Raw genomic sequence first — 72,089 nt, 5'->3', positions numbered from 1 at the left:
TGTTTGGAACTCCTTTTGTCTTGTATATTCCACCAGGTGTTCTCATATACATATGCAGATGATATCCAATAAGGTATACAAAAGGTAGCCATTTGGTTATTCTCCTCCAAATATTATCCAACCAACTGTAATCCTGTGCTCACTGACCTTTTAGGGTCACAATGTCCTCCTACACTCATGTAGGTGTAGGGGCTCAAACACTTGGGCCACCACCTGCTGCTTTCCCAGGCCATCAGCACGGAGCTGGATTGAAAGTGGAGCTGCTGGAACTTGAACTGGTACCTTTATGGAAATGTATGAAAATGTCTGCTATTGATAAGTTTTCCATAAAGAAAATGTACTAAAGATATGCAATACTTTCTTCTGGGAAATGCTTTATTTAAGTCAATTACTTGTAAATACCATTGTAAGTCAGCCAGCCAGCTCTGCTTTCTGCCTTTCATCTTAACAGACTTTGAGTCCCAGGCTGCCTGTTTACTGCTCAGCCAGGGTCACTGTTGTGTCTAGGGATATAGATGATCGTAAGGGACCAAACTGTTTCTCTTGTTTGCCAAAGCTACTGGGAGCTGTTAGAGAAAGTTTTAAGATAAAGAAATATAAGCAGATTTGTATTATTTGCGGTTTACATTTATGTCCCTGACTCTAATATATCCTTTCTTTGTTCTCTCAACCATTTTTGATGAATGAACCTTTTGTTCTTTTTTTTAACTATTTTTCAAAATTATTGATTTATTTGAAAGGGGGAAGAGAGAGAGAGAGAGAGAATGAACGAACTCTACTGGTTTACTCCCCAAATGACTAAAACATCTGGGTCTGGTCCAGATTGAAATTAAGAGCCAGCAACTCCATCTGAGCCTCCCAGGTGGGTGGCAGGGACCCAATGACTTCAGACATCCTCTGCTGCCTTCCCAGGTAGATTAAGCAGGAAGCTGGATCAGAAGCAGAGTAGCAGGGACCCCAGTTAGCACTCTGATATGGGCTGCCAGTGTTTTAAGCAAGAGGCTCAACTTGGTGGTGAAATATTTTGGTGTGTTTCTTCAGGATCCTTAAATCAGGCAAGTTTGAACCACTCCTGAGTAGTCCCGTATTTACCTGAGTTTGGCTCTTAAATTTTATACTCAAATCAGCATTACAGGTGTCTATGCTTTCTACTGGTAATGATGTGTAAGCACACTGACCTGCTCTCCTGCAAAGGAAGTAGGCTAGCAAGTGTGCGACCTTTATTCTCTGTGCAACATGCAGACAAATTAAGATGAAACTGTAATCACAGGTTAAGCTGTCTGCAGTTCATCATGCATTTCTTTCTTTTTTTTTTTTTTTTTTTAAGATTTATTATTATTGGAAAGCCGGATATACAGAGGAGGAGAGACAGAGAGGAAGATCTTCTGTCCGATGTTTCACTCCCCACGTGAGCTGCAACGGGCCGGTGCGTGCCAATCCGATGCCGGGAACCAGGAACCTCTTCCTTCGGGTCTCCTACACGGGTGCAGGATCCCAAAGCTTTGGGCCGTCCTCAACTGCTTTCCCAGGCCACAAGCAGGGAGCTGGATGGGAAGTGGAGCTGCCGGGATTAGAACCGGAGCCCATTTGGGATCCCGGGGCATTCAAGGTGAGGACTTTAGCAGCTAGGCCACGCCGCTGGGCCCCATCATGCATTTCTAAACTTAGCCAATAACAATATAGCAGTAGTCATATGTATCTATTTTCTCCTTTTGTTTTAGCATTTCTTGCTCAAATTCTATTCCAAAATGTTTCTAAACTTCCAGGAACTTTTCTTATAGATATTAAATGAAATTAATCATATACCAGAAATGAACACATGCTGATTAACTTTAAATTAAATTTGTTCTTACAATTATCTGTCAGACAGACTTTATTTACAAAAAAAATTTAATTTTCTGTTTAATAGTTTATGTGATTGAGCGGGATGCATGCCCATATGGGCCTCGAATTAGGGTTGTCACCAGATTTTAAAACCTTGTCTAAAATAATGCCTATTAAAAATAAGGCCTTCTTGTCAGGCTGGGCCGCAGCTCCCCCCGGTGAGTGTGAGAGCTGGGGTTGGAGGCAGACCAGATTAGGCCAGGCTAGACTGTAGCACATATTGGCTTACGAGTGGCCCAGATCTCAGGTTATGCTGGGCTGAGCTGGGCTAGGTCAATTTGCAGTGCCCACTAGCATGAACAAGATCCAGGATGGGTGCAGGTCAGGCCATGTTGGGCTGCAACGCCTGCCAATTCACATGAAAGCTAGGAGTGGGCCTAGCTGGGCTAGGTTGCTACACCTGCTGGTGAGAGCTGGGATTAGAGGTGGGCTGGGCTGAGCCAGGCTTGCCACCTTCCAGTGAATGCTGAGACTAGAGGCAGGCCATGCCAAAGGGGGCAATAGTACTTGCCAGCAAATGCAAGACCTGGATCTGGGGGCAATCCTAGTAGGGGAAACTCCAGGATGTCCTTGCTGGGCTGCTGCTTCCACTGGTGCGTGTGCAAGTTGGGATTGGGGGCAGGCCAGGCTGAGCTAGGCTGTCCACAAGAGCCAGAATGGGTATGGGCTGGTTGTCCTGGGCTGCAACACTCACTAGCAAGTGCCGGGACTGGGTATAAGTCGTGTCAGGCTAGACTACAATACCTCATGGCAAGCACAAGATTCATTGCTGTATGTAAGCCTGGAAGGGAAACTGTGAGCTTTTCCCTGCTAGGATGAAGCTCTTGCTAGTGAGCACAAGAAACATGGCTGGGGGCAGACCAGGCTGGACAAGGCGACAGAACCTATTGGCACCCATGTGGGTTGGGTCTGGGGGTGGGTTGGGTTGAACTAAGGTGCAGCGCACATGGGTATGCACAGGAGCCAGAATGGATATGGTACAAGCTGGGTTAGGCTATAGCACATATTGGCACACACAAAGGCTGAGAGTGGGTACAGGCCTAGTGGGGTTTGTTGGGTGTTGCCCCCTCTAGGCTGTGGTATCCACTGGTATGTGTGTGTGTGTGTGTGTGTGAAGACTGAGCCTGTGGAGAGCTGAGCAGCACTTGTTGGTTTCCATGAGGGGTGGGGCTGGGGGGTGGAATGGACCAGGCAGTTGCATCTACCATCATGTGTTCAGATGGGGGACTCCCCGGTTGGATCACTGGACTCAAACACTGTCCGCAGGGAAAATCACTAGATATATGTGTCCGACCTTGGAGTACATATGTTGGGACAGGGCCTTCTCAGTTGCTGATGCCTATTCAGTGGACAGCATGCAGATGTACACAGGCACATGATGTCTAGCTCATCTAGGCCAGTTGAGGGTATGGAGTGCTCCATCAGGGGATGGAAAGTAGAACAGATTGGATGACTCTTCTGGCCAATCTTTGAAACAAGTATCTGGGTCTGTGAACGCACTAAGGTGAACTTGTTCAATAGACCTTGGAAATATTTTCTCAACCCTGGTGCAATGAAGCCAATAACATTTCAAAACTATCAAAACCACTCAAGTAACACCCCTGGAACCTTCTTCCTTACATTGGGGTCCCTAAGCCATCATCACATAATTATCCCCCATCCCTGGTGCTGATGTAGTTTGACAGCGAGGAGCAGTGCCTAATTCCCTCCTCTACCCCACAGACTCAGGAGGGAAAAAAAGAAGAAAAAAGAATGGAAACATTTGTTCTATCCACCATGCTGCATACCTTAACCCTCCCCACTGTAATTGGAGGCCTGCATGGGTATGCATTCCTCTTAACTATGTAAACAGTGTTGAATAATGAAAGGCCTTAAAAAGGCCTTAAAATCAAGTAAAACCAATAGCATTGATGTGTAACTGTTCCAAAATAAAGGGTTTTCAGGTGCAAGATCCTAGTGTAATAGAGACAGGCATGGATCTATCTATCTCTATATATTTCCTTATTATACACACAGACATATAGGAACACATTTAATAGTTTTTATTGTATTTCTGCTTGGTCTGTATTTATTATATGTATAACTACTCTGTATTTAGTGATATACATGTAGTCACACATACATGAAGTATATATCCCTGCATATATGTGTGTACACACATATAGCCGGATATGTGTACGTATATACATATATAGATGTATACACACACAAGTCCTACGGTTTCATTGTGTCCCCTCCAAAACTGAGGTGTTGCTGATGTGATGGTATTTAGAGATAAAGTCCTTAACATGTGATTGGATTATGAAGGCTCCTCTCTTGCGAGGAGGATTACAGAGGATGCTTCATGCAGCCTTTGGCTAGCTTGCTGTTCGGTCTTGTGGAGGATTCAGCATGCAGGTGTCACGTTGGGAATGGAGAGCAGCCAGCCCACTGCCCCTTCCCTGGTGGACTGCTCTTGAACTCCCCAGCTTCCAGAGCCATGAGAACTACATTTCTGCTTTCTATAAATTCCCCAGTCTGTGACACTCTGTCAGAGCAGTGCAAGTGCACCAAGACAGCATGCCTGTAATTGTCTTTTAGTCGGTCATCGTTTTTTACTACCAGGAAACCAGACATGCTCTTGATATTTTTCCAGGTAAGTTTAGATAAGCTCATCACTTTGTAGTTTGGGTTAACCGAAGTCTTGGCTTTACTTTATGGTCTGAAACGAGCCCTAACTGAAAAAACTGGCTCCATGATTAGGAATTCTGATTCTAGGGCCGACCATGCTTCTGACTAAACACTGCTCTTTTCTTATCAATAATAAGAAGGAGACATTGATACTTCTCTTTTAGTTACAGTGAGAACTAAATGAACTATTTATGTAAAATATTCAGCACAGGGCTAGGAGTGAGCTCTGTGTTTGGTTTCGACGAAGACGACTGAAGATTTCACATCCTGCTTATTAGCTCATGGCTCAATAGCAAAACCTTTGGGAATAACGTCATCTGTCTACCCTAGCCCACAGCTGTGATCCTTTTAAACATAAACAGATTCTAACTCAAATATCGGTGTTGTCACCTTTGGCACTGGACTTTGAATTTCACCTGACACTGCAGTTCATTTTGATGAGCCCCTCCAGCTGCTTCCTTTCTCTGTCTTCCTAGGCCACAAGGGAAGGTCAGCATGTCAAAAACCTGGGCCTAAGAGTGCTAAGCTGAACAATGATGCCACGCAGCCCTTCTTCGATCATGTCTGTGGCCCCTGCAGGTCCCCCAGACCCCGTCAGGGATTCTGGGAGGGAGGGACTATTCCATAGTGATGTCAGCTTCATTTGCCCTTTTCACTGTGCTGACATCTGCACAAAAACAACAATAGGTGAACACATGGCGCCCCAGAACACTTCAGGGCAGCATCATTGAGCCATGCGGGTGGGCACTGTACTCTTTACCCATGCATTTGTGGTTAGAAGAAAAAAAGTCATATTCCTCTAGCTACGTCCTTGATGAATTATTAATGTTATTAAATCTCCCCCTTGAGTGTCTAAAATACTCTAACAGAAAGGGAAGACTTCATATAGCATATGGCTGTGTTCTGAAATTTGATTATTTCTGGGAAAAAGCACTGTGCAAATATTGAGATATTTTAAAGATTTATTTACTTTAATTGAGAAGGTAGATTTACAGAGGAAAGAAGAAACAGAAACATCTCCCATCAGCTGGTTCACTCCCCAAATGGCTGCAATAGCCAGAGCTGAGCCAATCCAAAAGCAGGAGCTAGGAACCTGCTAACGAATCCTCACCTTGTAAGCCAGGATCCCATATGGGCTCCAGTTCATCTACTGACTGCTCCACTTCCCATCCAACTCCCTGTTTATTTATGGCCTTGGAAAACAGTGGAGGATGGCCCAAAGCCTTGGGATCCTGTATCCACGTTGGAGCCCTGGAAGAAGCTCTTGGTTCTTGGCTTCGGATCAGCTTAGCTCTGGCTGTTGTGGCCATTTGGGGAGTGAACCAGCAGATGTAAAATCTTTCTGTCTCTTTTCTCTGTAAATCTATCTTTCCAATAAAAATAAATAAATGTTTTTTAAAAATGAGAACATTTATTAAAGCAAAAATTAGAAGACTGGGTAATTTGTATCTATTATTAGAAGCCTCCCAATGTTTAAAGAATTTTTCTCATGAAAAATGTGATCTTCTAAGGTCATATAATGATACAGTGTCAACATTTGGAAAACATGCACAACTCAGGAAAACATTTTCTTTCTTTTTTCCTCAAGTTTTAATTTTTGATTTTCATTCTTAACTTGAAAGGAAAAGAGACATGCAGACATAAACTCTTCACTCCCCAGATGCCTGCACCAACCAGGACTGGACCACACTGCAGTCAGGACCCAGGAACTCAGTCCTGCCTCCCACATGGTTCCACAAGATCCAAGGTGTGCACTGACAGGAAGCTAAAATCAGAAGTGGAGCTTGAACTTGAACCCAGGCATTTTAAGTGGGATATGTATGTGTGTCCCAAGCAGTGTCTTGATAGCTATAATGTCTGCCCCCAGAAACTAATATTCCGATCAACTGTAAACTATAGAAAGTGAAGATGTGTGTTCACTGTACAAGACAGATAAGTTATTTTAATGTGATAGACTACAGATATTCACTATTACAGTTTCAGATTCCATCCATCAGCTAACCCATAAAAAGCCTATCACTTGTCCAGTTTCATTTTAATGTCAAAGAGAAATATCTACCGTTATCTGCAAAAGCTATTAAACTATGATTTCTCCTTTCCAGTCACATCCGAGGGAGGCTCTATTTCCTTCCTAAATGTCAATCAAATCAACATATTGAAGCAGAGAGAACACAGGAGCATCGAAGGTCAGCTGCATTCTCTCAAACCAGACGTGAATTTTGCAAAATGCAAAGTGATGCCACTCTTTTAACTAAAATTTCATCATTCTGAAAATGCAGTTACTTTTCATTAGACGCATAATGAACTTTAATATGCATTATTTATTGTTTTTAAGGAACAAGTGCTATGCATAAATATTTTAAAATGTTTACTTCTTTTTAAAAATTATTAACTCTTTTATATGAAAAGCAGAGTGACAGAGGGAGAGACAGAGAGATGTTGCATATGCTGGCTCATGTCCCAAATGGCTCAAGGCTGGAACAGAGCCAGTCCAAAGCCAGGAACTTCTTTGAGATCAACCAAGTGGGTGGTAGGGGCCCAAGGACTTGGGACATCTTTGGCTTTTTTCAGGCCATCAACCAGGAGCCAGATGGAAAGTGGAGCAGCTTGGACTCCTTATGGGATCCTGGCATCGCAGGTAGCCCATATATGATATTGGCGTCATAAGAGTGGCTTTACCTTCCAGCCATAACATGAGTCCCTTGATTTACTGACATAACTATCAGTAGCCATAACTCCCATAGAGAGTTCTTCTGGGATCTCCAGTAAGTCCAAGAGTTTAAGAGGGGATTGAGAATCATTGCTAGTATTTAAAATAAGAGAAAAAAGTGTTGTCATCCACTGACTGAACATTCTTATTTTTTTTCACGTTGCTCCAGAAATTTCATGCAACTGTACATTCTCTTTATACAATAAGTAGAAAAAGGATAATTTGTTTGACAGCCAATATTACTCCTTAAGGATAGCCTCTTAAAATATATTTAAATATTAACAGCAAATATTACACAACAAACTAAATCAGGCTAGAAAAGAAATGAAACAATCTCCTAAATTTAAAAAGCAAACAGGCAGATAGACACAAAAGATCCATTACGAAATTCCCAAAGGCAGCAACGTGAAGTTAGACGATTGCAAAAGAGTAAATTCCAAGATGGACTGTCTTTTCTATAAAGATGAGTGTCTTTTCTCATCTAATAAAGATCTGGAATTGCTAATGAAACACTTTTGCTAAGTATAATTGTGGTTGCAGAAAGCGAGAAGGAATTAAAGCAGTTTCTCATTGTGAATGCTCATCCTGGGGGGTATTGTGATCAGCTTGGATTTGTCAAACTGTTCACATCTACTATGGTAAACTCTGGAGTTGAGGTCACAGGGTTAATAAAGGGAATATTACAGAGTTGGATGCCAGACAGTCCCTTTTCTACTGGGCCACCCTCTGTCATTGTCCTTGCTGGTCACTAATGAATGACCGTGTGTCAGCAGGATATTCAGATATTCAGTCATTCTTCAATGTCACAATTATATCAAATACTAACATTTTATGGTGAAAAGTGTTATGTTCTAAAGAGGTATTTTTCTCAATTTTGAGAATTTAAAAAAATGTAGCAAAAAGGAATCAAATGAATTGATGGGTGCAATTCATCTAAACTGGAAAACTTGCCATGCAAAAAACGTGTTCTTGCATGAAAGAACTGTCATTTAAGCTGGACTCAGGGACAAGAGTCATGTTAATCTGGAGTTGGGAGCAATCAGAAAGAAAGGGCTGAGACCGAAGTTTGTTGCATGGTGCTATCTCTAAAGACTGGTTCCAATTTTCTCGTAGGATTTATTCATTTATTTGAAAGGTAGGGTTGGAGCGGGAGAGAAGAAATCTTTCCTTCATCTCTGGTTCAATTCCCAGCTCATCACAGTGGCTGGGCTTGTGACAGGCAGAAGTCAGGAGTCTGGAGCTTCACCCAGGTTATGCTTTGCTGCTTTCACTAGGTGCCTTAGCGGGGAGCTGAACTGGAAGTGGAGGATCTCGGATGTAGATGTCAGGGGCATCAGCTTAGCACACTGCACGACAACACTGGGCCCTAAGTCTGGTCCTACTTTTAAATGATATTAAAAATCTATCACTTACAGAGGTAGTCTGGGGTCTGTCAAAGAAAGGAAGGAAGGAAGAAAGAAAAGGAGGAAGGGAGAAAGAAACCAATGAAATTCAGAAGAGGATTTTCTCAACTTCAAGTACTTTATGAAGCATTTATCACAGACTGGGTAGGAAGAGCGTCTGGCAATTCAAAATTAATTCTATCAAGGGTGCAAGATGCCCTTTTTCCGTTTTTTCAGATGAAGAAAATGCACCTTATTATGATCCAGTAATTCATCCTAGGGATCAGAGCTTTGAAGTGATAGAGCTAAGAAATGATTTTTATCTAATTCTATGAGCACAAGTGGTTCTCAGCTACAGGGACAAGAAGTTGTCACAAGAGACCTACACTTTCACAACTGTTTCCCAGCTGCTGCTTGATGGAATCTACAGGTGGGAGGGTTCTTTTTTTTGTGTAAGTATCGAAATGATGCTGTGATTGTTAAAGTAAAAAAAAAAAAAAAACACTGAAATCATTGTTAACTCTAGTGGTTCAAGCCATAGTTACCAAAACTTACTGAATAGAAAGGTGTTGAAACTTTTTCAACTTTAAAGATTTTTATTTATTTTTTATTGGAAAGGCAGATACACAAAGAGGAGGAAAGACAGAGAGGAACATTTTCTGTCTGATGATTCACACCCCCGCAAGTGACCACAACGGACAGAGCTGAGCTGATCCAAAGCCCATGCGGGTGCAGGGTCTCAAGGCTTTGGGCTGTCCTCGACTGCTTTTCTAGGCCACAAGCAGGGAGCTAGATGGGAAGTGGGGCTGCCGGGATTAGAACCAGCGCCCATAGGGGATCCTGGTCGGTGCAAAGCAAGGACCTTAACCACTAAGCTGCTGTGCTGGGCCCAACTTTTTCAACTTCAAAATGGCATTTTGTAGTTAAATTGTAGGAACCACTGTTGTGAGTGATTCTGTAGTCTTCTCTGGCACCTATGGGATCAGACCGACTGCCCTTCTTGGTTGTCTCAGTGTCACTGGAATGCTTCCCTTAGCGAGCCTCGAAATGTTTTGAGGCAGTGCACTGGGTACTGGCATCCCAAAGAAAACGTACATTCCATCTCTCCTGCTTACAAGCTGGTTAACTGTCTCACAGCAGCAGGAGGCAAGCGTGCCCAGGAGCGCTAGGAAAGAAGTCACCTGCGAAAAAAGGGATTCAGAATCTGGCTGGTCTCTGCTCTCATCTCAAATGTTCTGATGTATACTTAATTTAAAAATGGATCTATTTTAAAATTATGGCTTGATGACCCCATGTTGCCACTACTCTAAGATTTTTTTTAAATGTATTTGTTTTTAGGTCTGGTATGATGGCTCAATAGCTAAATCTTCACCTTGTAAGGACTGGGATTCCATATGGATACTGGTTCGTGTCCTGGCTGTCCCATTTCCCATCCAGCTCCCTGCCTGTAGTTTGGGAAAGCAGTAGAGGATGGGCCAAAGCCTTGTAACTCTGTACCTGCATGGGAAACCCAGAAGAAGCTCTTGGCTCTTGGCTTTGGTTTGGTTCACCTCTGGTCCTTGCAACCATTTAGAAAGTGAACCAGCAGATGTTTGTCTTTCCTCTCTGTAAACCTGATTTACAGATTCTCAGAGAGGAGATGCACACACACACACAGAGTAACATCTTCTACCTGCTGGTTCACTCAAATGGCTGCAAGTGCTAGGGCTGTGCTGACCCAAAGTCAGGAGCCAGGAGCTTCTTCTGGGTCTCCCACATGGGTGTAGAGGCCCAAGGATTGAACTGTCCTCCACTGCCTTCCCAGATCAGAAGCAGGGAACTGAATCAGAAGTGGAGCAGCCGGGACACAAATTGGCGGCCTTCTGGAGTGCCGATGCCACATGTGGAGGATTAGCCCCCTCTACTCTAAGATTTAGAATGCTTCTGTTGACCCCAGAGGTTGTATCCTGCTCCTCCTAGGGAATGTGCCCCTCTTCCTCCACCAGCTTCTGAGGCCTGAACAATCACTGCTGTCTTAATAACAGAGAATTAGCCTTATAGTTTGAGACCAACATGTAAATGATACACCCAGTTTAAAATCCCAAAAGCACTAAAATAGACTGGGGAATCTGGGATCTGACGTAATTAGATTATAGTGCTCCTGCTTTTGTTTTTCTTAGGGCGCATGGAAGGGCAGGAAGTGAATGGTGATTTTTACAAAAAAAAAAAAAAAAAAAAAAAGGCTGGATGGAGGATGGAGGGATAGTCCAGGGCAAACTTAAGTTACATGGTATTGGGTCTGGTTGTAGAAGTGGAGAAAAAATGGCATAAAAAGAGCGGAACTATTGAATCGTGAGGTTTTGGGCACAGACTGAACTTTATTGAGATCAAAGCTCATATTACTTTGGCTTTACATAATTGGTTAAGTTTGTGGCAAAATGTATGTAAGGGACTTCAGAAAAGTTCCTGAAGAAAGGAAATTAAAAGCTGAAAATGAAAAACGCCAGCTGTGTTTCTGAACATAAAATCCATCAAGTTCAGGATACTTTATAAGCAATTATACCAGGCATTTATCTGATTTATTGCTAACCCGTGGAGAGTCCTCAGAATTGAGCCATGTCCCACAATCTTTTTTACACTATGAACTGAATTAAAATAGGCCTCTTTTAAAGATTTTTGAAGATTATGAAGCAGAAACAAATTAGAAGAACACAGGTTAGGATTTTAAGGTTGGCATCTATGGATTTCCTGAAGAAACTATTATATTAACACTCTTGTAGGATACAGGAGCTGAACAGAAACGTTGACAAGGTGTGGAAGGGCTCCCTGCTGAAGTTTTTTTTTCAAAACCTACTCCTGATTAGGAAACGTTATTTTCCTTTAGCCCTCCAGAAATTCAACACCCTCCCCTCAGACTGTTACAGCACTTTGCTATTGGCTGCTCCATTTTCACTTGACACCATTTCTCCTTCTTGGTAGTCATCACTTGAATTACGCTTATCTGAAATAGAAATATATGCATTGAGGGTGGGCAGACAAGGGGAGGGGAAGAAAAATCAAGACATTTAGGTTTCTCTTACTGTTTTGGTAGCTCTTGAAATTTTGGGTGCAAATGAAAATACTAGGGCAACAGCCAAGAAAAACAGAAGATAAATTTTTCCCTCACTGTCCCCATCTGGCCAACCTCTATATCTGATTGAAACCTGGAAGAAATGGAGGAGATTATATTAAAGGAAATAAAGGAGAATATCCAATTAATTTCCATCAGCATTAAGAAATATTTGAGGCAGTCTAAGTTTATAAAGGAAAGAGTTTTAGATAGCTCACAGTTTTAGAGGCTGGAAGTCCAAACAGCATGATTTGGGCTTTAGCAAATACTGTCCATCATTCCTCCTCTCCCCTCTGCCCACATCACCTCATGGCAGGAGAAAAGATCACATTACTAAAATGAAGTCAACTGGATGGGGGCAGGCTCTCATAAAAACTCACCAAGGCTCAACCAGAAATCTCATCATCATCCACTTTGTGGGCAAGCTCCCAGATGATCTAAGCACCTGCACTAGATCCCAGCTCAGTATCATCATCCTGAGTACCAAGCTTCCAGTATGTAAACCCTCAGGGAAAAACTACAGCAAGGGTGAGGCAAATGAAAGCTCCTTGAGACACATATACATACACATCTATTTTATTTAATTTTTAAAAGATTTATTTTTATAAATAAAGAGACGGATAGATTTTTCCATCTGCTGTTCCACTCCCCAAATGGTTGCAACAGCCAGAACTAACCTGATCTGAAGTCAGGAACCAGGAGTTTCTGGTCTCCCATGTGGGTGCAGGGTTCCAAGGTCTGGAGCCATCCTTCTTCACTTTTCCAGGCCATAAGCATGGAGCTGGATTGGAAGTGAAGCAGCTGGGACACAAACAAGGGTCCCCATAGATGCCGACACTGCAGGTGAAAACTTAGCCTATTAAGCCACAGTACTGGCGCCAAGATAGAATATCTTGTGGTGGTTTGATTTTGTTTAATCAGGTTAGAAGTTGTGTATTAATAAATTAGTAAAATTAGGAGAATCAAGATGGCAGAAAGGGGTAAGGACACAATTAAACAGAGAAATATCAGTCAGTGTGAAACAGAGAGGGCACATTTCAAGAAATAGGAGAGGACAGAGCAATAGCAGAGAGGTAACAGGAGACTGACAGACATAGGAAAGCAGTGGACACAATGGTGTGGTGTTGTAGTGACTGATATCCCAGCAGCATTCAGCGACTGGAGATCCAAATCGCACCGTAGCCAGAACTACATTAGCCACCAGGCGGGAAGGGATTTTCACTGGGAGCTCAGGAGGTGAACCCAGACAAAGAACTGCCCATTCTGCTGGTGTGTTTGGTTTGACCAGGAGCAGAGACTGAGCAGCAGATCCCAGATGGGCAGAGCAGGAACAAGGTGGATTTCACAGCCCCATCAGCCCCCTAGGGCCGTATTAGGCACCATTTTGTTGAAGGAGGCAAGGGCCATGGACAGTACTGTGCATGCACTGAGCTGGGAGTGAACTCATTTCTGGCTCAGAGAACTGCAACAACGTGGCATCCTACAGGTTCCACCCAATATAGGTCTGGGTAGCCCTCAGACATGACGGCCAGCAGATTAAGTATTCTAGTAGTGGCACATCAGGTGCCATTTCTTACAGTGTGGCAGAGGTTTTAAGACTGCAGGGACTGCACATGCACTGAGCTCAGCAAGAACTCATGGAGCTCAGTGCATTGTATTGGTCCCACAGAGAAAATAATGCTGACTCTGGCATCATATAGGTCAACATTGGTCTGTGTGGCCTTCAGATCCAACAGCCAACAGTTTCTGGCAAGATCACCACCAACAACCTAGCTATATAGGACACCTGGTGTCCCCCTAATCCTGAGACCTGCTCAGACTGGAAGTGGGAGAAATATTGTACAGACAACAGTGAGCCTCAGAATGGTATCACAGGAGGTGGAGACTGGTGAGTCAGGAGCTGGGGCTACAGAGACCATGGTGGAAATTTAACATAAGAACTCAGACCTTAAGAATTAAGATGGCGGCAAAGGGTGCAGACATGTTTGAGATGATGGAAAATTATTAGAGTAAAGAACAGAGAGCAGATTACAGAAAAAGATAGGGGTCAGGACGTCAATAAGGAAGTACCTGGAGAACCCCTGGACACAGGGAAGAGGCAACAACGACGAAGCAGTGTTACAGGGAACAGAAAACCCAGCAGCCACCAGTGAGCTGAGATCCAGACTCCAGTGACAATCAGGGATCTAGAGGTGGCCAAAGATCAGCTGTTGCGGCAACCAGGTGGGAGTTTGGGTTTGCACATGGAACTCGGGAGGTGAAGACAGGAGGGACTGATCAATCCTGCTGAATACTTTTGCCCAGCAACAAACAGACTGATAGTGGGTGGAGCTAACAGCACAGGGATCAAATGCCAGAGCGGGCACATTTCCAGCTAGTCACACCTGGCTGATCTCACGGGGAGGACAGCACCAGCTTCGTGTCCTGCAGGATCTGTGTGGTCCCCCGGATCTGAAAGCCAACAGCCCTGGTTCTCCGGCAGTGCTCCACCAGATGCCATCTTGTATGTATACAGAAGATCAGTGCTGCTGATAAACCAGTTATCTGGGACAGTTGGCATCTTCCTAACCCAGGACACCGACTGAACATAAAAACTGGCTTGTAGACCTGTAGCTAATACATCTTAGAAAACTGCACTAAGGAGAAAAATACACCAAACAAATTGCAATGTCAAAAGTTAAAAGAAGAGACAGAGGCATAATGAATGTTACCAAAGGCTCCCTGGTAGAGAAACAAAAGCCTCTAACACCCTCAGAGTTAGTTAAGAAGACACTGAAAAAATGCTAGACAAAGAATTCAGAAAATTTATTATGAAACTTCTGACCAACAGCAAGAAGCACATAATATAAGAATTCAAATAATTTAAAGAGTTTGTTATACAAGAAATGAATCGACTGAAAGCTGACATTTCAGAAGTTAAGAATACAACAGAGCAAATTAAAAGTACAGTAGAGAATCCAAAAATAGAATGAATGAAGCAGAAGAAAGAATCTCAGAATTGGAAGATATTTCATGTCACCAGGGCGAAACAAACAAAAAACTGGAAGTAGAGCTAGGCCAAGCTAAAAAAAGTATCCAGGAATTAAAAGATGCAATTGAAAGGCCCAGTGTAAGAATTATGAGAGTTCCAGAGGCACAGAAGGAGCAACTGGGATTAAAGGTGTATTCAATGAAATAATAAGGGAAAAGTTTCCTAATCTAGAGAAAGAATTGGGAAACAGAATCCAGGAGGGGCACAGAACTCCCAATAGAGTTGACCAAAAGTGATCTTCACCACGACACATGATAATCAAGCTCTCTTCAATCAAACATAAAGAAAAGATCCTTAAATGTGCATGTGAAAAAAAAACAACTGACATATACAGGAATGCCAATTAAGCTCACAGGAGATCTCTCATAGGAAACTACAGGCAAGAAGAGAATGGAGTAACATATTCCAGATTCTAAAAGAAAAAAATTGTCAGCCCAGGATAACATATCCAGCAAAACTTTGTTTTGTCTGTAAAAATGAAATAAAATTCTTCCACAGTAAAGAAAAGTTGAAAGAATATGCCTCTTTCAAACCTGCCCTACAAAGGATACTTAAAGTTGTTCTCTTGACAGAGGAGAGGAATAGCACCCAACAAAACCAAAGGCTAATGCGAAGTATATCTCAGTAAAATAACAACAGAAGACTAAATCAAGGAACAACCCATTTCTAAAATGACAGAACCAAACTACCACCCATCCATTTTAACTGAATGTAAATGGCTTAAATGCATCAATCAAACATCATAGATTAGTAGACTGGATTAAAAAAGCAAAACCCATCTATTTGTTGCCTACAGGAGACACATTTCAGCAGTAAAGATCATTGGAAACTATATCTCATGGATTTTGTTTTTTTGTTGTTAGTTTCATCTCTTCAAAACACTTTTGTGATTAAATTCTTCACTGACTATAGATCATATAGAAACATTTTCTTCAAGAAGTTTCTTGATTTTCTTTTTCATTTCTTCAGCAACACATTAGTCATTCGGTGGCATGATATGTAACTTCATGGTGGTGTTAATTTCTTTTTATTCTCCCTGTTGTTTACTGTGTATTGTGGCTTTTCATTTAAGGAGATCTATAGTAACTGTAAAGGAGACTATCATATCTATAGGATGTTATTTAACTTCATGGCTTTATAAATCTATCTTTTTCCTGTGGTTGATTTTGTATTGTGGCTTTTCATTTGAGGGGATGTATAGTAACTGCGTAATGGAGACTATCATATCCAGATGTGAGGATATAATGCAGTATGCATCTCTACTTTCAGATCAAAGATGGACTCCAAATGAAACTATTTACTGTATCTTGACAATAGGATGCTGGACTCTCTGCCATTGTCCGTGCCCGCAATAATGGACATATGACTGTGTATGAAGAACTGTATTTTAGTAATGATATAGGGGAACTAGTGAGGTGGGAGGGAATTGGGGAGTGGATAAGGGAAATCCCAGGGCATATGGAACTGTATCATAAAAAATGATAGTAATATGGGGCTTGGCAGCGTGGCCTAGTGGCTAAGGTCCTTGCCTTGATCCCATATGGCCGCTGGTTCTAATCCCGGCAGCTCCACTTCCTCTCTATCTCTCCTCCTCTCAGTATATCTGACTTTGTAATAAAAATAAAATAAATCTTTAAAAAAAAAAAAAAAGAAAAAAAAAATGATAGTAATAAAACAAAGTAAAATTAAAAAATTAGTAAAATTATGTATGAAAGTTTAGCAGATTTTAGAGTCACAAGATGATAATGTAAACATTGTAAGACAATGTTTAAATCTTTAGATTTAAGCCACATGTATTATTCTGGATTCTTCTAATACCAACATCTATTTCCCTAACTGTATCTATCCAGCCTACGGTTCATATATCTAGTTAAGGAATTCATTCACATGGTTTGAAGGCGAACTGTTGTGAACTGCAATTAGCAGCTGGAGACTCATGGGGGCGCCAATGGTATACCTAACGTTATAGTCTGACCAGAGACCAAAGGCCAATAATCAAGAAGGCTATTTTATTTTTCAAATCACATGAGAAGGTTGACGTCCAAGTTTAAGCAATCCGTGAGGATGGGGGTGGGAGAGAGGAGAGGAGAAAGAAAAAAGAGAGGTAAAAATTGATTTTCTCCCACGCTTCTGTTTGTTTTATTTAGGCCTCCAGTGAATAAGCCGAGGAGGGTTTAATAAGTCTTAACAAGTGTGCTGATTCACATGTTAATCTTGTTCAGAAACATCCCCATTGAAAACCACAGAACAATGTATAACCAAATATCTGGCAGGCCCAAGGCCACATCAAGTTGACTCCAAGTTACCCATCACATTTCACCTGTATCAACTTGGCATTTATACATTTTTTAAAGCCAATACTTCATCTTCAAATAAAGGCAGAACTAGAAGCTGGACAAGTACTAGTCCTACTTGTATTGGACTGTTTTACTTTTCCATTAATCTGAATCATAGGGCATAATACTATATACTATATATCCTACATATTGCACATATGACACACATATGTATCTCACATATATATATATATATTTTAATCTATTTTATTGTATTGTTGTTGACAATCTTTACGTAGTTAATTACAGTTAAAGGAAAAAGAAGAAAAAAAAGAAAAAAAAAGGTTCAGGGGGATAGGGAAGTGGATAATGCTATTATGTCAATATTGTTTCCATCATGTATCTGAGGTAAAGGGGGATATTGAGGGAGAAGCCCCACCCGGTTTCCTGCCTACCCCAAGTCCCGGATGTGGGGCATGCTCTGAGATATGTGCTCAAGTGATGTTAATAGTTCTCCAGTTATGAATCGCTGCCAGTTTCACTCGATGAGGTCGTCCACTGATTGATATGGTCCATCATAAAGTCTCCGTTTGCCCCATATTTCGCTCCCAACATATAGCTGAGATGAATGATTGTCCTGTTCTGTCTTCTGTCTTTTCTTGGTTAGAGTTCTGAGTCCAGCAGTTCGATTGGGGAGATCTCCAAAGAAACTTTGAGGTATTCCCAGACTAGTTTCTTGTATTTAAAGGTTCACTTTTATTTTCAATGGAAAGGCAGAGTTTACTGAGAAGGAGAGACAGATCTTCCATTTGCTGATTCACTCCCACCTGCTTTGCCCAGGTGGCCACAATGGCTAGAGCTGAGACCATCTGAAGCCAGGAGTCAGTAGCCCCTCTGGGTCTTCCATGCAGGTGCAGGGTCCCAAGGCTTTGAGCCATCCTCCACTGTTTTCCCAGGTCACGAGCAGGGAGCTGGATGGGAAGCGGAGCAGCAGGAACACAAACTGGTGTTCAAATGGGATGCCGGTGCTTGCAAGGGGGAGGATTAGCCATTTGAGCCATTGTGCTGGAACAGTGCTAGGAGATATCTTAAGGGATCTTTTGTATTCCAGAAAAATTCTGTTACCTTTATTGTGGAGGAGCAGTTTGCTTTCGCTTTGGTAGGCAGGATCATTTGCCACAACCAGCATAGCAACTCCCTTCTTTGTTGATTCGGAAGCACAAGGAGTTCAAAGCAGGCTAGGAGGCAGTTTTAACATCCAGTTCAATAGAATCATTGGTGTGTCTCCTGGAAGAAGAATTCTTCCTCTTGGAGCTCTAGGTCAGGAAATCATAAGGTTGTAGGTGATTCTGCTAGTGAGTCCATAGAGGTAACAGTGAGTGGTGCTGCTCCTGTTTCTACCTAACTAGGACTATAATGGAGTCTCCCAAAGGCTCTTCCATGATCCATTAAACCTGCTGTTTCATGATGGTGAAGAACATAGTAAGACTGAGTTCTGTGAGCATGAGCTCGCTGATGGACTTCCTTTGCTATGCAATGAGTTACCTGATCGGAAGCAATATTGTATAAGATAGCATGGCTGTGGATTCAGTGTTCTGTAAGTCCATTGATTGACCATGTACCATTTGCTGGACTCATTGTGTGGAGTAAGGAACTGGTATCCGGAGTATCCATTCCAATTAAAAAAATATACTTCTTCTCCATGACCAAAGTAGCTGATCACCCCGGGAAATGTGGATATCCACGGCTGAGTGTGGATTTCTTCTGCCCATTCTTGAGGCTGGGCACTCAGTGGTGTTCGTAGCCATGTCAGATTTGGCATGTGGAAGCACATGTTGCTAAGCCTGTGCACAACATTCCTGACATGTGGCCACTTCGTTCTTGAGTTCATTAGGTAAGAACAAAAGTGGCTGCGGAAAAAGTTAACTGGTATCCAAGAGTGCATTATCCCATGCACTTGATTATCAAAGGCACTTTTCTGTTTGAGGTCACTTTTTGGTGACATTCAGATAAGATATAAGTATCTTCACTTTGTCTTTTTTTCCTTTCCTTTCCTTTCTCTTCTTTTCTTCTTGCAAATTAAGACAATTGTATCTACATGCCTCATTCCCCTATTTCTTTGTTCCTAATTTTTCATTCATGTTTCTTCCAAGTTTCTGATCATCCAGCTAACTAAAACCACTGCCTGTGAACTGCCTTGTCAATTCTCCTTAGATGCAAAGGGTGTACCTGACTGTGCCTCTAGAAATCCTACCCAGTGGGTGGCTGGGTGGGACTTCTGTACTGTCCCTCAGAGAGGGGCTGGGGTGCGGCAATTGTCCGCTCTTGAGTGACTCCTACATCTTATACAGAATCATTTGTGAAGCAGTCTGAGTCTTCTCTTCCTCTGTTAACTGACCATAGGTACTCCTCATGAGGGCTCTGATGCAGGCTGAGAGGGAAGGCTGCTCAGGTAGCCGTGGGAACTGTGGCCATTTGGACCCTTTTTTTATGTTACTTGTGCTCTTAGGGTCTTCTTGGACATAATTTTAGGTATAGCACTTCTGCACTTCTTTTTGATGATAGAGTGCTGCTGTACTCACCCAGTTTCTGGTTTGTGGATCACACAGGACCCAGTTAGGAGGGCTGGTGTTGTGCTGCCATGGGTTAAACTGCTGCCTATGATGCCAGCATCCCCCTGCTCCCAGCTCTATTTCTGATCCAGCTCCTGCTGATACATCTTGTAAAGTGGTAGAAAATGGTCCATGTGTTTCAGCTCCTGATAGACAGGTGGAAAATGTGGTAGAATCCCTTGCTCCTTGTTTCAGCTTGGACCAACCCCAATCATTGCAGCCATTTGAAGAGCGAACAAGTACATGGAAGATCTCTCTGTGTCTGCCTTAACCTCTATTTATGACTGTATTTCAATAAATACATCTCTCTCTCTTTAAAAAAAAAAGATTTTTTTAATTTACTTTTATTGGAAAGGCAGATATACAGAGGAGAGACAAAGAAGATCTTCTGTGTGTTGATTCACTCCCCAAGTGGCTGTAATGGCTGGAACTGAGCCAATGTGAAGCCAGGAGCCCAGGGTCTCTTCTGGGTCTCCCACTGGGTGCAGGGTCCCAAGGCTTTGGGTCATCCTCTACTACTTTCCCAGGCCACAGGCAGGGAGCTGGATGGGAAGCAGGGATGCCAGGATTAAAACAGACACCCATATGGAATCCTGGCGCATGCAAGGTGAAGACTTCAGCCACTAGGCTACCGCGCTGGGCCCAGGTATATGTCTTGACAGGCTCCATGCTGCTGGACTCCTAGAAATTTCACTAAGGTGGTGGACACCTGGATTTTTATCAGTTGTTTTCCACCCTGTGCTATGCAAATGCATTACAAGTCTGGAGTAGCTACTACTTCTCACCTCACTAGGTCCCATCAACACAATCTGTGCTGTCTTATGCCAGGATAGGTGGTCAAGATCCCTGAAAACTAAATTATGACATCAGGTGGGAGAACCTGATATAGCCCAGAGTGAGGACAATGTGTGATGTTGGCCTTACTAACTGAAGACAGGTGCTTATGGAGGGCCTATGGGCAGGGACAGAAGAGTGGGCCTCTGCCAGATCAAGAGCTACGAGCCAAGATATTAGGATATGTGGTGATTTTCTCAAGTAATGATATCACATCTGGTATAGTAGTTGCAGGTGGAGTCATAAGTTGGTTAAACTCACAGTAATCTATCATTCTCCATTTGCCTTCTTCATGAGGCCAAACAACTGAGTAGAGTAGAACAGAGGTTCTGGGAATTACCCCCTCTGCATTTTCCAAGTCCTTGAGAGTGGCACTAATTTCTGCAACCCCACTCCCACTCAGGAATATGGTGTTGCTGTTGCTTTAGTATTTTGGTAGAGGCAGCTGTAAGGGCTTCCAATGGGCTCTTCTCCCTCTAACAGCCTGTGTTTCACACCTTCAGGAGCCACTGGGGAGACACTGTTGACTGAAGCATGTCTACCTCAGCTGTGAAGTCTTTAACTAGGGAAACAACTGTATCAGGAGTTTTGGAAAAGCCCCAGATCCAGTATGAGGCAGGCCTAATCTGTAACTCCACTGATCGCCCGATTCCCTATTTTGCCCAGAAGCAGAGTGACATTCAGTGTCATTTCACAGTGAATCAGTGTCACTTCATAGCTGGTGTTCAGTACTCCCCCAACATTTGATTGTTTCCCCCATGCACAGTGACTCTGGGAGCTGATCTTCCCTGTATTCCAAAGATGCTGGGTATGCAAACTAGCTCAAGTCTGGGAACTGACTCATGGGCCAAAACCTCGCTTTCATGGTTCAAGTTAAACCTCTGTTCACTTCATCTAGAATTCTTCTGCTTATATAAGCCAAGTAAGTCTTTCCAAGACTTCTTATCTATTTTACTTGCAGGAAAAACATCCGCAATTAGCTGACATCATAGCAGCACTTGAGTCAGCCAACTCTGCTGTAACTCTGCTGTGATGTAGTCACACCCACCTGGCCTTTGGCAGTTGACTCCTGCCACATGGCAGCTGCACTGGGGTTGAATCACTCCCATTGCATTTGGGTTGCCCAACTTAGTGACTCAGTTGCCATTTTAAGATCTGGACTACAGGGAAATAAATCACTGAGCTCTTCAAGAATACCAGGGATCCTGTCAACAAATTTCACAAGTGTGAGCAGTGAAAAATGTGTGTTTTGGACTGTTACTCAGCGTGGTGGGTGAGTGGGTCTTCTGTCACGTGTCTACCCTGCAAGTCTAATCTTCATAAGCTTTGGAATCTCTTGCTCTACCTTAAAGATAAAAGCAAGCATGGCATTTTTAACTCACCCACTCTGGGCTACCTTTGGTCTGTGTTTTGATGAAGCAACCAACAAAAAAATATGTTAGTCTCTCAGCTACAACACTGAATGCAGAATCTTAGCTTAATAAGCCCATGTGGATAAACTGACAGATCCAATTTCATGTTCCTTTCACTATTATCCCCTGCCTGTAATGTCTAATTCCACACACATTATCTGGGTTTCTTCCTGTGTAAATTAGGAAACCCAAGTAATTATTTTTGGGCCATGCTTTTTGCTTTTTCAGATAGCACTGTAACATGAGTCTAGTTACAATTTTAGAAGCAAAGAATGAGTTCTGAGTAGAATCAGTATCAGTTATGTTTCATTCCAACTCTTTCAAGCATTCAGTTCCTTCAAAACATGCAGAGAATCCATGCAGATGTGTGGAGAATTCACTGCTGCATCAGGTGGAGGAGGTCTTTTCCAGTGGCATAGAAGACTCACAGAGTTTTGGGACTCGGGCCTGGGGTTGTGGCATAGCATCTCATATTGGTGCTGGGCCTCTGCACCCATGTGGGAGATCCAGAAGAAGCTCTGGACTGCATGGGAGACCCGGAAGAGCTGGCTCCTGGCTTCAGATTGGCGCAGCTCCAGTGGTTCTGCTCACTTGGGGAGTGAAACATCGGATGGAAGATCTTCCTCTCTGTCTCTCCTCCTCTCTGTATATCCGGCTTTCCAATAATAATAAAAAAAAAAAAAAATCAGAAAATTGCTTGTTAACAACACTTTTTTTCTAAAGATTTATTTAATATTATTGGAAAGCCGGATATACAGAGAGGAGGAGAGACAGAGAGGAAGATCTTCCATCCGATGTTTCACTCCCCAAGTGAGCTGCAACGGGCCGGTGTGCGCCGATCTGATGCCGGGAACCAGGAACCTCTTCCGGGTCTCCCACGTGGGTACAGGTTCCCAAAGCTTTGGGCCGTCCTCGACTGCTTCCCCAGGCCACAAGCAGGGAGCTGGATGGGAAGTGGAGCTTCTGGGATTAGAACCGGCCCCCATATGGGATCCCAGGACTTTCAAGGCGAGGACTTTAGCCGCTAGGCCATGCCGCCGGGCCCAACAAGCAATTTTCTAAGGGGCAATATAGAAATATTTCATTTTTGATGTTTAAGAGAAAAACTGATATGATGCCATCTCAGTATTCCACTTACTACTAATGTACACACAACACGAAATATATCAGCTTTCTATCTTGAAGCATGTGGACCAAAGCTTGGGACATGTAGTAAATGGATCCTAAGCATATTCATGTTCTTATCTTCTGAAGGCTACTTGAGCAAATCACTTTTTTTTTTCTCTAGGAACTACATATTTGTACATTCTAGATACATTTAGTCATGGTGTGTGTGGGAATTAGCATTTGTAAGGTGTAAAGAGAACTTTCATGTTTCCTACTGCATGGCCCCAGACATATTTCAGAACAACTCTTCGATATCTTTTCCAACTTGATTTTTGTTCATTGACTTAGTCACTTTTTTTTTTTAGTTTATCTTGTGACATTTTTTGACAGCTACATTTTATCAGGAAAGAGCCAGATGTATTTCCTGGGAGAGAAAGACACAGGCGCAACAATGCATTCATTGCATTTCCTTGGGTTGTGTGTACTCCAGGTTACCCTTCAGGCGTATGTTTACCACAAAGATAATGATGGAAATTTTAGTAAGTCATTCCCTGTCTTGACTGAGATCTCTTCTAGTAGTTAGTGAAAAAAATATTTTTGTTGAGTGATTACTAGTATGATGAAGTCTCTTTACCTATAAATGTGTGAATGATGATTTTAACTGAAAAAATATAAAATTCCATGTTATTAAAAGTCAAGTTACTATACCCTAATGTCACACTGACATTGTTCCATGAATTAATGTTTCACTTCCATCCAAGTTTTCTTTTTCTTTTTTAAAGATTTTATTATTATTGGAAAGCCGGATATACAGAGAGGAGGAGAGACAGAGAGGAAGATCTTCCATCCGATGTTTCACTCCCCAAGTGAGCTGCAACGGGCCGGTGCGCGCCTATCCGATGCCGGGAACCAGGAACCTCTTCCGGGTCTCCCACGTGGGTGCAGGTTCCCAAAGCTTTGGGCTGTCCTCGACTGCTTTCCCAGGCCACAAGCAGGGAGCTGGATGGGAAGTGGAGCTGCTGGGATTAGAACCGGCGGCCATATGGGATCCCGGTGCGTTCAAGGTGAGGACTTTAGCCACTAGGCCATGCCGCCGGGCCCCCATCCAAGTTTTCTATCCAGGGTCACATAATCAATATTTTAATGCTGGTATGTGATTTCAAAGAATTATATACTGATGTGATCTTCTCCACGTTAGCTCAGAACATAGTCTTTATCACCAGTTCTTACTGGAAAGTTTCAAAGAAACATTTCTATTTTGCATGCCTCGATACACATGGAAGACATGCCAACCAGCTCATCTGACCCAGCAGAGAATGTCAAGTGCCTTGTCAGAGGATAAAAAGCAGAATAGGTTGGACAACGTTCCTGGCCAAGCTTTGCAGTAAGTGTCTGGGTGTGCGGATGCACTAAGGTGTGCTTGGTTAACCAACAGACCTTGGAAACATTTTCTCAAGCCTGGTACAATAAAGGTGACAATGTCTCAGAACTATCAAACACTCAAGTAACAGTCTTGGAGCATTCTTCCCCACATTGGAATCTCTAAGGCGTCATGAAGTAACCATGCTCCATCCTTGGGTGTTGATATAGTTTAAAAGCAAAAGTGGTCACCACCCCTTCCTCCCACTATGACACAGGAGAGAAAAAAATGAAAGAACTGAAACATTTGTCACATTCACCATCCTCCATAATTTAGCCTCCCCCACCCGAATTGGAGGTCCACATGTGCATGTAGCCCTCTTAACTATGCAAATAATATTAAAAATAAAATAAAAAAATAAGATAGAGAATAAAGAAATAAGATAATAAGAATAAAATAATAATAATAATAAGATAGAAAATAAAAAATAAGGTAGAGAATCAAGAAGGCAGAATAGGGTAAGGACACAGTTAAACAGACGGAGAAATATCAGCCAGTATGAAACAGAGAGGGCACATTTCAAGAAATAGGAGAGGACAGAACAACAGCAGAGGGGCACCTGGAGACTGACAGACACAGGAAAGCAGTGGACATAACGGTGTGGTGTTGTAGTGACTGATATCCCAGCAGCATTCAGTGAATGGAGAGCTGAATCCCACCATAGCCAGAACTGCATTAGCAACCAGGTGGGAAGGGACTTTCACTGGGAGCTCCGGTGAACCCAGACAAAGAACTGCCTGTCCTGCTGGTGTGTTTGCTTTGACCAGGAGCAGAGACTGAGCAGCAGATCCCTGATGGGCAGTGCAGGAACAAGGTGGATTTCACAGCCCAGTCAGCCCCCTAGAGCCATATCGGGCACCATTTTGTTGAAGGAGGCAAGGGCCATGGACAGTACTGTGAACTCATTTCTGGCTCAGAGAACTGCAACAACATGGCATCCTGTGGGGGAGCGGCCGACCCCATGCATATGAGGAACCTCTAGATGATGGCTGGCTCAAGGCCAGGAGGCAGCAGGAGGACAGAAGGTCCCAGGTGAGGCAAGTTTGCCTCATCTCCAGGGCCTGGCCTGGAGGTCAGGTGAGGCAGATCTGCCTCCTCTCGAGGGCCTGGCCTGGAGGTTGCAGGTGAGGCAGATTTGCCTCCTCTCCAGGGCCTGGCCAATCAGGTACCACCCAGTGGACCCACAGGAAAAATGATTTATAAGCAGCCCGCTTGGGGCAAGAGAGAGCTTGCCTGCTCTCTTTTCCTTTTCGTTCAGCTACTCTTTTTCGTTGGCCCTTTGCCTTCTTGGTTCTGCCGATTGTGTGTCGGTTGTGGTGGCGGTTCCTGTTTTTAATAAAGTGCCTCTTGAAACAGAGGCTGGAGTGTCGGGTGATTTCTTATGTGGGACGGGAGGCCCCGACAGCATCCTACAGGTTCCACCCAATATAGGTCCGAGTATCTCGCAGACCTATTGGCCAGCAGATTAAGAACTCTAGTAGTGGTACATCAGGTGCCATTTCTTACAGTGTGGCAAAGAATTTAAGACTGCATGAGACAACAGTGAGCTGCACATGCTCTGAGCTGGACAAGAACTCATTGAGCTCAGTGCATTGCACTAGTCCCACAGGAAAATAATACTGACTATGGCATCATATAGGTCAAAATAGGTCCATGTGGCCCTCAGACCTAGCAACCAACAGATTACAGCAAGATCACCACCAGCTACAACCTAGCTATATAGGACACCTGGTGTCCCCCTAATCCTGGGACCTGCTCAAACTGGAAGTGGGAGAAAGGTACAGACAACAGTGTGGCCTCAGAATGGTATCATAGGAGGTGGAGACTGGTGAGCCAGGAGCTGGGGCTATGAAGACCATGGTGGAAATCTAACACAAGAACCTAGACCTGGAACTCGCTGGAGGGAGAAGCACAAGTGACTGCAAACAAAGAGGCGTGTACCAACTGCATTAAGTAAAACTGAACTGCAGACCTGTGGGTGACAGAGCTTAGAAACCTGCCCCAAGGAGAAGAATCTGATAACCATAAGAACAATGACTAAGAGCAAAAGAAGAAACAAAAGCACAATGAATATTACCGAAGACTCCCCTGCAAAGGAGCAAAAGCCCTTAACAACCTTAGAGTTCACTGAGAAAGATCGAGAAAATGGGGAATACAGAATTCAAAACACTTGTTACAAAACTTCTTATCAACAATGAGAAGCATGTAAGGCATGCATTCAAGGAATCTCACACTGGAAAAGAATCAAATGAAAGCTGATATATCAGAAATGAAGAATACAGTGGAGCAAATTAAAAGTACAGTGGAGAGTTTGCAAAATAAAATGAAGGTGGCAGAAGAAAGAATCTCAAAATTAGAAGATATTTCTTGTCATAATGGGGAAACAAAAAACTGGAAGCAGAGTTGCCTACAGAAGATACACCAAGAAAGATCAGTGGAAACTATATCTCATGCATCTTGATGTTTTTGTTTTTAGTTTCCTTTCTTCACAACAGTGTTTTGCTCATTAAATTCCTCACTTACTCATAGATCATACAGTAGCTTCTTTTTCTTCAAGAAGGTTCTTGATTTTCATTTTCCTTTCTTCAGTGACACATTAGTTATTCAGTAACATGTTATTTAATTTTATGGTGTTGTAAATTTCTTTCTTCTTTCTGTTTTTGTATTGTGGCTTTTCATTTAAGGGGATGTATAGTAACTGCGTAATGGAGACTATCGTATCCAGATGTGAGGATAGAATGCAGTATGCATCTCTACTTCCAGACAAAGATGAACTCCCAATTAACTATTTACTATATCTTGACAATAGGATGCTAGACTCTACCATTGTCCATGCCTGCAATGATGGACATACGATGGTGTATGAAGAACTGTATTTTAGTAATGATATAGAGGAACTCAGTGAGTGGAGAGGGAATTGGGGAGGGGATAAGGGAAATCCCAGGGTCTATGGAACGCTATCATAAAATGATAATAACAAAAAGAAGTTAAATTTTTTTTAAAAGGCAGTAGAACCACACACCAAAAAAAAAAAAAAAAAAAAAAAAAAGAGTAGTGGAGCAGCTGGAACACAAATTGGTGTCCATATGAAATGCTGACACTATAGACATAGGGTTAGCCTGATATGCCACCTGCTGGCCCCAAATTCTTAAAATATGCAGTATTTTATTTAACGTAACTCTTAAAGATAATTCATTGCATAGGTATTTTTTGAAAGAATTATTTTTGTTTTTTCAAAAGGCTGAGTTGCAGAGAGAGATTTTCATACACTGGTTCACCCCAAAAGCTACAATGGCAGTCCAGAACTTGCAGCTTCAGTAGGTGCCCAAACACTTATGCTATCACCCACTGCTTTCCCACGCACTTTAGCAGGGAGCTGGATCATAAGTAGAGCAACTTAGACCTGAAGCGGTGCTGATATGGGATGCCAGTCCTGCCTGCAGCAGCTTGGCTAGCTGTGCCACAGAGCTGGCCCCCAGAAGGCTGTTTGTTGGGCATCTTTGGCATCTGTGATAATCCTTATATTTTGCTACCTTTCTTCCTCTGCTCTGGCCTGCTTATTGTGGCATGCTAGTGCTTGGGACAGGGCCTGGCCCTGAACGCCTCAGAACAGGCCAGCTCTCACACGCCCTTTTTGCTTTGTGTTTTGCAGATGTAAAATAAGCACAGACACTAAACTCAGCAGAAATAAACTCACATGAAAAGTACATGATATTGACATGATAGAAATAAAGCTTGAGCTACAATTAATAGTGATAACACGTTGAGGAACAAAAGTCATACATTTAAAAGAGAATAATACACCTGATCGGCACTTGGCATAGCAGTTAAGACTTTGTTTGAGATGCTCACAGCCCATATTGGGATATGAGTTTGAATCCTAGCTCCACTTCTGATTCAGGTGATGGTTCAGACATTTGGGTCCCTATTATCCACGTGAGACCTGGATTAAGTTGCTGATTTCTGGCTCCAGCCTGGCCAAGGTCCAGTTTTTGGCATTTGGGTAGTGAATCAGTACATTGAGGATCTTTTCCCCTTCTCTTTAAGTAGATAAAGAAAAAAAATAGAATCTTAAAAAATTATGAATTAGAAAATAGAAAAAACCCAGGATCTATAATATTAGTATATAACTCTTAAATACATCAACCACAGTAGAACCCTTTGGAGAGTGTTCATGTTGGGACCGTGCATTGGCTCAACTGGTGAATCTTCCACCGCCAGTTGCTGCAGCCCATATAGACCCTTGTTCATGTCCTGGGTGCTCTACTTACATCCACCTCTCTGCTTATGGCCTGGAAAGGAAGTGGAGGATGACCCAAAACCTTGGGACCATACCCCTGCATAGGCAATCCGAGGAAGCTCCTGGCTTCTAGCTTTAGATTGGCTAAGTTCAGACCTTTGAGGCCATTTGGAGAGTGAATCAGTGGATGGAAGATCCTCGTCTCTGACTCTTCTTTTTTTTTTCTGTAAATGTGTCTTTCTAATAAAAAACAATAATAAAAAACCCTTAATATGAAGAATGTACATGCAATGGTCCTCCTTAGTCTTTCCTGTCCTGCCAATGTTCTCAGCCCTTGGAAAGAAACATGGGTTGCTCAGGGCAAGCTGGAACTGGGGGAAAAATTGTGCACGCTGTGCTGTGGGAAAGGATTTATTATGATTTTGTGAAGTTTCTGTAAGAAAAAATTTTATTTGAACTTGAAATGCCTCCTTTTCAAAGGAACTCATGTGGCCATATAGAAAATTTTCCAAATTATTACAGGCCTGAGCAGATTTTTTTTTTTAAAAAGATTTATTTATGTTTATTGGAAAGGCAGGTATACAGAGAGGACTAGAGACAGAGAGGAAGAGCTTCCATCTGCTGATTCAGTCTCCAAGTAGCCACGATGGCTAGGCCTGCGCCGATTCAAAACTAGGAGTCAGGAGCTTTCTCCAGGTCTCCCACACAGGTGCATGGTCCAAAGGCTTTTGGCCATCCTCGACTGCTTCCCCAGGTCACAAGCAGAGAGCCAGATGGGAATCAGGGTTGCCGGGATAAGAACCAGCACCCATATGGGATCTCGGGTGTGCAAGGCGAGAACTTTAGCCACTAGGCTACCATGCCAGACTTCGAGCAGATTTTTGTCTGCAGGCTTTGCAGGCCATGGCTCCTAAAAGGATAATTTTTAGCTCACCTTCTACACATTGATTCTATGTACAAATTGAGACCATAATAAATGCATCGTACATTAAAATATAATAGCAACAAATACTGCTCAACAGATACTGCTTGTCCAGTGTCTGAGTTACTCTGGCCAATTATCAAGATCGTCTTCCTTACACTACATTCTTCAACCGACATTTCCCGTGATAGAAATCTGTATTTTATGCCATTTCTACTAATTTTTTTTATCTGATTATTAAATATGCACTGGACATATGTGTTAAAAAATGTGAACTCTTCAAGCTGAGCTTTTCTCTGAAGTTTACCACTTATATTCACAAGAGTACAACTTCTCTCAATTGTAAAAAGTATCTGTAAGTGAGCAAGGAAATGTGCAATTGGCAGGATATGCTAAAATTCCTGAAAGACTGAGAAAGACTAGCTAATGTTATATAAGTCATTACTTTAAAAACATCACAGAGGGGAGTTACATAATCTATTTTTACAGTGATACCTTTCTATGCCTTCCAAAATTCTTATCAGTACTCCCTGGATCCACCCTGAACCCTTGGAACCCAATGTAAGCTTAGACAACCTCCAAGCCCCAAAGGCACATTTGTAAGGGCAAAATGTTAAATTAAAATAATCCATTCTCCAGAAGAGATAACAACAAGAAATCTTCTGGATGCACAAAAGTCAAGAAACACAAATGAGGAAGACAGTATGACTCCCGAAAAGGAACACATGATACTCTAATATTAGATGATGAGGAATATGCGACTGATAAAGTGCCTGGAAAATAATATAAAATGATTGTAAAATTACTGAAAAGAAAAAAAAGAAGCAGTTAAATTAAATTAGGAAATTATGAGAGGAGAATCAAGATGGTGGAATAGGGTAAGGACACGTTTAAACAGAGAAACATTAGCCAGGGTGAAACAGAAAGAGCACATTCCAGAAAACAGGAGAGGGCAGACTGATACAGAGAGGCACCTGGAGACTGACAGACATGGAAAAGCAGTGGAGAAAAGATGTGGAGTTGTAATGACCAGGTACTCCAGCAGCAGCAGCAGTCAGTGAGTCACAGTCTGAACTGCACCAGCAGCCAAGTAGGAAGGGGAGTTCAGCAGGAGCTCAGCAGGTGAATCCAGACAAAGACTGGCTTTCCTGGTTATTTGTTTGATTTGACCAGAAGCAGAGACAGAGCGGCAGATCCCAAACTGGCAGTGAGCGAACAGGGTGGATTTCAAAGTCCGGACTCCTGTCAGAGTAGAATTGCATACCATTTTGTATAGAAAGGCAAAGGCTGTGGGACAGGATTGCGTGTGCACAAAGCTGGGAGTAAACTCATTTCTAGCTTAGTGCATTGTATACGACATGGTATACTACAGGTTCCACCCAAAATAGGTCCGGGTAGCCCTCAGATCTAGGACTCCACAAGTAGCTTATCAGGCACCTTTTTGTACAGTGTGGCAAAGGCTATGAGTCTGCAGGGACAACAGTAAGCTGAGCTGGGAGAAAACTCACTGAGCTCAGTGTATTGCACTGGTCCCACAGGGAAAATAATATTGTTTTTGGCATCTTATGACTTAAAACTAGTTTGGGTGACCCTCTGACTTAATGGCCAGCAGGTTCCTATATGATCAGTATCATCAACCACCTGGCTATATAGGACACCTGGTGTCCCCCTAATCCTGGGACCTGCTCAAACTGGAAGTGGGAGAAGAAAGGTTGTACAGACAATATTGCAGCCTCAGAATGGTGTCACAGGAAGTGGAGACTGGTGAAGCAGGAGCTGGGAAATCTAACACAAGAACCCAGACCTGGAACTCGCTGGAGGGAGAAGCACAAGTGACTGCAAACAAAGAGGCGTGTACCAACTGCATTAAGTAAAACTGAACTGCAGACCTGTGGGTGACAGAGCTTAGAAACCTGCCCCAAGGAGAAGAATCTGATAACCATAAGAACAATGACTAAGAGCAAAAGAAGAAACAAAAGCACAATGAATATTACCGAAGACTCCCCTGCAAAGGAGCAAAAGGCCTTAAATAATCTCAGAGTTATCTGCAGAAGACATCAAGAAAATGGGGCATGCAGAATTCAAAACACTTGTTACAAAACTTCTTATCAACGAGAAGCACGTAATGTACTTCAAGGAATTTAAGGAGTATGTCATACAAGAAATAGTAATGTTGAAACAAAATCAAGCTGGATTATTGAAAATGAAGAAAGCAATACAGTAAATTAAAAATTCAGTGGAATGTCTCAATAATAGAATGAAGAAGCCAGAAAAAGAATCTCAAAATTAGAAGACATTTCTTGTCACAATGGGGAAACAAACAAGAAGCTGGAAGCAGAGCTGGATCAGGCTAAAAAAAGTATTCAAGGGTTGAAAGACTCTATTAAAATGCCAAATATAAGGGTTATGGGAGTCCTAGGAGGTGCAGAAAGAGAAGCTGGGTTTACAAATGTATTTAATGAAATAATAAAGGGCAGATTTCTCTAATCTAGAGAAAGGATTGGGAAACAACATCCAGGAGGGGCACAGAACTCCTAAAAGTGTTGACCCACAGTTATTTTCACTACAACACATCATAATCCAACTCTCTTCGATCAAACAAAAGAACAAGATCCTCAAATGTGCATGTAAAAAAAAATCAACTGACATATAGAGGAATGGCAATTATATTCACAGCTGACCTCTCACAGGAAACTCTACAGGAAAGAAGAGAATGGAGCGACATATTCCAGATTCTAAAAGAAAAAAAATTGTCAGCCCAGGATGACGTACCCAGCAAAGCTTTCCTTTGTCTTTGAAAATGAAATAACATTCTTCCACAGTAAAGAAAAGTTGAAAGAAAATGCCTCTTCCAAAGCTGCCCTACAAATGATATTTAAAGATGTTCTCTTTTTTAAAAATTTATTTATTTTACATTAATTACATTGCATTATGTGATGCCATTTTATAGGCTCTGGTATTCCTCCCACCCCTCCCCATATCCTCCCCCACATGGTGGATTCCTCCACCTTGTTGCAGTAGTACAGTTCAAATTCAGTCAAGATTCTTTCATTGCAAGCATATAGCAGGCATGAAGTCCAGCATCTCATTGTCCAGATAAATTCGATGGTTTCTTGAGGAGACCATCTCTGGTCTGAAGGTAGGGCTGGTAGAATATCATCCCAATCAATTAAAGACCACAAATAACAGCAACAACAATTTACAACATTATGAAATTATTTGACATGGTATTGAGTAATCAATATGTTACAAGATGCAAGATCTGAACCACATCCTGTGACTTCTTCATTGACATTTCAATTTTAGGTTATATACAATGGCTTCTATATGCTTTAAAATGGCTGTAGGGTAATATTCAGCTGTCTCTTTGTAAGTAAGGACCAGAGAAAGCTCCTCTCCCTAGTCCCGAGGGATACTATTCATCTGTCTCAGTATTTAGCGGTTTATAGTGTTGAAGCATGATTTTGCTGAACTTAGCTGTTTTTCGGATAGTGTAAGCTGGCTTATAACTCTAATAAAACTTATGTCAACAGTTGAAGTGCAGAACAATTTTAGGAGGGATGTGCAGAGAAATCCTCAATACTTCAGTGAGGAGTAACTAATCTTATTTCTTATAGGAAGGTATGTGTGAGTCCACGCTGACCGTTTCCTGTCTGATTCTAAGCTTTGCTTGTTGTTTTCTGTCTGTCTATTCTAATGTGTGTTTGTGTGTGTGTGTGTGTTTCCCGGATCCTCACCAAGGACTATCAGTACGGGCACCAAGGACTACATCCCAACTGCCAAAGAGACCACGGGGAATTGGAGTGCCTTCGTAGGCCAAGAACTCTGAGGTCACCCATCCCCGTTTGGATCTCCCACATGGGATGCAAAAGCCCCAATCCTTCCTCGCAGGATCCAGGGTCATCGGAACAACAGCCAGGAGTGCTGAGTGGTCTGCAGAAACAGAAGAACAGTAAGCTTCCTTCGGGACTAGGAAGAGGAGCTTTCTCTGGTCCTTACTTACTTCCAACTTTGGATCCCCACTCTTGCAATGACCATCAGGGTCGCTCGGAAGTCCCCCATCCAAAGATGTTCTCTTGATAGTGAAAAGGAGTGGTACCTACCAAAACCAAAGGCAAATGTGAAGAACATCCCAGTAAAATAACAACAGAAGACTAAATCAAGGAACAACCCATTTCTAAAAGGACAGGACCAAATTACCACCCATTCCTACTAACCCAGAATGTAAATGGCTTAAAATCATCAATCAAACGTCATAGATTAGTAGATTGGATTAAAAACCAAAACCCATCTATTTGCTGCCTACAGGAAACACACCAACAAAGATCAGTGGAAACTGTATCTCATGGATTTTTGATGTTTTTGTTTTGAATTTCCTTTCTTCACAAGAGTGTTTTCCTCATTAAATTCTTCACTGACTCATAGATCATACATTAGCTTCATATTATTCCAGAAGGTTCTTGATTTTCATTTAATTTAATGACTAATTTAATTTCATTTAATGATTTTCTTGAGCAACATATTAGTCATTCAGTAACATGTTATTTAACTTTACGGCATTGTAAATTTTTCTTTCTGCTGTTGATTTTATTTTGTGGCTTTTCATTTAAGGGGATGTATAGTACCTGTGTAATGGAGACTATCATATCCAGATGTGAGGATACAATGCTCTGTGCACGTTTACTTGCAGATCAAAGATGGACTCCCAATGAAACTGTTTAATATATCTTGACAATAGCATGCTAGACTCCGCCATTGTCCATGTTTCTGATGATGGACTTATGACCGTTTATGAAGAACTATAGTATAGTATAATATAGGGGAATTCTGTGGGAGAGGAAGGGATATGGGGAGAGGGCAAGGGAGATCCCTGGGCGTATGATAGTGTAGCATAAAATAGTAATAATAATAAAATTAGGAAATCACTACATGAGATGCACAAAAAATTCATCAAAGATATAGAGAAACTTTAAAAAAAGCCCCAAACAGAAACATTACAAGTGAGTTAATAAATAAATAAAAATTTAAAAATGTAGTGGAAACCCTTAATAACAGATTTGTTGGGGAAGAAAGAATAGTTAATCTAGAGTACATGTCTTTTGTCATACCTCAATCAGACAAAAAAGGATTAGCGAAAATCATTCAGATATTTTCAAAATTTTGTCAAATGACAAAATATACATGTCTCTGGAGTTGCTGAGTGAATGGGGAATAAATGACTTGAAAATACTTTCAATGACAAAATATCAGGAAGATCCTATAATTTGCAGAAAGTTATGAATATTCAAATACATGAAGTGCATAGAACCCCAAATAGATTTGATCATTAAAGATCCTCATCATGATAACTTATGCTCAAATTTTCAAAAGTAAATCATAAACAGAATATCCAAAACTCTGCAAGAGAGAAATACTGCTTCTTTTCCAGGCACTCCCTTTAAATTGAAAGCAGATGTCTCAATAGAAGTCCCTCAGGCCAGGAGAGAATCAAAAGATAGTCCAAGTCCTAAAAGGAGAAAAAATTCCAATCTAGAACACTGTTACCCAGTGAAGCTCTGATTGAAAGATGATGGTGGAATAAAATGTTCCAAGATAAGCAAATATGAAAAGAATTGATCATCACCTGGCCAGCCTTACAAATGTTACTTTCTTTCTTTCTTTCTTTTTTTTTTTTTTTAAAGATTTTATTATTGTTGGAGAGCCGGATATACAGAGAGGAGGAGAGACAGAGAGGAAGATCTTCCATCCGATGATTCACTCCCCAAGTGAGCTGCAACGGCTGGTACGCGCCAATCCGATGCCGGGAACCAGGAACCTCTTCCGGGTCTCCCACGTGGGTGCAGGTTCCCAAAGCTTTGGGCCGTCCTCTCCTGCTTTCCCAGGCCACAAGCAGGGAGCTGGATGTGAAGTGGAGCTGCCAGGATTAGAACTGGCGTCCATATGGGATCCCGGGGCATTCAAGGCGAGGACTTTAGCCGCTAGGCCATGCCGCCAGGCCCCCAGGTTTTGCCTTTCTTTGCTTAGGTTTCTTCCAAGATATTTAAGATCCTTCTCTGCCTTTTTAAAGGGACTGTACTTTCAAATTCTTTCTAAGTTATGAAGTTATTTTTGTATATATGTTCAATAATTTTGTACCCCGCTACCATGCAAACATCTCTTATGAATTCCAATAATTTTTTGATTGAGTCTGTTGGTTCTCCTATGTAGAAAATCATGTCATCTGTAAGTAGGGATACTTTTAATTTCTCATTTCTAATTTGAATTTCTTTTTCTTGCCTAATAACTCTAGTGAGGACTTCCAATATTATGTTGAATACCAGTGGTGAAAATAAACGGATAATGGAAGGATTTGTGTAGTTCCAGTTCTTTATGAAAAAGTTTCCAGTTTTTTCCTGTTTAATATGATGCTGGTATCAGGTTTTTTGTACGGTGCTTTGATTGTGTTGTGTTCTTTCTATGCCTATCTTGCTGAGGGTTGTTAGCATGAAGTGGTGTTGGAGTGTATCAAATGCTTTCTCAGCATCTATTGAGATGATCTTATGGTTTCTATTCTTCAATTTGTTGATGTGATATATCACATTTATTGACTTGCATGTATTAAACCATCTCAGCATGCCAGAGATAAATCCCACTTGGTCCGTGTGAATGATCCTTCTGATGTATTGTCGGGCTCTGTTGGCTAGTATTTTGTTGAAGATTTTAGCATCTATGTTCATCAGGGATATCAGTCTGTAATTTTCTTTCTCTGGCAGTGGTAGTAAGGTGATGTTGGTTTCATGGAAAGAGTTTGTAAAGATTTTCTTCCCATCATTTTGAATAAACTTGTGGAAAATTGCGGGTAATTCTTGGAATATTTGGCAGAATTTAGGAATAAAGAAGTCTGGTCCAGGTCTTCTCTTTATCGGGAGGGATAATTACTGATTGAATCTCCATCCTGGTTATTAGGTTTATTTAGATTTTAATTGCCTCATGCTTCAATTTTGGTAAATGATGTTTCCAAAATTTTAAACATTTCATCTAGCTCTTCTGATTTGTTGGCATTGAGTTGCTCATAATAGTTACTGATTATTCTGTGTATGTCTGAGGTGTCCATTGCTGTATTTCTCCTTTGGTCTTTGTTCTGTTGATTTGTATCTTCTCCCTCCTTTCTTTGATAAGTAGGGTTACTGTGGAATCTATTTTGATGCTTTTCTCAAATAAAGAGCTCTTTGATTCATTGATCTTGTGCATTGTCTTTTGGGTCTCTGTTTTATTTCCTCCTTTATCTTGATTTTTTTCTGCTAATTTTGGGATTTTCTTTTTTGCTGTTGCTTTTTTAGCTTCTTTAGACATATAATTAGATGGTTCTTGTAAGCAGAGAATTAGCCTGTTGATTCAATGTGGCAGCCACTGAAGTTTTCTTTAACCTATATTTTCCTAAGATTCTTAGACTGAATTAAGTTGCACTTTTTAGGCCCTTATTTTATTTTGTAAGCTTTATACTATTGCACTGTCAAATCGGTCTGTTAGGGAAAACTAGAGTTTGAAAAGAAGAGAAAATCCAGAAGTAAGGATGGTATAGAGATGCTGTTTGGACTGCACAATTTTGCTTTGTCTGGCACAAAGTGACAAAATAGCTGGTCTTCTGCTATATTAAGAGTTTAACTGTAAAATTTAACTTGAACAGAGATGGGACATTTAAGATGGACACTAAGAATGAACTGCTGAGGAACATTCTCTTTTCAAATAGTCTATTTCTGGAAAGGGTGTTGTTGTTTTTTTAAAGTTATTTTTGATGATGTTTATATAGTTACGAAGGATGCATGTCCATGTGGACCACCGATTAGGGTGGGGAGGGTCGAGAGATGGGGGAAGTGAGGATGAGACCATTGTTTCCAAATTTCCTTTTCTTCTGCTTGTATCTGGGGGAAGTGAGGAGAGAAGGGGAGAAGCCACACCCAGCATCTTAACTGCATCACTATACCGAGATGGGGGATGGCCACCCTATGTCACTTCAAGGTCCCCAAAGTGGAGCATGCTCCAAGGGTACTGCTCAAGTGATTTTGATAGTTCTGAGATGATGTTGCACTTGTTGCTTCAAGGATGAGGAAATTCTTCCAGGGTTCATTGGCTGATATAGTCCACTTTAGAGTCTCCATTCACCCAGATACTCGCTGTCAAAGCTTGACCGAGAGAACTGTCCAATTTGTTCTGCCCTCCACAGTACTAGATGTTCTATGCAGACCCCAATGATTTGGTTGTCATGTCCTGTATGGGCATGCCATCCACTGTGCCAACTTCAGGAACTGAGAGGACCATTCTGACACATGCTGTCAGACCACAGATCCTGCAATTCTCCCTGTGCTTGGAGTTTTGAGTCCAGCAGTTCAGTTGGGAGTGTCCCCAAAGAAACCTTGCCTGAGATGACCCCAGATCTTACTCCTGTGTGTGCTAGCCAGTAAGAGGCCCAGCTCAGTCCATTTCCCACATCAGTCTACATACACGGGTGATTGCAGCTACCCAGTATGTTGTGTCTCCAGCCCCATCTCATATGCAAAGCAAAGGATGCTGAAGCCCAGTGCAACCCTTCCCACCAGAAACTCAGCCTTCATGTATACCAGTGTGAACTGCAACCTAGTGGGAATGAATCCTAACCCAACTCTCCCCACACCCAGCCATAGCTCCTGCACAAAATGGTATGTCCAGAAGAATGGTCCAGTCTATCCACATCCCATTTGGCTTTTGTACACACCAGTAGGTGCTGCAGACTAACTCAGCCCAACTGACCCACTGTTCATCCCACATTCAGGCTGGCAGGTGTTACTGCTTGTCCAGCCAGGTTCACCCCCAGCCCACTGGTGGTAGCTGCAGCCCATTTGAGAAGTAACCACAGTTTCCCTACTAGACCCACCACCAGTCCCAGATCTTGCACTTCCCAGGTGGTTCTGCAGTCTAGTTTGACAGGACTTGCCCAAATTCCAGCACTTGCTAACTGATGCTGTGGCAAAATCCTACCAGTTTGCACTTTCTCTGGCTCGTGCATGCACCAGTGGATATAGTTGCTTAGCTCAGCCAGGCTCTCCCCAACCCAGGTCACATGCAGGCCAACAGGTGTTATAGTCCTGTCTGGCCTGGTCTGTCCCTGGCCCCAGTTCTCTTGCTCACCAGTGGGAATAGTGGCCCAGCAGGAGAATCCTTGCTTCCCCCCTACCTGGCTTGCCCCCTCCCATCTTGGGTTTTATGTGTGCTGGTGGATGCTATGACCCAGACTGGCGTATATAGCTACACCATGGCATTTGCTGACAGATGCTGTAGCTTAGCCCAGCAAAGCCAGCTCCCATTCCCAGCCCTTATGTGAACAGGCTGGTGTTGTGGCCCAACCCTGTCCTGGTTCTCACATCTGCCAGTGGGTACTATGAACTGGCCCAGCCTGGCCTGCCCCAGACCTAACACTCATGTGTGCTGGTGGGTACTTGTAACCTGATCTGGCCTGGACTGCTCCCAGTCATGATCTTTGTGCTCACTTGCAGAGACTGCATCCTGATAGAAGATCTTATACCATTGGGTTCTTGGTCCACTTCCTGTCCTGGCAGGTATAGTGACCTTGCCTAACTGGCCCATGCCCATTCTGGCTATTATTGTTGGGTACTACAGCCCAGTCCTGCCTGGCACACCCCAAGACCCAGCTCTCGTGTTATGCCAAACCCAGTCCAGTCTGTCCTATGCATTTCATAAGCACCAGTGGGTGTTGGAGCCCATCCCAGTCTGGCACACCCCAGACCCAGTCTATATCCATGCCAAGGTGTACTTCAGCCATATCCAGCCAAGTTTGCCACGCCCCCCCCCCATTATGCTCTTGTGCTTGCCAGTGGGAACTATAATCCAGCTGTGACATCCTCTTAGTTTCCTGACAAGGCTGGCTCCCAGCCACAGATCTTTTGCACTCCAGTGGTTGTTCTGTCCCAGCCTGGCACAACCCACCATCTGTCTTGACCTTTGCCATTAGATGCTGCAATCTGGCATGTCCTGGCCAGCCCCTAGTCCCAACCCTCTCTGGTAGTTGCTGTACCCTAGCTCTGCCCACTCTGCCCTCATCCCTGGCTTTCATGCAAACCAGTAAATGTGATACCTATCCCAGCATGTCTGGCATGTCTGTATCCTGGCTCCTGCACCTATCCTGGTGCTAGGTTTTGTCCCAGCCCTGTTCAATCAATGCCCCTCCTCATCTTTCACCCGAACCAACCCATACTCTTGGTGACAATTGAAGCAGCCCTGTCCAGCCTGACCAACACCCAGCCAACACACATGTTTTCTGGTGGGAGCTACTGCCCACCAGGGGAGTTCCCCACCAGGCCCATTCACAGACCCAGCTCTCATATGTGCTGGTGGGTGTTAGGCCCTTACCTATATCTCACCCTTTTGTGAGCTGGTGGATGTTGTGGCACGGCCCACCCCACACTCTATTCCTGGGTGCACCTATGAGTGCTTCAGCCTGGACCAGCCTGACCTGTTCATAATCCTAGTACCCATGAGTGTCTTGGGTTTCCATGGTCATGCCTAGCTCAGCCTGTCACCACCCCCAGCTGTTGAGCAAACCAACAGATACTGCAGTTTCATAGGGGTGAGCCCATATATCCCTCACAGCTGGTTAGTGTCATGGCCCAGCCTAGCATTACCTGTCCCCTATTCTGATGCTCACTGGTAGGTATCGTGATCCAGCCCTGCCTGGTAGGACCCCAGCCCTAGCTTTATTGTGTGTCAGTAGGTGGTAATTGGCAGTGGTCAGTGCTAATAAGCCTAGCTCACATGGGCAGGTGCATCAGTTTGACCCACAAAGGTTATCTAGAAGTCATTGTTCATGTATAACCTACTCCTTCAGTGGTCCTCCCTCCCATGCATCCCCATATCCCCTTCGCTGAGCAGTCTACCATCCCTGAGCCTGGGAGCACACGGGTTCCCCAGCCCAGTCTTCTGAAGCTCAGTCTTCTGGTGGGGTGGAGCTCTGATTAACCACTAGAGACCCAAGCTCCTGACACACGTGCTGGCATGGGATCCTACTCCTCCATCCACTTGAGACCCAAGACCATTCACATATCCCCAATCCTGGTCCACAGCACACCATACCAGCATGCTGCCTAGGGTTTGCCCTTCCCTATATCCTCACCCTGGATTGAGCATGTGTGGAAATCCCCAGGCTCACCCTGGGTGTGAGCCCCCAGGTCTCTTCACATGCCTGCCAGCAGCATCCTTACAAGCCTGCACCCTACAGGTCTCCATGAAGCTAGGTACCCATGCTGGTGGACTTTATTATTATTTTTTCTAAGATTTGTTTTGTTTTTATTGGAAAGGCAGATTTACAGAGAGAAGGAGAGACACAGAGAGAGATCTTCCATTCACTGATTGACTTCCCAAGAGGCTGCAATGGCCAGACTAAGCTGATCTGAAAGCCAGGAGCCAGGTACTTCTTCCAGGTCTCCCACACAGGTGTAGGCTCCCACGAATTTGGGCCATCATCCATTGCTTTCCCAGACCACCAGTAGGTTCTGGATGGAAAGTGGAGCAGCCGAGACATGAACTGGTGCCCATAGAGGATCTTGGCACTTGCAAGGTGAGAACTGTAGCCACTACGCTACTGTGCCGGACCCTAGAACATGAAATTTTAATGATTTGATGCCAGACTAACAATTTTTAAATCATATTTATACTGGTTATCTATTAGCTGTTGCATTGCTTTGGATGATTTTTCTTGAATTTTAGTATAATATTGATAGTAAGGAAGTAAAGAGTACTACGTTTCCCAAAGTTTTTGTAAGGAGAAATGAACATTTGTGCATATTTGCACTGGTTTAGATGGGACCTGGTAGGGCACAGGGAATAAAATTCCAGTAGTCTGTGCTAAAAAATGTTTCTTAATTTTGAATAAGTATTAAAAAAGAAAACCAAAAGATCATTTTTCTTATACTGCAAACTTCTTGAGAGCAGAGACTGTGACATAAGGATCAATCATGGTGTCTAGAATATTGTAGACTCAAAATCACATACATTCAAAGAATACAATACTTTAAAGGTAAACACACTCTGGCATTGTCTGGTCATCATTTAAAATCAAAGCTTCTAGAATTACAAAAGCCTAGAAATTAAGACTTTGAGGTTAAGTCACCATTTATGGCATCCAGTGGGAAGGAACTCATTTTGCAAGCTTCTTTTTTGAAAAGGCTTACAGGAAACTTATTTCCACTATTTATCTCCATATTTAAGTCTTGGCCATTGTAGTTAGCAAAGTGTGCATTGGGAGGATTTTCTACTTTCTTGTGAAATGTGCTTTTTCTTAATTCTTTGTGAATTACGGTTTGAGTTGTGAAATGGCATATTACTCAGTTGAAAGTGTCAAGTTGTCTTTGCACAGCTCATGGGATTAGAGTTGTATACATTTGCATATGTAGGATTACTTGTACAGCAGAGAGAAAATGACAGGTAAAAGATTAGGTTAACCTCACAGTGAAAAAAATGTAAACAGTTGTCAGCAGTGAAAGCAATTAGGTTTGTGGCATTATGAATGCACCTAGGTCACTCCATTGTTTTGAAGCAGTTGAGCAGCCAATACTACCTGTCAAAGAGTGTTCACTTGTCACAAATTGTACATAACTGTGACAGCATTTCAAAAAATGGGTTCCCAAGGTGACTTCACTCACTAAGATTTAACTCACTTTCATTTTCTTAGCGATTAGAAAATCTATTCTTACAAAACCTTTTTGTGGTTGAAATTCTTATGACTTCCCCCGCCCCCTTCCATGAAATAACTGTTTATAAAGCTCCTACTATGGAACACTTAGCTTTGTAGGTGACAGAATGGAAAAGGACAAGGCGTCATTTCTGCTTGCTAGTGGATGGCAGAAAATAGACAATGAGAAGACACTGAGTTGCTGTCCTGGAGTTCTAAGAGGTGGGAGAGATTACTCGCTTCTGTGCCATTTAAGCAAGCACAGCTATTTGGGCAGAACCAATCACTCATAGAAACTCAAACTGAAAAACTGCTGTATGTACAAAACATTACATAGTGTCTTTACTCACTTCTTAAGCTTTTTGGACTGTGGCATAAAAACATTGCAAAGTTCAGAAAATCAGTAGGGAAGTATGAGTGTAGCCTGGTGATCTGGGTGCTCCCACATCAGAATATATGAGTTCCATTGTTGGTTCTAGCTTCCTGCCAATGCAAGGAGACAGTGATGATGGCTCAAGTAAGTCTATATCTGCCATCTACATGGGAGACATGGATTATATTCCCAGCTCCTGGCCCAGGCTCGTCCCAGTTCTGGCTTTTATGTACATTCAGGGAGAGTGAGTCCATGGATGTGAGCTAACTTGGTTTGCTTGTTTGCCCCTCATACAAATGAATAAATTAACATTTAAAAGTCACAAGCTTAAAGAGCTTGACTCCAACACCATATACTCTGTTCTTTTTGTTCGCAAGCTAGAATAACGGTGACTAGAAGATTTCAAGGTGAGATTATTACTTCCTACAATTGAAGCACCTGCAGTTCACACAGAGTGAGAGGTGGATTAGCTGTATCATGTGTGAATGTTACAGAGGGTGTGTAAAGGCAATACTTTCAGTCAAAGTCTGATGAGTAGGCTACAGGGGACATAAACAGCATCTCCAGAAAGCAGAGGTGGCCGGAAGAGCTCAGAGAAGAGAAAGTTTTTGAGCATAAAAGGTGGGAAATGGTGCCATCTGGATCTCCTTTGTAAATGGTGGGAACCCAACCCAAGCTGGGTTCTATTTGTATGATCATCTTCTGCCTCTCAGGTACATTAGCAGGAAGCTGGATCAAAAGCAGATGCAACACTTGATTCCAGACCCTCCGATATGATATGTTATTTCAGCAGTGTTGTAACCCACTGTAACTCCTACAGTATGTTTTTGAGGTTAGATGTTATGATCTTTGTATTTTTTTCCATTTTGCTTAGGGTTTCTTTGACTAGTCTGGATATTGCGTGGGCCCATGTAAGTTGTAGGATTGTTATTTCTAACTATGTGAAAAATGTCATTTGTGAACTGATGAGAATTGCACTCAATTTGTGGGTCTGACACCCCAAAATGATGCATGACCTGGGTCCTTTCTAAGACAATAATAGGAAATTGTTTGAATGTTCAATAGTGGTGGCTTGCTTAAATAGTTTGCAAACAAGTCATATGAGTGCCTATGACATCATAATACCTTGTTTGAAGGAAAAATACTGTACATGTTCTCAATGAGCACTGATGCTGTATTTACTACACAGAAGTGAGTTTGCTGCTACTTTGGGTTATCCATTGCCATTTCATATCGACTATGTTTTACAAGGTTGAAAATAAGCTGTATGTACAAAAGCATGGTTTTCAAAAAGAGAGTATTTAGGAACATAGCTGCTTTTTGACTGTTGGGTAGGAGATACTGCTTCAAGTCTCTTCAAGCATTCTGATATGGAATGCAACTGTCTGAATCAGTAGGTTACATGCTCACTCCAACTGATCTGTTTTCATTTACCTCATAGGGCTCATCATTTGTTTTGTAAGTTTTTCCTCTTGGGTTTGGTTAACAACAATAACAACAAAAATACTCAGGGGTGGGTGTCTGGCCTAGTGGTTGAGACACCGGGTAAGATGACCATATCCCATAGATGAGTGCCTGCTTCTAGCCATGGCTGCAGCTCCTGATTTCGTCCTAGTGTTAATGCAGACCCTGGGGAACAGTGGTGCCAGCCCCAGGAATGAGTCCCTGCACCACCACCAAGGAGACCTGGATCAATTTCTTGGCGTTCAGTTTTGGGACCCAGGCATCTGGGGAGTGAACCAGACCATGGCAACTGGGTGGGGTGGAGTGGAATGGGGAAGGATGGTCTCTCTATCAGTCTGTCTCTGTTTTTCTCTTTGTCTCTTAAAAAAATAATATTTGTTTTAAAGTTGAATTCAACTTCTGATTAAATCATTGGAGACAGAAATCGTATATTTTTTCCTAAAATTTTTATTTTGCAATTTCCCAAATTATTAAAGAGCAGAAGGATTAGTACAATGAACATACATATGTAGATTCTTATACCTTTCACCTAAAATCACAAGTTGTTAGTATTTTGTCCCTTGATTTTCTATCTGCTTCACACACCCACATAGCTAAACACCCTTTTCTATAGTTTTTGCAAATAAATTGTAGATAAGATAATACTCTATGCTTTTGTGTATGTTTTCTAAAGATAATAGTATTTTGCTATGTAACCATGATACTTTATTATACTAGATAATACGACCATTGCTTCAGTAAAAACACAGAATAAACATAAAAACATACCCACTTAAAGTTTTTGATCAGTGTTCAAATGTCACATATGCACTTTGTGCATTGTTTGGTCTCTATGAATACAGAAAGCATTTTTTTTCCTTTATAAATTTAATTTTTATGACATTGCTTTTTCTTTAGAGTGCAAGAAGTGTTCAGAACATTTCATTTTATTCCCTTATTGTTCTTTATGATCATATTCAATGTAAGTACTTTTGTCACAATAATAGTAGTTGATGTTGGAATTCTATTTGTGTGCTACTGGGCGTTGCAAAATTTCAGATTGCCTTTCTGTCAATAGTGCTAATTGATCATTTAGTCAAGGTAGTGACTGTCAGATTTTTCCAATGAAAAGATAAAGTTTTCTCTTTGCAATACATACTTCAGTGTAGGGCAATACTTTGAGACACTTTGAGCTTTATTGCTAGTTGAATTTTGCCTCTATTCTTGTTTTGTAACTGAGTTCCATTTTTAATTATTTTCCACTGTCGTATTTGATATAAACTTGTAAACTACTTCAAATTACATCTGGAATTAAGTAGAAACAAAATATATATTTCATAGCTCTCTCTATAAAGTACTAGGTAAAATCTTTACTGGAATAGTTTTGCTTTCATTTAAGTATCAATATGCTAGTTAGTGAAATAAGTGTCTTTTCCCATATAATTCATTGTCTCCATTTTGATACAACTTAAACAAAAATAAGCTGTGCTTCTCTAATTGCCTAAACACCTATGTCACCGTGACCTTAAGAGTAAATCACTTGTATGAGAACTACAGTGAAAATGAAGAGAAAAAAGACAACACAGACACCTTTGGCACCAAACAGATGGAACAGATTTGACCAGAAAGACTCAGGCTGTTCAATTGCACGTGTTTTCATGGGTTTGAGAATCCGTTCTCTTTGTGTGAGAATGGCTTCTCGGGCCCCACTCCATTTCCCTGGCCCCTGTAGACGGTACTGATATGGGGTGCAGGGCCCATAGAAAATTTCCTTAGCCAGCTTTATATCACAGAAGAGAATAGACAGTAGGTTGGGTTTGACCCCTAATTCGGTGGCAATTTCATCCATGTAGCTGACATACCCGACGCGATGTTGATTTCTTATGCTGCCAAAATATCTGGAATAGGAAGGAAACAATTAGACACACTGTACTAGATCTCAGCTAATACCTTCCTCTGAAGGTATTAATTTCTTAGTGAACTTAGTGAACTTTATTAGTGATTTCTTAGTGAACTTTATTTCTGCTGTTTAATGACTTCGTTATCTTGTACTTATCAAACCACCTTCATGAAATACATGTCTTCATCTATTTAGAAAAATCTCTAAACACAAACTATGAATTCCTGATGTTTTGAGAATTGCTAAAGTATTCAGTAGTGTGGCATGCATAAAGAAAGTGTTGGACGAGTACAGAGGCAGTCTTAGTTATCAGTCACCTTCCAGATACTGAATCTCATCCTGTTATGTAAACCTTGGTAAATGAAGAATGTGCAAGTTAAGCACGAGAGAGAGTTGACTCCTCTGTTCACTTCATGTTCCAAGTTACATAAAATACCTGTTCTATATCTTGAATCTGGACACAAATTATACGCTTGCATATGCCTAGACTGTCACAGACTGGTTGGGCTTGCTTTTATATGACTTGTCCTATATACTTGGCAGTAAAAAACCATTGCTAAATCATTTGAGGGAAGAAGGAAACAAAGTTAGAATCACAAACAATTTAAACATGATTAAAACTCTGGGTAGAAACAGAGTAGGCTATTCAAGAAAAGCATAATAAATGACAGATGAATCAAGTAGCTAAATAAAGGATTTGCAAAGGAATACAGAATGGAATAGGAAAGCTTTAATGTCATTAATTAAGATTAAAGATAGAATTCACCAGAAATTGATAAATATTAAAGTAAATTTCTTTAAAAATAAAAATTAACAATAGAATACACAAATCATTTGAAAATGAAGCAAAAAAGAAAGAATAATTACTAAACACAAAAATGTAAAAGGATTTTATGTAAAAATATAGGAAAGCTTAAAATAATAGGAAAATATTATGCATAGTTAATAAGCTTAAAATTTGCAAAAGTCAATGACAATGATGATTTTCTAACAAAATACATTTTTAGATTTGACATAATATAATGCAAGAAGACCAATAATTCTGTAAGCAATGGAAAAGCTGATCTAAGCATTATTTCCTAAATAGTTGCTGCATCAAATATTTATATGAATGATTTATTTCATATTTTCAGGTAACATGAAATCTCATTTGTTTTTGTTTAGACAAAAGCACTAAATCTTTCTCATTTATCTTATAAAGTGAATATAAAGCCGATAACTTAATACAGCAGCATAGAAAAGGAAAAGGAGAATCACAAATCAAATCTTTGTATGGATATAGTTGCAAAAGTTATAAATGAAGTCCTACAAAATCCAATTTAGTAATATTTAATCATAATCCAGGACAGGCATTTAAGCAAGTGGTTAAGAGGCTTGTCTCCCTTGTATCCCAACGCTGGAGAATCCTAGATCCTCACCAAGGACTATCAGTACGGACACCAAGGACTATATCCTAACTGCCAAGGAGACCACAGGGATTTGGAGTGCCTTTGGAGGCCAAGAACTCTGAGGTCACCCAGCCCCATCTGGATCTACTTCATGGGATGGAAGAAGTCCAAATCCTGCCTTGCAGGATCCAAGGTCATCGGACCAACAACTAGGAGCCCTAAGCGATCCACAGAAACAGAAAAACAGTAAACTTCCTTCGGGACTAGGGAGGGGAGCTTTCTCTGGTCCTTACATGGTTCCAACTTTGGGTCCCCACCTTCTCTCGCAATGACCATCAGGATTGCTCCAGAAACCCCTCAAAACAAACAACAAACAACAAGCAAACAAACAAACAAACAAAAAAATCTAGAATAGATATAGACAGAGAACAACAAGGAAAGCTTAGAACCAGACAGGAAATGGTCAGCGTGGATTCACTTATACCTCACTAGGTAGGACACAAACATTAGTTACTCCTCACTAGGGTATTGAAGATTTCTCTGCACACCCCTCCTAAAATTGTTCACCTAAACTGTTGACACATGTCTTGTTAGAGTTACAGAGTTAGACTACTCGAAAAACAGCCAGGTTCAACAAAATCATGCTTCAGTGCTATAAACTGCTAAATACTAAAATTAAAATGGACACGAAACAGCTGAATAGTAATCTATAGCCATTTTAAGGTGTATAGAACCAGGTTGTATATAAACTAAAATTGAAATGTCAATGAAGAAGTCACAGGATGTGGTTAAGAACTTCCATTTTTTTTAACGTATTGGTTCTCAATACTATGTCAATTAATTCTATAACATTATAAATTGTTGCTGATGTTATGTTGGGGCTTTTAATTGATTGGGATGATACTCTGCTGGCTCTACCTTCAGACCAGAGATGGTCTCCCCAAGAAACCATTGAACTTCTCTGGATAATAAGATGCTGGACTCTATGCTTGGTAGATGCTTGCAATGAAAGAATCTCAACTGAATTTGAACTGTGGTAATGCAACAAGGTGGAGGAATCCACCATGGTGGGGAGAGTTTAGGGAGGGTTTGGGAAGGGATGGGGGGAATCTCAGCGCCTATAAAACTGTGTCACATAATGCAATGTAATCAATAAAAAAAAAAAGATGCTTGCCTCCCACACTGGATTGCCTGGGTTGAATTCTCAGCTCTACATTCTGACTTTTGCTTCTCCCCAGGGCAGGCCCAGGGAGGTGTGTGAATTCATGCTACCCACATGGGAAACTGTGTTCCTAAACTGCTGACTCTGGCCCAGCTCACCTCCAGCCATGCTGGTCATTGGTGACTGAACTAGTACATGGGAGCTCTCAAGTGGATTTAAAAAAATTAGTAAAACACGAGGCTCACGTAGTCTTTATTCCTGAAAATTAAGGAAATAATTTACAGCATTAATATGTAAATGTAAATTCATGTCATTTTAGAATTTGGTCAGAAAGCATTTGATGAAATCCAACATCCATTTATTTTCAAAAGGTAGGAATAGAGGGATATTTTCTCAATCTCCTGTAGACAATATCATCTGCTTGCTGTCCTGCAGCGATGGACTTGGTGCACACAGCCTGACAAAGAACACGCCTGGACTAGTGACTGATCGTCAGTAGCCAAATTTTATTATCAGCATCAGACTTTTAGAGAGGTTGTCATCTATGCATCGGAGAGGGGAGTTTGAGGCATTTACATTTCTACAGCAAGAGACAGAGTCCCTTCAAACACAATTTGTTCATCTAGCAGGTTCCTTTCCTCAGTCGGTTAATTCCTGTTCCCCTACCTGGGGGAGGAAGCAGCTCTCTTTGATCTGGTATCTAAACCTGCGGACTAGGGAATTCCCTGTCTATTCACTTCCATATGAATTGCTCCCAGGGTCCTCCCAGCAGCATTGGAAATAGCTCTGGCTCCACACTAGCAAAGATTCACAATGTCCTTCTACAGTCATCTTTAATGGTGAAGCACTAGAGAGTCTCAACAAATGAAGCAAGATGCCTGTGTTTTCACTATCTGAGCTCATCCTGTAAGTTACAGCCAACACATACACACGACTTCATATGCATGTGAATGGAATAGCTAGTATCACAGTTTTTATTGTCTGCTTAGCAAACCTAAGAAATCAGATAAACATTATAACCAACAAAAGAATAAAGTTTGATCATAAAACAAATGCACATGTTAATGACTTTCATAAAATTTAGGATTTAATCAGAAAATACAAAGGGACAATCCTTTTGCTTTAGACACAAGTACTAACTAGTAAGGCATAAGCTTAAGTAGAGACATAAGGTGATGGAAAATGTGATATTTACATGTCATATTTAGTTATTTGTCTATAATTGTCCATTTAATTGTGGAATTGTTATAGGGTTACTCTATTCCATTTCTTCCAACATTTCCCAAAAGTGTTCTTCACATATAAGTTTATTATATAAAGTGTATGGAGTATGTGTTTAATAAGATAAAATAAAAGTGTGCCTTAAACTTGGGTATATATACTAGGGTATATGTTTGAAAAGTTACTTTCCTTTCCTCAGATTCTGAATTTAACTAAAGTTTCATGTTGCTTTTGTGATCTCAGTTTTTGCGATGAGTCAAAGAACTCTTCCCATGTTTCTTATTGGCTCTCACTTTTGCAGACTACTTGTGCACTGACTTGGCATCCAACAGGTGATGGGATTTATGGACCACAGCCAGGCATGAACCTCAGGCAGATGTTTTCATTGTTCTAGCATTAAACTAGAAGGTCTTTTTTTAGGTGAATGTGAATCATACAACTAGAAAATGAAAGAGCTCTATCTAAACAGATTTCATTTACTTTAACAGTAATTAAGTTTCTTACTGTTTTTGCAGTTTCTGTTTCTTCTTAGTGATGTCAGTCATCATCTCAGTCATGGAAGGTAATGTTTTCAGTCCTGAGAAAGAGAAATTGGAGGGCTGTTAGCAAGCCTGAGGGAGACAAGGAAATGAATTATGGTTAAGTGCACACATGCGTGTTTAACTTGTGAAAGTAATTCAACAAGTGCACTTTTCTATGTGTATACTGTACTAAAAATAAGTCTTTAAAAATATCACATTGCCAAGAGGCAGTAAGGTACAAGTAGAAAACCTTAAATATGACAACGGTGATAAATGATTGTGTAACTGCTCTCAGATATAACCAGCATTATATCATCCACTTGTCATCTTTTAATGACCCATGGGTGTTATTTATTGGCGCCCATATTTCTAGACCTGGATTTGTCGTTGATGTCAATAAAGAAAATGTATACTTGCCAGAATAAAGAGAAGCAAAGTATGTGCAAGGAAATCAACATGTCTGAATTAGAGTTACACTACAGAGACTTTTTGAATTAGAGCAAGAGTTCTTAGAAATGATTTCACTGGAGAAGTTATTCCACAGCTTCAAAATATGAATAACATAAGATATAGACACAATGCAAGCCACCTGAATAAATATTCAGAATTCAGTGAATGACTGTGCTTCTTATGAATTTCTGACTTGCCTAATTGAGAATTTACATCTCAGAACAGGTGATTAGTGACAAGGGCACTAATTTGTATCCCATTCTGACCTTCAGGAAAGAACAGCAGGAGTTCCTGATGTAGGTTAATACAACCACTATTGAAATCAATATGGAGAGTGCATAGAGATACAATGCAGTATGCATCTCTACTTCCAAATCAAAGATGGACTCCCAATGAAACTGTTGGATATATCTTGACAATAGGATGCTGGACTGTCTGCCATTGTCTGTACCAGCAATGTCAGGACACACTTAAATAACAGACTGATGGACTTAAGACTGCTAATGAAGGACTATACTATTGTAATAATATGAGGAACATCATTCAGGGAGTAGAAATTTGGGGAGAGGAATTGGGAAATTCAAGACCCTATGGGATTATACCATGAAATAATTTTTAAAAAGATAGAATTTTGATTCTTGAAAATCTGAGCAGAGAGAATCTGATTGAGGTGATTTAGGACAGTGAGGGAAGGGGATTGATACCATTTAGTCAATATACTCTGACTCTTTAAAAAAAACACCTGATTTTTGCTGCTTTTTTATACTTATTTTGCTTTGCTCAACAGCATCAACTGGGGTAAGGCCTTGGGAAATGCATCAGGAATGGATGATATACATCATATCATTTCACCACCCTTTTCAAATATGCTTGGTGGCATGTTCTCCTTTGTTGGTTTTCCTACCTTGCAGGCCTTGTTTGTATAAAACCTGACCATAAATTTGCTTTCTGCTGGAAAAAAGATGAATGTGTGCTGAACATCCAGATTTAATCTGATTATAATTTTGCATGTTTTTCCTTATTCCTTATAAGCTTTTACTTAAATAAGATTTTTTTTTTTTTTTTTTTAGAAATTTAAAATTCTAGAGAATAGATTGGCAATGAAGCCTAAGGTCTCTTGCTTGGACAAATGGAGACAACATATGGAACAGAAAACCTGTGAGTGCACTTAGAATCTTCACTTATAAACCAGGAGCCTGTGCTGTTCCTGTAGAAAGAAGACAGCTACCTACCCTTGAACACACGTACAACCCATCGGCTCTGGAGTTCTGATGTGGGAATGGTAGCTCCTATAGGCTGGAAGATGCCAATGAAAGCTAATGTTGGCTTTTCTAACTGAGGAGGGAAGACAAATTTAAATCTGGAGTCATGGCTGAATTCATTCTCCAAGAAAGGGAAAGAATATGTGGATCCTGTGGCAAAGATCACAACATCAATTTTCTCTTCGGTGCCATCTTCAAAGATGGCAGATGTCTCAGTAAACTTCGTCACGTTGGGTTTTATCAGCACTCTTCCAGAAATGATGTTATTGGGCAAAGTATCACCGAAAGTAGACTGGTAATTAAGAAACCTGCAACATAAGGAAGGCACTATCAACAAGTGAGTATTACTAATTTTTTCTTGAAGATGTGGTAGATAAGTCCTCTGGGAACAATCATACTGTTTGAATCAATTTCTTGCTTTTTATTGCTTAAGAGATTGATTTTCAGTTAAACAGGATTTTAACATTGGCCCTGCTGTGAGACTTTTGATTAGTCATGAAATATTTCAGGCTCTTTTGCCTGACTTGTGAAAGTATAATAATGACAAAATAACAAGGCCAGATGGTGCTAATCACTAAATAGATGTTTTTACAAAATTGTGTTTTTACAAAGGATAAAGTATTTTGATTTTTAATCTATCTTTTGTACCTAATAACATGTAAGTATTGACATCATTCAGTCATTAATATTTTTCATGGGACTACCAGCTGTTTCTGCATGATTTTACAGAGATTTATGTATTTACATGAATGAGTGAGGGGGGAGAGGGAGAGAGAGAGAGAACAGAGAGAGACATGCCTTTAATCTGCTGGTTTACTTCCCAAAAACCACAGTAGCTAGGACTGGGGTGAGGCCAAAGCCGGGATCCAGAAACTCCACCCAGGTCTCCCATGTGCGTAGCATGGACTCATGGACTTGAGTCATAGGTTGACGCTCTCCTGGCACATTAGCAGGGAGCTGGATTGTAAGAGGAGTGGCTGGGACTGCAACTGACTCTGATATGGAATATGGATATCCCAAGGGACCCCACATAGCTGTACAACTTTTTAAAGTCTTATTTCAGAGTAGCCTTAAATTTTCAGAGCAAAAATTGTGAGGTAGCAATACAAAGAGGATGTATGATTTTGAGAGAAAATCTTCATTAGAAAAATTTGTGTTCAGTTACATACAGACTTCGGTGACTGTAATTTGAGATTTGCGCCAATTAGCAGGAGGACGTTCTAATCTCAGATAAACTTTACTGTGAGCACTTATTTTTCATGTTTTAAATGATTTTTTTCCCTAGGAAAGTCCCTGGAGTCATAGGCTATATATCATTTAGTCATGAAGCTGCAGATATTCTAGATACTTTCTGAAGTGGATTTTCACTATCCCTGCTTGAGTTCAAGCATTTAATATCTTTGGCATAGATTTCCTAGTGTGGGAAGCTGTTCCAAATAAGAGAAGGTGAGGACCACGAATGGATGCATGCGGACATCAACTTCTAAGGAGGGAGGACCGAAAAAGAAGGTGGATGAGCAAGCAAAAGGAGAAGAGGGATGAACTGGATAGAGGAAGGTCTGAGAACTAGCAAGGTTGTGGGGGCAAAGTTAAGATGATGAAGTTAAGAGATTGCTATTGGGCCTGCCACAACAACCTAGTGGCTGCGCTGGGATCCCATATGGGCACCGGTTCTAATCTTGGCGGTTCTGCTTCCCATGCAGCTCCCTGGGAAAAGCAGTTGAGGACAGCCCAAAGCCTTGGGACCCTGCAGCCATGTAGGAGACCCTGACGAGGCTTTGGGCCCTGGCTTCAGATTGGCTCAACTCCGGCCCTTGGGGCCACTTGGAGAGTGAATCAATGGAAGGATGATCTTCCTCTCTGTCTCTCCTCCTCTCTGTATATCTGACTTTGCAATAGAAACAAATAAATCTTAAAAAAAAAAAAAAGGTTGCTATTACACAGTGTGCTCCGGATGCACAATGTCCAGATGCACAATGGTTCTAGGGTGATGTGGATGGCTCAAGAATAGTAGGATAAGGGCCTAGCGGCGTGGCCTAGCGGCAGAAGTCCTCGCCTTGAACGTGCCAGGATCCCATATGGGAGCCGGTTCTAATCCCGGCAGCTCCACTTCCCATCCAGCTCCCTGCCTGTAGCCTGGGAAAGCAGTTGAGGACGGCCCAATGCATTGGGACCCTGCACCTGCGTGGGAGACCTGGAAGAGGTTCCTGGTTCCCGGCATCGGATTGGCGTGCACCAACCCGTTGCGGCTCACTTGGGGAGTGAAACATTGTGTGGAAGATCTTCCTCTCTGTCTCTCCTCCTCTCTGTATATCTGACTTTGCAATAAAATAAATAAATCTTAAAAAAGAATAGTAGGATAAGAATTAAATGAAGCGGGGGAGCGGGGGTGGCCCTGCATAAGCAGTAGGAAGTCACACCTACAGGAAGTGCCTTGGTTGACGCAGGTTTGAGGGTAATAACAAAATCAGTTTTGCACTTAGGGAGTGAACTGGAAGTAGTTGACAGAGGGTAATGAAAAAGGAAATAGAGACTGGAACTTTACACGGTAAGAATCACCAGTTAAACAAGGATTTAATTCTCTAGTAACCTACACTCTGTCCATCACATCTGAAGAATAATTTTAACAGCTTGTCAAGTGACTACTAACAAGGAGAGACATTGAATATTACCAAATTAAATCCTATCAAGAATTAGAATTATATGAAGATTAGAGGTTATGTCAACTAGCCTAGTAATTTAAAAACATTTGCTTCATTTCTATCATTCTGCCATCCAAATTAATCAATACATTTTTTAAAAGGAGAGAGAGGGCAGAAGTTGTGATGCAGTAGGGCCAACTTGCTGATTGCAACACTTTACCGTACTTGAGGGCTGATTTGAGTCCTGGCCACTCTGGTTCCCACCCAGTTCCCTGGAATTGCACCTGGGAAGCGGTTAATGCTGGCTCAAGTGTTTCACCTAGGAGACCTCCCTTGGGCCTGGCCTAGCCTTCAATTTTGTGGCCATCGGGGAGTGATTCAATGGATGGAGAACTTCTTTCTCTCTCTGTCATTCATATAAATAGCTATATAAATATACATATTTAAAAAAAAACCCTTTTTTTTAAAAAAAAAAATTCTAGACCTTACCTATGTTTAGGCTGGAGTCCGTAATTGGCATGGTTAAATCTTACATTCAATTTATTCTCTGCCCACCTGTTGATCATGAATGCGGGCAGTAACTTATGCATTAGTTCGTTATAACGGGTGAACAGTACGCTGTCAATGGGGTTTCCACCATCCCAAACCCGGTTCCATATCCAGGACCCTCGCCGTGTGCTGAGGAAGACCTGTAAGACAGAAATTGCCCAGTAACAACCTCATTCTTTTTTTTTAATATTTATTTCATTTTTATTGGAAAGTCAGTTACACAGAGAGGAGGAGAGACAGAGAGGCAGATTTTCCATTTGATGATTCACTTTCCAGTTGGTTGCAATGGCCAGAGCTGCGCCAATCCGAAGCCAGGTGCCAGGAGGCAGGAGCCAGGAGCTTCCTCCAGGTCTCCCACACGGATGCAGGGTCCGCTTTCCCAGGCCACAAGCAGGGAGCTGGATGGGGGGCAGGGCACGCATATGGGATCCCAGCTCATTCAAGGCAAGGACTTTAGCCGCTAGCTACTGCACCGGGCCCAATACAACTTCATTCTCCATCACTCTGATCTCAGAGCTTCAAGTGTGTTTGTTTTAAATCAAGGGGATTGTATCAAGTTCTCACATCCCATGGGCTCCTTGTCTGTGTCCTCTCACTAGGGATACACTCCTCAATCACAGCTACTGAAAGTTCTTTCCATTCATCTACTGTTTTCATATACTTCTCTGCATTTGAATGTTCATTATAGCTGGCTTAGGTATCTGGACTCTTACGTCTCAGAATGTGAAAGAAGAAAAGCTGAAGTGAAGAAGTTCCCATAGCAGGAGTTACTGGTTATATCCATGTTTTCTCTAAACTCTACCATTCTATAATTTAGTCCGATGGGGAAATATCTGGATATGAAATCTGGGATAACACCAAGTTTCACTTGGGGATTTTCTTTTACATGTACACATGGAACATTGAACATGAGAAGTATGAGAAATGGAGGCTGCATTTTGAGGAAGTGTCTCAGTGGAGGCTAGTTTGTTACCAGCTTGCAAGGTTTTTCATCATGCTGAGTCTGACACACGCACCGCAGTGTCCAGTACACAATGCCAGACTTGGGCAAAACAACATTCTGAGTGGTTGACTGCAGAAGAGGAGACTTTATTTTTTTTTTCTGCAAGGGCCATTTTAGTATTTTAACATCGTTCCTGAGCCATAGAAAACTATTAATTTAAAAATTAGTCTTCTATAGATTTCTTGAATTTGCAATCAAAACTAACATTGTTTTGAATACTGGAAAGCGATCCCTCTGCACACTTTAGAGGCCAGTGACTTTTCCTGCAGAGCGAAAATTATTTTTTTTTCCTACTCTTCATTTTTCCCACATTCAGTTGGAACCCACAATATTTCTGCTCAATTGATAACAACTTATTCATATGTTGGTAGTGTCTCTCTACTCGTGTGTGGGCATATTTTTCTCTACTTAGCCTTTATTTCTGAGATGGAAATGTCATGTTTTCTGTAAAATTATTTCAGTTAGAAAAGTCCCATTTTATTATGGCAGCTCATTTTGGTTCCCAGGCTATCTGACTCAAGTGTTTTTTGTTTGTTTTTTCAATGCATTCTGATGTGGAAGGCTACTTTTTTTTTCTTTTTTCTTTTTTTTGTATTCTTATTCTTAAACTCACAGGAGGAAAAGCATGCCTTCACCAGGCTGGGAAGGCGGCAGTTAAGGCTGACTGAGAGAGAACCATTGCTAAGGCAGCGCAGTGATTTCCCGTTCTCTACCCTGTTCACCTGTTCAGCAACACTGCTGATCTCAACAGCCACGTCTGCTCCGGAATTCCCAATGCCAACCACGACAACTCTCTTCCCTGAAAAACTGTCTGGAGTCCTGTATGCCCAAGTGTGGAGATAGTCGCCTTTGAAGTTCTTGATCCCTAGGAGAACAGAATAGTATCCCTCAATTCATAGAAATGGAATAGACTGCTATGCAAAAATTTATTTCTGAACTTGAATGTATATTACTTAAGCCACCTTTCTTGTCGTTAGTCAGTTGCTGTTAATAATACAGACTTAATTTATGCAAGGAATAAAGTGTTCAGTGGCAGGGATGACAGGGTTGAGGGCAAATTAAAAACATATTGATATTTCTCTTTTAAAAGCCAGTTATAAATATGCTCAATATGATGACTCTTGTTATTTTTAAGAGATTGCTGTCCCTGTTTAATTCTTGATCTTGTATGAGACCAGTTCTGCTATTTTTATGACTCTATAAATGGGTTGCAAAGTTGTGAAGGTACACGTAAAAGCAGAGAAATGCTGTCCAAAAGAAATATCATGGAAACCACATGTGTGATCTTAAACTTCATAGTAGACATATGAAAACATTTGAAGATACATTAATTTCATATTTGACTCAACATAATCTTTGCTGTTTAACATATATAGCCAGTACACCAAGAAATTGATTAAATATCTAACACATTTTAACACTATTTTCAAAATCTGGTTTGTATTTCACAATGAAAGCATTTGTCAACTCATGTTAGCTACATGGCGAGGGTTAAATCATGGCAGCTAGCTAGTGGCTATTCTCTAGAATAAGGTAAGTACAAGTATTATAAATTTCAAAGTGTCTTGAAGAGAAATTTAATTTAAAAACATGGGATGTTGTCACACAGTCTGAAATTATTTTTGACATGCCTTACTAGTCACTGAATCTTCTAATGATCTCTAAAATATCTCCTGAATATTGAATCCTCTATTGAGTACTGATTCCATTGCTTTATTTAAAACCTCATCATCAGCCCTTTCATGGATTGTAACACCCCCTCTTGTCAATCTTATGGCTTTGCCTTCTCTTTTCAATTAATCTTCAACACTATTACTAAATTGATGTTTATAAAGTAAAAAGATTATGTGCCTGTCTACATATCCACTACTGACATAATTTGCAGAAATGCTTTGGGGTTCTTTCATTGATTTGAACATACCTCTCCCTGTACACTCACCTGTCCCAGCCACATCCAGGGTTTGCTGGTCTGTGAGCTTGCCAACCACTTTATGCTCAACTGCTTTTCATGCTTAAGCACTGCTTCCTCTGTCTAGAATGCCTGGCTCCAGAACTTAGTTTTCAAAGGAAACTCTTAGTGTTTAGCTCAAGTGCAACTCCTAGCATCAAATCTTTCCTGTCTCTTCCAGAAAGTTACCACACCCCCTTTTTGTTTGTATTGCCATACATGACTATGACAGTGCAGTGCAAACAGCATAACGATTTAGAAGAATGCAAATATTTTTCTGGCATACTCATCAGTTAAATACCTGGAAAATCATGTAAGGGCAAACACTGATCAGTGTAATAGCCGCTGCAAACCATGATACCATCAAAGACGTAGGTTTTCCACTCCTGATCGGTTTCCACCACAACATCCCACTTGCCAGAAGTTGCAAAGTCAGAGCTCTTCCTCACACTGCGTACCTTCGACTGGGAGGAAGGGAACAAAGCCAGCCTTAGTCCTGAAGCATTCTCCCCAGCCTCCGTTAGGACCCTATGTCTTTCCAAGGGAGTAGGTAACACTTTCTGCATTCATCACTCTTGGATCTTTATAAGTTTCATGCACATAAACTTCCTAAAACTATCCTTTCTCAGAGAACAGGGTATTTTGGGGAAGGGGGGGATAAAATGTGAATTTTTCCCCCTACAATCTATTTTCAAGAGTTATTAAAATTAGTGGAAGGCTAAATTTTAAGTTCAAGTCTTGAGATGATTCTTTTTCTCTGAGGGAAAATCCTTTATTAATCTTAAGATTTGTGGGAGACTTGCTATTTCTTTCATAATTTTGATGAAAAATGCAAATTGAATATGTACTTTAGCTTGCTCTGGCTTTCACAGGCTTTGTCTTAACTACTTTGCAAATAAAAAGCATGGTTTTTATTTCTTACCAGGAACTGGATGTGTTCCAAAAGATGAAAGTGGTTGGCATACAGTCTGAGATACTCCATTATTTTGGTATTATGCAAATAGTTGGGATAGTGATCAGGGAAAGGGTAGTCACTAAAGGCCATCATCTCCTTCGAAGTGTTGCAAGTCAAAGACTTGTATATCCCAATGCTTCCATTTTCAGTTGTTTGCTAGAGGAACAAACCAATCCATGATTTCCAGAACTCAGGAACACAGTAAAGAGTGTACTAGGCATGATCAGACATAGGGTGTTGGGGCTTATCTTTTTTTGAAGGTACATATTGACTGTCAGTTGTCTATAAAATTGTCCAACTGGATGTGTTGGTCTCAGTTCCTATTTAAAAATGCTTATGAGAGAAAGGGAGGGAAGGAGAGAGAAAAGGGGGAGAGAGAGAGAGAGAGAGAGAGAGAGAGAGATTCCTTTCGGTTAATTTATCCCCCAAGTGGCTACAACATCTTTTAAACCAGACTTAAGTCAGGCGTCAGGAACTCAATCCAGATCTTCTACATAGGTGTCCGGAATTCAATTACTTGAGCTGCTATCTCCTATGGCATACTTTAGCAAGAAACTGTACTAAAGAACAGAACTGAGTGTCAAAGCTAGGAAGTCTGAAGGAGGAAGGCGTGGTAAGTATGAAATCCAGGTGCTCTGATGCAGGATGCAGGCATCTTAAGTGGATCAAATGCCTGTCTCACAGATTCACTTTGTTTGGAAGGGGCATTTTAGTGGCCCAGAGTCCTGTTTGTAGTAGTAGACCCAAAGTGATATCATAGCATAGAATAATAGAAAAAAAATAGTAAAAGTATAATGAACAAAAGCAAAAGAAGTTAAATTAAAACAAGAAAGAAGAGAAGGTTGGGAAGAGAGCTTTCCAAAGGATAAAATAGATATCACGTGCAAAGTAATTTGTGCTGCGGGAAGCTCTGAAAGGATGCACTACATGATTTGGGAGGGAAAAAAGTGCAAGTGTGGGATATTTTAATATGCTCACAAATTAAAACCAACAAAAACAGATGTGATGAATTCTTACAAAGTAGTTGACTGTTTTGAATAAAAATGACACATTGTATTTCAGAAGTCTACAGTTTAAGGCTATACTTATTTCCTTTTGTAATCTGGAAATGTTCATCTTTTGATGATGTAAGATACAAGCAATGATTACACACACCTTTCTTGGCAGGGATAGTTGTTTCAACATCTGACTGAAAACACAAAGTAACACAAATAGCTGGCCTAAGTAAGAAGAAACGTGAGAATCAAAGTGCAAGATATCTTGCGTCATGTTACCAGATCTGCTAGAGGCAAAAAAGTTTATATAAATATATTATTGCTTTGGAGAGAATACTTCAGGAGGGAATAATGTAAATGTCATAGTTCTGTTGATAAGAAAGAAACGTCTATGACATAAAGATGTGTCAGACTTTATGAGAATGCTTATAAAATTACCTTGTATTTCCACAGTCCTCCGATGTCATTGGATTTTTCAAAGCATACAGGCTCCAGCCCCTCTTCCAAGCAGCACTTAATGGCACCCAATCCACTGACGCCAGCACCAATCACTGCAATCTTTTTGGCTTTCATGGTCCCTTGAATAAAGAAAAGTTCTTGCAAACTTTTTGACAAACACAAATCAAGATTGATTATCTCTCTGCTCTTTTGGGATTGTTTGCTTCTTTCTAACGCAGTTTATGTTACCTTCATTTGGAACATTGGTACTTGACAACATTAGCCCTCTGATTTTGAAGGTCTGCCCTCATGGATTCAGTTAGGCATAGATGAAAAACGTGTTTTAAAAACCCATCTGTGTTACTACTGAACAGAAATATTTCTTCTTGATATTATTCCTTAAACAATAAACAACTATTAATATAGCAAGTATGTTGGAATAAGTGTCATTAGCAATCTAGCAATCATAGGAAAATGTGCTTAAGTTATATGCTAATACTATACCATGTGACATCAGGACTTGAGTACCAGTGGATTTTCATACCTTCAGGGGTCCTTGAAACAACCTTTCACAGCTATCAAGGGGTAGTTGCATTCACATGAGTCATATCTTTGCTCATTTCATTAAAAACCTAGAAGATCTGATAAATCTTGATGTAGGAAGAGAAACAAGAGCAGGCAAAGAAACATACAAAGCGAGTTCTTTCTTGTGTAGATAAACTTTCAAGGTCTACAATGCCTGGGGATGAGGAGTTGCGTCAAAACCAAAAGCCAGAAACTCAATGCTGGTCTTCCCCATGGGAGGCAGGAACCCAATTACTTGAGCCATTCCTGCTGCCTCCAGAGCTTGTTAGCAGGAAGCTAAACTCAGGAGCTGGAGCTGGGTGTGAAACTGAGATACTCTACTGTGGGCACAAACAGCTTCTCTGTTGGACTAAACACGCAGTCTTGATTTAAAAACTTCCATTATAGACATATCCCAGTTTCCTCAAACTATTAAATTTGGTTTAAAAATAGCTATATAATAAAAGTAATTCTAGTATAATTGGATTACTAATAGCTAAAGAAATGCTCAGAATTGCCAGAAATGTCTCTTTAAGCATGGGGATTCCCTGTGGGTGCCAGCTTGTATCCTGGCTGCTGCACTTCCCATCCAGCTCCCTGCCTATGGCCTGGGAAGGCAGCAGAGGATGGTCCAAAGCCTTGGAATCCTGCACCCACCATGGGAGACCTGGAAGAAGCTCCTGGCCTTAGCTCCGGCTGTTAAGGTCACTTGGAGAGTGAACCAGTGGTTGGAAGATCTTTCTCTCTGACTCTCCTCTCCGTAAATCTTCCTTTCCAGTAAAAAGAAGTAAATCTAGAAAAAAAGAAAAAGTCCTCACCTTGCATGCCCTGGGATGCCATATAGGCCCGGTTCAAATCCCAGCTGTTCCACTTCCCTTCTAGCTCCTTGCTTTGGCCTAGAAAGCAGTGAAGGAACAGCGAACGGCCTTAGGACCCTGCACCTGCATGGGAGACCTGGAAGAAGCTCCTGGCTTTGATTTATCTCAGCATGGGCTGTTGTGGCTACTTGGGAAGTAAACCAGCAGATGGAAAATCTTTCTGTCTCTCCCTCTATAAATCAAACTTTCCAATACAAACAATTTTTAAAAATGAAAAAAGTTAAAAAATGAAATGTTTTGGTTCTTGATTCAAAGTCAAAATAGGAGCTGGCCTCTGGAAGAAAATGTTTTTACCAAATTATATCAGATGAAGTTTATCATTGTCATTTACCAGTCCAGAATCATCTTTTCTGATATTCTCTGAACAATTTATTTTTTCAGGTAGTTTTCAAAATGTGGACTTGAGCAAGAAGAAAGTGTCATGTTTAATGCTCACTTTCTGCTATAACTCTAATCTTCGGATAAAACTTTCAGTGTTAAGTTTCATATCCACTTAGTGTCTAGAACATCATACATTCACACAGTTATTATAGTGTATGAACTATTACAATGGACCTAGGAGTCTTTTTTATTTTTTTATTTCTAGCCTACAATTAACACATGCTTCCTTTTTTTTAAAAAAAATCATAGAATGCAAAATTAAAAGAAAATGTAAACATTTATTTTTCATAAACCCAGAGATCACATGGAGTACACAGGCAAAATTTTTTTACTTCATACCTTTTTCTCCACATATTTTTCTTTATATATATAATCAAGATTTAAATTTTACTGTTTTGAAAACATGTATATATACATGTAAGTTCCTATGAAATATCTGAAAAAAATCATTGATATGCTGAATAGCTATAGCATTTCTGATGACATAATTTATTCAGGAGCAGTTTAGAATCTCTCCATTCCTACCATTGTGAAGAAAGATAATTTCTTATTTTTTCAAAATATTTTCTGACTATAAGAGTTTCTACTTTAATCTTCTTCAATCAGCTGAACCTGTGGTTACTCCCACAATTCCAGGGTTAGAACAGCAGCATCTCTTTTAATACAGTGCCTTGGATGTGACAGTTTCTCAGTGAGTTGTAGCCATAGTTTTATAAACAGTTGGGAGACTCTACTATGCCCAAGAAATCTGTTGAAAATCTAAGAATTTGGGAATAGACAAGTAGTAATTCAATTGAGAGGGTTTTTTTTTTTTAAGATTAATTACTTATTTGTAAACCAGAATTAAATAGACAATAGGCAAGAGAGAGGGAGAGATCTTCTCTTTGGCTTATTCTTCAAGTGGCCAGGGATGGGCCAGGCCGAAGTCAGGAGCATGCAACTTTACCTGGATCTTCCACATGGCTGAGTCACCTTCTATTGCTCTCCTAAAAGGATTAGCCAGGAGCTGGACCAGAAGCAGATCATCCAGGAATTGAACTGGCACTCAGATATGGAATGCTGGCATCTTAGGCAGCAGCTTAACTTACCATGCTGCAATATCTGCTCCCTGCCTATTTTCTAGAGGGGTCCCTATCTGATTTTCAATAGTTCTCCCATTTTATTTTACTGGTTCAACTGCCCTTGGTCTTTAGTTTAATGAGTGTTTATACAATATTGATTTCAGTTGAACAGATATCCATGAAACAATCCCAAGGCAAAGTCAATGTAGGACACAGAGGCAAGTACATTGTGAGGAATACAATTTCATTCTACTATCAATGGTTTTATCGTGCACTGGGGAAGTTAAGACAAACAGAGAAATGGCTTTGACACATGGCAATACTGATGCTCAAATTATAATTTTTATACTTCCTAAATACAAAATGACATTTCAATCATACCTCAGTCTAAGAAAAACTGCTTTAAAAAGCCAGAACCTCTAGAAATTCTGGTTTATTTGTTTGCTGTTGTACAAGAGTGGTTCAAACCAATGCAGTAGGAGAGAGATGGACAAAAACAGAAAAAAAAAATCACAAGACCCTGGTTGCTAATATCAGTCTTAGAGTTACAGAGAAAGGGTTATCCAGCTCGTGGTCTTAGTGAAGGTGCTAGTTCCTTGCTGGAATCATGGGGTGGACAGATATGCTGTTGATTTTTTCTGTCCATGAGTCTTGGGTTGGCTTCCTTCTGTAGCAAGTGACCAGTCTTACCTGCTGTGCAGCTTCTCCTGTGACCTTTTCCAGGGATCTTGGAGATCTCTGTAGGAATCTTGGTGTTTATCTTCCAATCCTCAACACTCTTTTATATTTCCCAGTTCCTTAAAAAAAATAATAATAATAAAACAATCAGAAGGCATGATATTTGCATTTAATCTAGGAGCCACCCTTCTTTCTTGGAATTGGTTATGTCTGTAGATAAGCTCTTCCCCGATAACTGCCATAAATAACTCCTGAAGGAAAGCTGGCACTAATTCCCCCGTGGTGTTCTTCCTCAAGCACAGAAAAATCCCCTTCACAAATCTTGGGGAAAATCTGCAATGACTAGGCATTTCTCTCATCTTCAAAGTGATATGTTCTATACCTTCTGGATTTGGCCTCTGCAGACAGACCCAGCTAATGCACATACCTATGTGAGAGAAAATATATTAGGGGGTTGGGTTCCTGTGCATGTTGAGGTTGAAAGCTGCATGGCAGGCCATCTGCCAACCAGAGACCCTGGGATGCTATAAGTATGGCTTAGATCAACCCCAAAGTGCCAGAGCCAGGGAGCTGGGTTTGTAATCCCCGCTCTGAGGTGTAAGATTCAAGAATGGGGGATGGGGTCAGGAGGGCTCTCACTGATACAGGTCTTGAAGCTGAAAGCCTGGAAAGACTGGAGTTTTGGTTTCCAATAGGCTGAGAAGAATATCCTAGCTCAAAGAGAGAAAGAGAAAATAATTTACCTTTTCTCTTGCCTTTTTGCTGTATGTGAATCCCTGCTATTGATGGTTACCCACACTGAGGCTGTGTCTTTCCCATTTAGTTCACTAAGTCTAGGCAAGCATTATCAGAGAGCCCTGAAGCAGGCCAATCATTTTCATGAATACAAAGCCACCCAGAGCTTCCTTTCTGCAGGAGATGGGCAGGGTCAGAACCTATTAAACATTCAGAATAATTAGTTCCATCAGCTCGGTGACTGTCCGTTAATGCAGTAAAGTTCACATCTGAAACTAACCACCTCAAGTTCATCCTTTGTTAACTTGGCATGTCTGCATACCTTATTAAACCACATTTAATATGCAAATAAAGACAATTACAAGGTAATATCATCATCCAACATGGTGCAACTATCCTGGTACAAGAGAAAAAGCATTAGAAATACTGAGTGATGCTTATTTTCTCTAAACATCCTGCAATATTAAATATTCTGATGCAAAATTAACAGCAATTGCTCCCTGTTGCAAGGTTAGTAAATTTTATATTACATGATAGAGGAATAAGAAAGAAATGAAAACAACATTTGCTTATATATATATATATATACACATTTTCATATTCTGAAAAGTATTATCACCTATATGATTACAATAACCTTAGAAGTCTATTCCATGGGCCCCGTGCAGTGGCCTAGCAGCTGAGGCTCCTCACCTTGCATGCATCCAGGAGCTCATATGGGCACCAGTTCTAATCCCAGTGGTTCTGCTTCCCATCCAGCTCCCTGCTTGGGGCCTGGGAAGGAAGTCGAGGACAGTCCAAAGCCTTGGGACCCTGCATCTGTGTGTGAGACCTGGAAGAGGCTCCTGGCTCCTGGCTTAGGACAGCTCAGCTTGGGCCATTGTGGCCGCTTTGGGAGTGAATCATCATTTGGAAGATCTTATCTATCTCTCCTCCTCTATGTATATCTAATTTCCAATAAAAATGAAATAAAAATCTAAAAAAAATTCTATTCCAGCAGTAAATTAGGCCAGGCTAATGGAGAACATCAGGTTCCCCATCAGCTCATTGCAACATTATGTTGGCTATGAAATGAGCAATCAATAGGTAACAATCCTGTGTGGAATATGATGGAAGATAAACCATTTTGTAAGTTCACAGACATAGTTTTGGCAGAAGGATTGTGTACAGGAAAGGTAAATCCACGTCAAGGGTTGGTATGTATTTGAGTAAGGACAAAACTGTCCTGGAACCAACTCAGAGTAATCAATTCAACAACAAACCGTTGGCTGAGCACCATGGGGATTCTGTCAAATGGAGGGCTTAGTGTTGTTCTTTGCTGCTAGAATACTGGGCACTCAGTGGTAGTCCTTTTGGGAAGTGGAAATTTATATTGCTGAGCTTATGCATAATCTCTTTGTGTGCCAGCATCGTCATCCATGAACCTACTACATGATAAAATTGGTGACTGGGATCAGAAGCTGATTAATATTCAAACAATGGGTCATCCTACCAATTGATGGAGAAAATTTAGGACAGAAATATCTTCTTCCTTTCTGCTTCTCACTGCCCTTCCCTGACATACTTCTTCCTTAAACTAAATTGTCACTGATTTTCTAATCATGATCCTCCTAAATGCTTGGCCATAGCCCGTGAACTGGTGTAGGATCACACAACTTTCTAATTCTTCAAGAAAAGTGCACAGATAGTTCCACTACCCCCCAAAACTCTACCCAAGAAGACTTCCCTACCCTTCAAGGATATGCCAGAAAGAGGCATATAGTGCCACAGCTATCTAATTCTGAATGGTGCCTGCATACTGTGCAGAACTGTGTGTAAACTAGGTCCCATTCTTCTGTTTCAAAGGCAAGACTTATGGAGAACTCTTCAGCAGGGTACCGGTGTAGGCTGGGAGACAATAGGCAGTGTAGCAAGCAAGGAAGAATAGGAGCCACAGGAATCATGGTAACATCTCTTGGTAATGCTTTAGTCCAGCTCCAGCTGACTTGAGAGCTTGCAAAGAATGCATGGATCAGCAAGGTGATATGAGGAGAGATGTGGACCACTACAGCATGATGCTCATAATGGACAACTCAAAAAAGTTGCCTTCTTTATTTACACGCAAATCATCACAAACTTTTTGCACAACATTCCTTTTTACTTCATTATAAAAGAATGATTACAAAAACAATCCTAAAAACATTATTATTATTTTACTTCAGAGAAAATATTTTCAGTAAGCTATTACTCATTCAAACCTGCAGTGATCTGGCTGAAGCCAGGAACTCCATGGTTGACAGCACATAGAGTTACATAGTGACAAGTGGTTTACTTATACACTAAATCTAAACTAATATTACTTAAGTTATCAAGAGTACAGAAGTAAAAGGAAAGCTTATACATGAAGGGAAATTATAAAGGCATGTATCACAGATTCTTTATTAAATTTTATAATCAGTCATGCATTAATTACTATCACCTTTACCTAGTAGTGATTCAATTGTTTGTTGTTCTTTTGTAAAAGGGCAGTGAAAGGAATCAGGGCAACTCAGCCAATCTACAAACAGAGGATCTTTACAAGAAACTTCTTTTTATCTTTACAAACTGTTTTCTTTCCCTAAATGTAAGTGCCAATATCAGGTAGAAGTTTTAAGCCTTTTTTGCTGGGGAGGGACCGAGGGTTCACAATCATTTGTTTCCATTGGAAGATGCCCCATATACTTTCTGCTTTTCGTGGTGAGCAACGAAAATGTGTCATTTCATGTGTTGCAACAGTTTGAGGCACATGGTAAATAAACTCTTTGTACCTCCATGATTGCCATCTGTTCCAAGATATTATCAAGCCGTTTCTTAAGGAAAATATTACTTATCTTAGGGCAAGCTTCAGGACAAAGGTGGGCACCTAACAGGTTGTTTGGGGACATTGTGGGCTCAATTGTACTATTGTATGCTTTTAGCTGTGTGTCATTGCCTTACATCGCTAAAGATGTTTTTATCATAACATGATTGATCAGTTTGAGATGTTATATCAGTTACAGGAATCATTTCACATTAGCAGAAAAACAACAACACCCCCTCAGGAGAATTTTATGAAACATCAGAGAGGGGAATGAGTATCCATACAATGGGGTGAGGCAGCAATGAAGTGACCAGAGACATTCTGCCGGGCCTTGCTACGCAGCCAGAAACTCCTGGTAGCCTTGCTAACCAAGGCACGGTACTAGTCACACCCTTGCTCCATCAGTCCCAACTGCATAGCTTCCTGCCTTTGCCCCTCTCTTATAATGAATTGAAGGGTGCGAAGTTCTCTGCATGTGGTTCGAAGTATTACACTTAGGCATCCGGTGAAAACTGAGATGAGAAATTATAGTACAGGAAGAAAAACAATGAGTGTAGTTCCTAAATTAATAAAAATCACAGTAAATGTTTTACCAGAAACAATGGATATAATAGATCGTAAAAATTGATCAGTAACATCTGCAGAAAGGACTTGAAGATGAGAATGTGAGATCGGAGAAATCTGGGAGTGTAATAGTTGAATACTAAGAGTAGTGGAGGTACTGTTCCATATACCTCGAAGATGTGTTTTAATATTATCCCAAGACGTGTGAATCATTATAATAAAGAGGAGTAACAAAATTAATTTGTAATTGTTATGGCAAGTGGTACTAAATCTAGTTTTTAAGTGTTACCAATGTAAATGACAGCCTTTTTTAATGCATTGATTTGTATCTCTAAATTTCTATCAATACTTTTTTGGTGATTAATCCATAAGTAACATTACAAGAAAGATATCAGATATATAATATATATATGAACTTGTTGCACTAAGATCGTGGTAGAGGCTGCAAGAGACCCTGTAAGAATAATAAGTGGAATGATAAGTAAAATTAAGGAAATTATAAAACAATGAGAACATGACAAGTCTACAGAAATTGATTGTGAAGAATGAAGGGCAGCATCATATTTCCCAAAATAACAAATTTGGCAGACATTAGGAAAGAATTAAGGTAATTGATGCATTTGTCTTGGAGGAAGATGGTTCAGGTAGGCAACTCGGAGGCATGCAGAATGGAAGTGTTGGTGGAGGAAGCAGCAGATGGCATCTCTTGTGGGATGGGCATGTAGTCCTCAGTAGTTGACACGGGCGTTGAGGAAGATAGGACATGATGTTTAGTTAGTGAGTCCAGGATCCAAATTGGCAAGCCTGTGTCCTGTGGAAAAATTAAGCATACCCTCTCCTGGGAGTTACAAGGAACTCAGGTTGTTTTTGTTCTCCTGTGAAAAGGTCTTTCCATTTTACTAAAGGTTTAGCGGAGGGTCCCGTGTGACAACAATGTCAGAGAAAGAGCTCTCACTATGCTGATCCAAATAAAGATGGTTAAGTACAAACAGCGCATGGTTTAAATTATGGTGAGGAGATGAATGCCCAAATTTGCCCATTTGGTTAGAACGCTTAACTATGACTTAGCTTTGGGGCTAAGGAGTCTTGGTGGATTGTGAAACAGAAAACAGAACAGAATGACTGGCGTGCCTTAGAAGCATATGCTGAAGTACTGTCTGTCTTTATAGTTTTAGGGCATCTGGGCACTGTAAAGCACGCACATAAATGTTGTGTAACCTCTAACCATTTCCCCAGTTTGAGCTGTAGCCCAAATTTCATCTACATTTTTACCAAAAAGCTCCTTATTTCTATAACATCCTTTTATTATCAAGGCAGAAACCAAAGCACAATAAGGAATGATAACCTTCCTATGCATGGAAGGGAGATGGAGTGACTTCAAGGTTCCTCGTAGCCACAGGCATCCAGTTGACGTATGAATAGAGGGTACAATAATTAATTCCAAGGAGAATTATAATCAATTCTAATAACTTTTTTGAGATAATCTGGATTCAAACAATTGTAATACCTTTTTTTTTTTTTGCCTCCTCTGTCAATTGTGGTGGAGACCACAGATGAAAGTCCCCTCTTAGTGCATTAAACAAGGGTTGAAGGTCAGCAGTAGATAATTTTAAATAGCGGCATAATCAGTTTATATCTCCCAGAAATTTTTAAAAACCATTAAGAGTTGTTAAATTGTCTGTTCTAAATTATAAGGTTTGGGGTGAAGCAAAATCAGAATGTATTTGTTGTCCTAGAAGCTATGTGGAGGCTGTACTTGAATTTTTTCTGGAGCCTTTATTAAGTTAAAAATTTTTATTGATTCAGTAAGGCTAGTTAAAATTTTGATTGATTTAGTAAGGGCTTCTTGTAGGACTGAAACCGTTGGAAAAATCATTTTAAATTAGTCAAAGCCAGGCTAAAGGCAAATTTAGGTTTATCATTTGGGTGACGGAATAGTAAAGGAACAGTCTTGTCAGTCTAACTTCATAAGTATCCAATCTTTAGGAATCACTATAGGAGAAGGCAGCCCAGTCTGTAAACAGCCCACAATAACAATAGTGGCATTAAGGTTTTGTAAATCAATTAACAGTCTTCACTTTCCTGACTTTCTTCTAATAACAAACACAGGGATATTCAGGAACTAAAAGAAGCTTTTATATGTCTTCAAATCCTATATATATATTTTTCTCAATTTACGGCCCATTGGAATGCCCTTTAGTTTTATAGAGAGTAGAGGAGAAAATACATACATCTAAATCATTAGGTTATTTACATTAAGAAACGAGATCAAATAAAAACTATTAAATAACAGCTTTAGAAAATACTCACCCAAAGATTCAATATCTGCTATAAATTTGAGATAAGAGAATAGGTTAATAATTAGAGTAAGTTGTACACTATAGACAGAGAATATAACATGAGTAATTTGTTTGATTGACAAACCTGAGCACTAATGCATCAGTGACTTAAGACATTTTAAAACAGCTTGTCAAAAATTTAAGTCCTGTGAACCAGAAAGATTTTTCATTGTTTTTGATTTAGTGATCTTCATTTAGAGCAGAAAAATTACCCGATTTTAGTAACAGTTTACTATACTATTGTAACAAAATGGGAAAAATCTGAGGGAGAATCCCAGCCTATACAAAATTGTACCACATAATTCAAAATTCAAAATAAAAATATGTTAAAAAAAACTTTAGATGCCTTTTTAAATTATACTCAGTTGATTAGAACTACTTTTTATTTTTAATAACATGAATTTGCCAAAAACATTTTTAAGATGGTTTACAAATATAGGTAGATTAGATTTCAAATAATTGTGGTTGGAACCATAAACCTTTTTAACCAACAAGAAGACACACCTGTTGCTTTACATGGTATTGAAACAGACCCAAATAGTTTTTTTACTTTTGCCCTGAATCAAAACACTGAAATGAGAAAATGGTCATTATGGTGAAATCCACCCATTAAACTGAAGACCTGTAACTTAGCTTTCCCAGCAATATAAGTTATCCTAGGAGATGTACAGTGGATAACGTGGAAATATTTATAAATTGTAAATATTTAGCTTTTTTGTTACTGTCATTTGTTTTGTGTGTGTGTGTGTCTTGCATTCCATTATTAGTTTTAATTATTAGTTCCATTATTAGTGCTTAGGTTTGTCAATACACAAATTTAAACTAGATTTTTGTAATTCTATTTTTTAGACATCAGTAGTAGTATTTTGACATAGCCAAATTTTGGCCCGCTTGGTATTTGACAGTGTTTTTAATACAGTTAAAATAATCTGATCAATTGTTATCTATACAAATAAGAGATAAATTTTTAATATACCCAGGAGGGCCCAGTAAAAATACAAAGGTCCCCAAATTTGAAGCTTTTGAAGTTTTAGATGCCTGTCAAAGATGCCAAGAAGGCTTAAAATGTCTGATTGAAATAGAATTTCTTTATATAATAAAATACAGATTAGATTTTAATTAATTGAAAAAAGATCATTTAAAAGGAGATATTACAATAACATGCAGTTTTTTTTTTTTTATTTCACCAATATTTATTGAAAACGTCCTATGGGCCAAGCACTATTTTTTTATTATATATATATATTTTTATTAATTATTTTGCATTATGTGACAGTTTCATAGGCTCTGGGAATTTCCCCACCCCTATCCCTCCCCCTCCCCTCCCCCCTGGTGGATTCCTCCACCTTGATGCAGTATTACAGTTCAAATTCAATCAAGATTCTTTCGTACATGCAGTTTTTTTTGAAGATTTATTTTATTTTTTATTACAAAGTCAGATGTACAGAGAGGAGGAGAAACAGAGAGGCGCCCCACAGGGGCGCAGGGTACCAAGGTTTTTGGCTATCCTGGACTGCTTTCCCAGGCCACAAG

The 72,089-nt window shown here is 40.7% G+C and overlaps 1 protein-coding gene across 1 annotated transcript; it reads right to left on the bottom strand.

Annotated features, from left to right (window-relative positions):
• Window positions 1-45,629: 45,629 nt before the first annotated feature.
• On the bottom strand, window positions 45,630-60,673 carry LOC101526903 (flavin-containing monooxygenase 5-like). The gene is made up of 8 exons (XM_058656278.1): window positions 60,539-60,673; window positions 59,073-59,261; window positions 58,452-58,614; window positions 56,925-57,067; window positions 55,140-55,339; window positions 51,979-52,316; window positions 50,280-50,352; window positions 45,630-46,002 (listed from the first exon to the last, which is right to left on the bottom strand). Exons 1-8 carry the CDS (start codon window positions 60,671-60,673, stop codon window positions 45,630-45,632), a joined length of 1,614 nt encoding a protein of 537 aa, XP_058512261.1.
• Between the last annotated feature and the right edge of the window lie 11,416 nt (window positions 60,674-72,089).

Source organism: Ochotona princeps, chromosome 2 (assembly GCF_030435755.1).
Source record: "Ochotona princeps isolate mOchPri1 chromosome 2, mOchPri1.hap1, whole genome shotgun sequence".
NCBI lineage: Eukaryota > Metazoa > Chordata > Mammalia > Lagomorpha > Ochotonidae > Ochotona > Ochotona princeps.
Note: the sequence above shows the minus strand (reverse complement) of the source record. Positions and strands in the feature narration are given on the sequence as shown.

What these genes read in the sequence shown, in the direction of transcription:
- LOC101526903 (XM_058656278.1), bottom strand. Translation starts at nt 60,673, where the DNA reads ATGAAAGCCAAAAAGATTGCAGTGATTGGTGCTGGCGTCAGTGGATTG. An exon ending in GCCCTTACATGATTTTCCAG is followed by an intron (nt 57,068 to 58,451) that starts GTATTTAACTGA and finishes CTGTTCTCCTAG; the next exon opens with GGATCAAGAACTTCAAAGGC. An exon ending in GGTTGTACGTGTGTTCAAGG is followed by an intron (nt 50,353 to 51,978) that starts GTAGGTAGCTGT and finishes TCTCTTTCTCAG; the next exon opens with GACTGAAAACATTACCTTCC.